At 42.7% G+C, this 54521-nt stretch overlaps 1 protein-coding gene across 1 annotated transcript; it reads left to right on the forward strand.

The window, feature by feature from the left end:
* Nucleotides 1-7274: 7274 nt before the first annotated feature.
* Nucleotides 7275-48262, forward strand: CATSPER4 (cation channel sperm associated 4). Its single transcript, XM_072980013.2, has 18 exons — nucleotides 7275-7319; nucleotides 11682-11735; nucleotides 13740-13883; nucleotides 15478-15579; nucleotides 17474-17571; nucleotides 19525-19645; nucleotides 23376-23509; nucleotides 28632-28827; nucleotides 30727-30941; nucleotides 31367-31529; nucleotides 33366-33446; nucleotides 35046-35090; nucleotides 35321-35374; nucleotides 39983-40027; nucleotides 41597-41641; nucleotides 45166-45210; nucleotides 46275-46328; nucleotides 47396-48262. Exons 1-18 carry the CDS (start codon nucleotides 7275-7277, stop codon nucleotides 47417-47419), a joined length of 1665 nt encoding a protein of 554 aa, XP_072836114.2. The 3' UTR covers nucleotides 47420-48262.
* The last annotated feature ends 6259 nt before the right edge of the window (nucleotides 48263-54521 follow it).

Here is a 54521-nt window from a genome sequence, read left to right on the forward strand (position 1 = left end):
ATGGCACCCAGTGCGTGCTATTCCAAAGAGCAGTGGGGTGTACGTCATGGGAAGGGACAAAAGTTGCTTTACAGTGATACTGGTTTGTAGCAAGTGTGTAGTTCCAGACTGAGACTTTTGAGAGTTTGGAATGCACTGCCAACCTGCCCTGTGGATTGCTGCACACGATGAAAGCTAAGGCATCCAGGTAGGGAGAGGGTTAGAGTCTCTCCAGCCCTTGTTGTGTTTAAGAGTTCAGAGTTGGGGATTTTAGCATTTTTATCCCTGGAAACAGATGAAAAGTTGGAAACAGCTTCATTCGTGCTTTTTCCTGAAGGATATTTATTATGTATTACATTTTAGATTCATATTGCAAGTGTTGGTCTTGTCAAAAAAAAATTCATAGTTTATTGTATAAAGTTGCATTGGGGGAAGCAAGGCGTTTTATATTTCTTTGGCTGGTGTTTGCTTAGCTCTGTGGTGAGAGACACTTTGCAGCTGGGTGCACAGAGCATTTTGTTGTTTCTTTCTGACCCTGTGTGAACTGGTGAGATTTTGGTCTTTAAAAACAAAATTAACAGTTGGGGAGGGGTGCCTGAGTGGCAGGCAAGCACTGTGTGTAGCCTGGCTAAATTCTCATGGCTTGCTTGCTGCCTGCTGGTGCTGGTAGGGTGGATTTTGCTTCCTGCAGTTAGGGGTATGTTGTAAGACAGGCAGGGAGGGCTACTGGTCTCTCTCTCTCTCCCTCCCTCCCTCTCTCTCTTTCTCTGTGATTTTTTTTCTTGGAGGGTACAATTTGTGCAACACTTTTTTGTTGCTTGCTGAAGATTTTCTGTTGGTTGGTTGGTTGGTTGGTTGGTTGGTTGGTTGGTTGGTTGGTTGGTTGGTTGGTTGGTTGGTTGGTTGGTTGGTTGGTTGGTTGGTTGGTTGGTTGGTTGGTTGGTTGGTTGGTTGGTTGGTTGGTTGGTTGGTTGGTTGGTTGGCTGGTTGGCTGGTTGGCTGGTTGGCTGGTTGGCTGGTTGGCAGGTTGGCTGGTTGGTTGGTTGGTTGGTTGGTTGGTTGGTTGGTTGGTTGGTTGGCTGGCTGGTTGGTTGGTTGGTTGGTTGGTTGGCTTTTTTATTGATCAGGTCAGGTTGGGCTTAGGAAGAGATGACAGGCAGGACCTGTGGTGCTGTCCGTTATGGTGCTGATGATGATAACAAGAGGCCTGTGCTTGGGTGTGTGGTGCCACAAGTTGCATGTTGCAGAGCTATGAATTTTTAGTTAAATTCTAGTTGTGATGGACAAGGTCTTCAAGCTTTCACAGGAACTAGCAAATGCTATACATAGTATTTCCAGTACAGTGGTGCCTTGCTTAACGATTACCTTGTTAAACGACGAAACTGCTTGATGTTTTAATGGTAAAAAAGTCGCTTAACGATGATCGGTTCCCTACTTCGGGAACCGATTTTTCGCTAAACGACTATTTTGAAACAGCTGATCAGCGGCTCTAAAATGGCCCCCCGCTGTGCAAAATGGCCGCGCTGTGCTTTCAGGATGGATTCCTCACTTTACAGCACCGAAAATGGCCGCCCTATGGAGGATCTTCACTGGACGCTGAGGTATTTAGCCCATTGGAACGCATTGAACCAGTTTCAATGCATTTCAATGGGCTTTTTCGTTTCACTTGACGAGGATTTCGCTTAACAGCGATTTCAACGGAATGAATTATCCTCGTCAAGTGAAGCACCACTGTATGGTGTTGTGGCCCACATCTTGCCTCTGCAAACAGGCTTCCTTCAATCACGAGGCTTAGCTGCCTCCAATAAGGAGGCTTGGCTTCCTGTCGTCAGGAGACTTAACTTCCTCCAACCATGAACCTTATGTAACTGACGTTAGCTGATGCTGAACAAACCAATTGGAACACACCTTGTTGGAGGTGTAGCACGTAGGCAGTGCTCAGATGCAACAGGGACTCATAATGTCTGAGAGTTCTTAGCCCAGAGGCTGAATATAGTTAAAGTGTGATGCATAAGGTGACAGTACTGGTATGTAAATGTTACCTAATTACTAAATAAAAATGTGTTCTGTTTTATGTTTAAAATATTGATGTCTTAATTTTGAGTTAGAAGTGTGTGTGGGGTCTTATACACAGAAAAATGTTATAAATGGCCAGGTATGGCAAACGCACCATGGAAATACATATAAATATGTTCTTCTGAGATTTTTTATATAATATTTTCAGGCAGTGGATAAATAAATTGGTGGGTACTGATCCTGCAGATAGGGGGTCCCACCGTATCCTTACTATAAGGTTGTGGCTCAAGCTGCATTTTAAAATGACATGGATTCCCCCCCCCCTTTCTCTTCATTGTTTTCTTATGAAAGTTAGCACACAATGAATGGAATACTTCTGCCGTGCTATCGTATCACTGACCTTTGTACTGAGCAAGCTGGAAACAGTGTGCTCGTTTTTTGGAAACAAATGACTCAAGCTGCACTTTCAAAGAGAACTTTCATTTTTACAGCAACATCTCTGTACCCTGTTTTTCTCACAGCTTAAACTGACAAAGTTTCAGATCTTGACAAAGCCTAAAAATATTCATTTCCTTAGCTGTAGGTAGGGGAAAATGTATAGCATTTCTTCTGCCTTGGAACACAGAACTAACTGGATAGTTCATTGGCTTAGGTCTCTGGTCGCAGAACCTGGGGTTGGGAGTTTCGCCTCCATACCATAGATATGTTTTTTTTAAAATCCCACTGGCCAGGTCATGCACAGACAACAGCAAGAAAAGAGACATTTAAGAAGTGTGAAAAAACATGTTGAGTGAGCTGGCAATTGGCAAACAGTGTCACAGTCTTAGGCCCTGCTTGCTTGCTTTGATGGCAGATAAAAGTGTGGTATTTGTTTGAAAATGGTAGAGAATGACCACAGAAAATGGTTGGGATGGAAACTGAGGGTGGTATTGCAAGAAGGAGCTGGATTATTGGCTGTTCTCATGAATGCTTGCCCAATTCAATAGGGACGTGGTGGCGCTGTGGGCTAAACCACAGAAGCCTATGCTGCAGGGTCAGAAGACCAGCAGTCGTAAGATCGAATCCACGCGATGGAGTGAGCGTCTGTCGCTTGTCCCAGCTCCCGCCAACCTAGCGGTTCAAAAGCATGCAAATGAGAGTAGATTAATAGGGACCACCTCGGTGGGAAGGTAACAGCGTTCCGTGTCTAAGTCGCACTGGCCATGTGACCACGGAAGATTGTCTTCGGACAAACGCTGGCTCTATGGCTTGGAAACGGGGATGAGCACCGCCCCCTAGAGTCGAACACGACTGGACAAAAATTGTCTAGGGGAACCTTTACCTTTACCTACCAATTCAATGGCTGGGAGACTGGTAGATAGAGTGTGGTAAATAGAGAGTGGTCCAGACCAGTTCATTTACTGCTGCAACAACTATTCAATGGCAGGTTCCCCCTCAGAAGCAGCACCTGGAGGAGGCGGAGCAGGGGAGCTGGGGCGCTGCTTCTGATTGGGTGCCTGCCGGAGGTGGGCGGGGCACTAAACTGCCAAACACCTGTTGCAGCAGTAAACAAACTGGGACGAACCACCGAATCAGCAGTTCGCGCCCATCTCTAGTGGCATGTGGCTGTCCATCCTTTTTTTGTGTGTGTTGTTGTCTGTATGGATGAAAGAAAGAAAGAAAGAAAGAAAGAAAGAAAGAAAGAAAGAAAGAAAGAAAGAAAGAAAGAAAGAAAGAAAGAAAGAAAGAAAGAAAGAAAGAAAGAAAGAGTGGAGTGGCCCATCAGGATATCAGGGTACAGCTAGGCTGAGCAATCTACTTGCAGGGAGTAAGTCAAACCCAAGGGGATGTTTCTGGGTTTAACCAAAAAACCTGGTATCAGTTAAGCACCCCCCCCGAAAGAGGAGCCATCCAAAAGCAAAAGTGTTTGCCCTGCACATCTCTAATAATTAACATTGTTTAGAGATGCCTCAAGAGGTAGGTTTTATGCAGCCAAAATACAGATGGCCAGTGTCGCTGCTTCTCCCTAGTTAGGAAAAGGAAAAACAAAAACAAACAAGCAAAAACCAAGACATGACCCAAGAGGAAGAAAGAGGAAAGAAATGACCCTAAGTGTAGCAATTTACACATAGGCCGAGGAAAAAGGAGAAATTCCAAGGTTCTCTGTGCTGGTACTCCGTTTCCGATAGTATTAACATAGGAGTCTGCCTTACACTGAGCCGCACAATCAAGAATGGGAAACTTTGTGTGATGTGGAAGCGGCATTTCCATCTGCAGCCCCTTTGGGCCACCCACCCACTCACCCCCATCATATCTGGCACCACTGCTTCCTTCTGCTGTGATTCCCAAGGGAAAAGCATGGTATGCTGGAAGTCCTTGTTTTGTCTCCCAGCAGAACTGTGTTCCTGTCAGTCTGCTGGGAAAGAAAGCATCTGTTCTCTGATTTCTTTCTGGGGCCGTGCTGTTCGTGGTGATAGAGGAAGCTTGCAATGGCAGAAATACAGTGGATGGTATGGAAGGAAGAGACATGTAACCCATAGTGTTCTTTTGCTTAGGTAAAGGTAAAGGTTCCCCTTGACATTTAGTCCAGTCGTGTTCAACTCTAGGGGGCAGTGCTCATCCCCGTTTCCAAGCCATAGAGCCAGCGTTTGTCCAAAGACAGTTTCCGTGGTCACATGGCCAGCGCGACTAGACACGGAACGCCGTTACCTTCCCACCGAGGTGGTACCTATTTATCTGCTCTCATTTACATGCTTTCGAACTGCTAGGGTGGCAGGAGCTGGGACAAGCAACGGGAGCTCCCTCCGTTGAGTGGATTCGATCTTACGATGGCTGGTCTTCTAACCTTGCAGCACGGAGGCTTCTGCGGTTTAACCCGCAGCACCACCACGTCCCACCTTTTGCTTACCTCATGTTTATTACAGCTTTGTCTATGTGGGCTGCAGAAGTCCTTCAAGATTTAGACAGGAGTCTCTCTTGCTCTGCCTTGAAATGGAACCAGAGACCTCTGCTCTATACATGGAAACACCTAATCGAAAACAGAGGCATGACCCTTGGCAGCTGGATAATCTGTACCGCTACCTGAGGAGATAACGCTGCTTACCTCTTAGACCAGAGGATATTTCCTCCTTTCCTACACCTGGCACTGTCTTTTCCTCTCTCTGAAGAACCTGAAAGGTCTAATTCTGCTGCTGCTAGCAGGAGGTAGAGCAACCCTCCTGTCTCCTAAATCTTCCATGCCATTTTTGTCAAGCAACAAGAAAAACATCCCACTGCAATATGTATGTATGTATGTATGTATGTATGTATGTATGTATGTATGTAGGTAGGTAGGTAGGTAGGTAGGTAGGTAGGTAGGTAGGTAGGTAGGTAGGTAGGTAGGTAGGTAGGTAGGTAGGTAGGTAGGCAGGCAGGCAGGCAGGCAGGCAGGCAGGCAGGCAGGTAGGCAGGTAGGCAGGCAGGCAGGCAGGCAGGCAGGAAGGCAGGCAGGCATGCACGCACACATGCACACACGTATATACGCATGCATGAATGCATGCATGAATGCATGTATGCATGTGTTTGACTTTTATACTGCCCATCTGGCTGAAAGGCCACTCTGGGCGATTTACAGCCTAATTAAACAGTAACGGTAAAAAACAAATCATCAAACATAACGGTTATACAAAAAAAAAAATCAAAATTACAATTTACCAGCACTAATTACCAAAACAGCAGCAGCATAAATACCATTAATTGTATGTAACTTGGAAGGATTCCTGGTGACTCGTAAAGGTTCCTAGGAGGATGAATTGTGATCAGCCTCCATCAGAACTCGCTCTCCTATGAACATTTGTGAATCGCAGGAAATCCTTGTGACTCCACTGCAGCAGGGTGCTTTCCTTCCCACTCGGCAGACACGGTACAGGAAAGGCTGGGAGGTAAGAGGGCTGCTCTACCTCCTGCTCGTTTCTGAGTTTTTGTGCATGCAATTCAGCCAGGGTATTCTCACCGAATTATGGGAGTAAAAGTCCTTTCATTCCAAGAATTCCACCCCACTTCTTGTCTAGCCCAGTGCTATCAGCCAAGATTGACAGCAAATGTCCTAGGATTTCAAGCTGCGTTCTTTCCTAACCCTACCCAGAAGATCGCTGATACTTCCATATTCTATGTAGCCTCAGTATTATTGAGGCTTGTGGGTTTTTTTTTTGTTGTTGATTTGTTTCGAAGCCCAGTTTAAAAGTCATCTTTTATATGTGTGTGTGTGTGTGTGCACAGAAGACAGATTCAGATAGATAAATAGTCTAATCAACATTATACGTATATATATAAAGTTGATTTGCTCTGCCACACAATATCATCGATGCACTTTTGTGCAGCAATAAGGCTTTGTTTTGGAATTCAGCACTGCTGAATTGAACATGAAATCTGTCTCACACCAGTTTAGACTATTTATCTATCTGAATCTGTCTTCTCTGCTTTGACTGGCAGTGTCTCTCCATGGTCTCAAACTGAAGTCATTTCCCGTTAACCTCATACTTTTAATCCGGAATTCCAGGAATTAAATTAAGAACTTCTGACATGGAAGTATTTTAACAGAGTTATTATTCCTCCTTGTATAGCATGAGGAGTAGGGTGGCTAGATGAATAACACAGCAGGAACTTGTACCTTTAATCATTAGGTAAGGAGGAAATTTCAGGAGGTATCGCTTGCATTAAAAAGGACACTTGCTGAAACTTCCTCTTCTAAACAACTGCTAAAGGTGCAGGATCCTGTCCCATTTTCCATGTAGTATTCCCAGTGTGGTGTAGTGGATAGAATGATGGGCTAGAACTCTGGCAAACAAGGGTCGAATCCCCGCTCAGCCATGAAAACTCACTGGGGGAGTACAACTGTTCAAATCACTCCTTAAATATCTCACTTGCCTTCAAAACCCTATTAGAGTCACTATAAGTCAGTTCTGACTTGATGGCACATAACACACATACACCCAGACGGGCAATGAGGAAGAAAACAGATGTGTGTGTCATGCACAGGCCAGTTGTCATGTAAGGACTTCAGCTTTCCCTAACTTTCAATTCTTGTTTGAACCCACACAGTTCCCTTTGTTAATTGTTATTGATGACCTGAGGCATGAAAGCTGAACACATGGCTTAGGACAGTGATGGCGCACCTATGGCACGTGTGTCACAGCCAACACACAGAGCCCTCTCTGTGGGCATGCGAGCCATAAGTCACCATCGAGAAATACTTACCCGTCCTCCGATCCCGGATTTTGGCACTCCCCTCTGCTGGTGCAGTGGTCCATCGGAGGGGTGCCATGGCGGCCATGACCGATCTAACCCGATGGGGGACTGGAGGACTGGTAAGTATTTCTCTGTTAATACTGCCCCTGGGGGGAGGGGGAACCCAAGCATTTAAATGTTGCAGTGCAGGGGCAGTTGTTTTTCTCAAAACTAAAAACTCAGTATTCAGGTTTAATTGCAGTGTTGGCACTTTGAAAGAAATAAATCAGTTCTGAGTTGCAGTTTGGGCACTCAGGCTCAAAAAGGTTCACCATCACTGGCTTAGGACATCTAAAAGGAAGGGGTTTTCCAAATGGCACGCAGTTAAATTATGGAATGTGCTACACCAGGAAGAGTGCAGATGATGGCCATCCAAATGGGCAACCGTGGAGAAATTGTGGAGGATGAATTGGACTAGAGAGGTTTTCAGTCTGATCCAGAACGATTGCTATGTCCTTAGAACTGGTTTAGTTTATGGAAACATGGGGTATGCAACATATTTTAAGGATTATATCTATTGCTTTATTGTTCTGTGACATATTTTACTGTGTACCACCTTGCAAGCCGCCAGATGTTCTTGGGCGCCACTTGCAACTAATTCTGCCCAGCATGACCAATGGCCTAATAATATCTGGAAGATCACAGATTCTCTACCCTGTACTAGATACTGTAATGAACTTTCCAACCTCCTGGTTAAGCACTGACAGGCTGTTTACAATGTTCTTGTGTAGATGGGGGTGAAGTTTGTTTGTTAATTTATTGCCTGCTTAATTTTATTTTACTTCTTACTCCAATGAACTTCAGCAATACATGCCTGTCTTCCTGCCCAATTTCCCCTCTGAACAGCATTGTAATGGAGGGGAGCTCATAAGAAAGTGACAGGCCACCCACTGAGATTCAGTAACTACTACATCACATTGTCTAAAAGTTGTTGAAACTAAGTGCAGTGAATCCCATAGACACGTTGATCTCGTTGTGATCGCTACAATATTTCTATTGGCCTGGTGACAGCCCTAGTACAAGACTGGGCCATAAGTAAGTCAAAAGCAACTTGACAATAGATAGCTATGGTTACATGTTCATGCTCTACAATTCTGTGGTCTTCTAGATCCCCTTAGTGGTCAAAAAGTATAACTGCAGATTTGGCAAAAGACATACATGAAGAAAGTAAGGAATGCATGTAAGTATATAAAAACAAAATGTAAAAGCTTTTGAATTTATTTATTTTATTTATTTATTTTATTTATATCCCACCTATCTGGTCAGTCATGACCACTCTAGGCGAAATGCCAACAAACGATCATGTTTTGTACTTGCTCACTTGCAGGGAAGTAGGAAGAACTATAATGCTTTAAGTTTGGACTCTATGATATTTCATTCATATCACTAAAGACAGTAGACACTAACTATAAATCAGTAAATGTTATACTGAATAAGAGTTCAGAAGTAATGATTGTTGTGGGTTTTTCGGGTTTTTGGCCATGTTCTGAAGGTTGTTCTTCCTGACGTTTCGCCAGTCTCTGTGGCCATGGGCATCTTCAGAGGACTGGAGTAGGAACTCTGTCCATGTTCTGGACATGCATGGACAGAGTTCCTACTCCAGTCCTCTGAAGATGCCAGCCAAAGAGACTGGTGAAATGTCAGGAAGAGCAACCTTTAGAACATGGCCAAAGAACCTGAAAAACCCACAACAACCATCAGATCCCAGCTGTGAAAGCCTTCGAGAATGCAGTTTGGAAGTAACACGGTACAAATGACATTGGGTATGATTTTATTCTCAGGTACTGGCATTACAAATATTATTCCTTGAAAAAAGCACCATAATGTTACATGTTATTTCTAAAATCATCGTTTCCAAAGAGGAAAATCCGGGTCTCTAGACAAAGCACCCTAGCACTTGAACGTACAGGACTTGTAGACACTTGTGAGGCTCTTAACCTTTGGGATGAGGCATGGCTGGTGCATCAGGTTTTAAAGTGGGAGGAGCAGGCAAGCAATTTGGTCCTCCTAGGTCCCTCTCTTGACTTGCCAGTTTCTCCTCTCTTACTCCATCATGTCTTCTTGTTCTGCCCTTGGAATGGTTTGTGGCCTCTTTGCTTACTTCCAGAGCTACTTATCAGCAAGAGAGAACAGTAACTTCTGTGATTCTTTAGTCACAGGATTCCACAGGGTTCCTGTTGTAGGAGTCCACAGGGTTAGAACCCTGATGTCACAAAGTAGGAAGGAACTGTGGTTTTGTGGACCGCGGGCTCTGCATGACAGGCTCAATGGAGATACGTCGGAAGACCTCTGTGGTAAGATGCTTCCCAGGGTAGAGAGCTGACATGGGTGTCTTGGAACCTGTGAAATTTGATGGGGCTTGACCTTGGGGGGGGGGAGGGCAGGAAACCTCTTGCTGCTTCCAATCTTCCATTCCTATAACACACACCGGTGCTGCGCTCTGACTATGGAATCTACGCACCATAGCCAATGTTCTGGTCTTATATTTCCTTCAATCTGATACTCCCAAAACCAAACAACTTTCTTTTGGCTGGAAGAATATGAATGAGAAGGATACCCTATACATCTCTCCAAAGTGTCACTGGTGGCCACATACCAAGGACCATTTCCTTACCTTAGCCTAACAGTTTGATGCCGTAGATCAGTGATGGTGAACCTTTTTGAGCCTGAGTGCCCAAACTGCAACTCAAAACTGATTTATTTATTTCAAAGTGCCAACACTGCAATTAAACATGAATATTGAGTTTTTAGTTTCGAAAAGAACCACTGCCCCTGCGCTGCAACATTTAAATGCTTGGGTTCCCCCCCCCCCCCAGGGGCGGTATTAACAGAGAAATACTTACCAGTCCTCCAATCCCCCATCAGGTTAGATTGGTCATGGCTGCCATGGCACCCCTCTGCTGGACCACTGCACCCAGCAGAGGGGAGTGCCGAAATGCGGGATCGGAGGACGGGTAAGTATTTCTCAATGGTGACTTATGGCTCATGTGCCCACAGAGAAGGCTCTGCATGTCACCTGTGGCACACGTTCCATAGGTTCGCCATCACTGGTCTAGAATAACTAAAAGGTAAAGGTAAAGGTTCCCCTTGACAATTTTTGTCCAGTCGTGTCCGACTCTAGGGGGCGGTGCTCATCCCCGTTTCCAAGCCATAGAGCCAGCGTTTTGTCTGAAGACAATCTTCCGTGGTCACATGGCCAGTGTGACTTAGACACGGAACGCTGTTACCTTCCCACCGAGGTGGTCCCTATTGATCTACTCGCATTTGCATGCTTTCGAACCGCTAGGTTGGCGGGAGCTGGGACAAGCGACGGGCGCTCACTCCGTCACGTGGATTCAGTCTTACGACTGCTGGTCTTCTGACCCTGCAGCACAGGCTTCTGCGGTTTAGCTTCTGCGGTTTAGCAGTGCCATCACATCCCTCTAGAATAACTATACACATCTTAACGGATAGATGGTATGAAATAAATAGAGAAGAGAGAAGTTCTTCGTATAAGGTAGTTCCCCACATTCCTAGGAGAAGTAGAGAGCCAGTCCTCTTTCCCAGGTATATTCAGCTCACTCTTGATCCCTGTTTCTCACTCACACATGCACTTTTGCTGGGCCTCTACTCAACCTTTCAGGGGGTATGCCACCATTGACGTTTGACCTAATTTTAATTTCCATTAGGAAGAGAAATCCCTTGGAACTCAAATATATTTTGCAATATTTTATTTATTTACAAATATACAAGTAGAGTATAAGAAGGTGAAACTATATCAGAGCTTAGAAAATTGAGGGGTTTTGTTTGTTTGTATACTACAGTTTACTTTACTTTATTTGGACTTATACCCTGCCCCTCTAGACAAAGTCTACTCGGGGCGGCTTACAGGAGTAATAGTAATAGTAATAGTTCTCAGAGGGGACGTGGTGGCGCTGCGGGCTAAACCGCAGAAGCCTGTGCTGCAGGGTTAGAAGACCAAGCAGTCGTAAGATCGAATCCACGCGATGGAGTGAGCTCCCGTCGCTTGTCCCAGCTCCCGCCAACCTAGCGGTTCGAAAGCATGCAAATGCGAGTAGATCAATAGGGACCACCTCGGTGGGAAGGTAACAGCGTTCCGTGTCTAAGTCGCACTGGCCATGTGACCACGGAAGATTGTCTTCAGACAAATGCTGGCTCTGTGGCTTGGAAACAGGGATGAGCACCGCCCCCTAGAGTCGAACACAACTGGACAAAAAATGTCAAGGGGAACCTTTACCTTTTAATAGCTCTCAGAATCCCTCATCCAGCATGCTCAGTCACGGGGCAGGCTGCAAGAGTTTCTGAGAATTGTGGTCCTAGAATGTCATTTCTCTAAGCTCTGTATCCCCTGCTAAGCTGCCTTTGGTAGGAAGATAACATGTTCACAGCCTTTTTACTCTGCTGCGGTTTAATCAGTTATATGATTTTTTCTTGTCTCTCAGGCACCTGAACAAGATCTGGTTGAGATTAACTGCAAGGACATCACTTGTATCCAGGTATGCTCCATGTTTTCCTGTTTCTCATTTTCAGGATTCAGTGTTATCCCCCACCCCCCAATTTATCCTTTGACTTAGTCTTCGCTTGCACTAGAGTAGAGCTTGGAAATTTTGCTCTTTTTTTGAATGCCGAAACCTGCCACTCAGCACGACCATGGTCATCCATCATGTAGATTCTACTTGGAATTCTCCAGAATGCTCTTAAAAAGCAAACCAAAAAGAAAATAGAAGACATTGGTTACACCAATAAAGAGTGCTATTATTCTCATTCTTTATGATACTTCTGAAATGCAATTTCATTCTGCCTTTTTTATCAAAAGAAATCTAAGTGCCAGAGTCTTGAAAAGCTCCCTTTTTGGAGTGCATTCATTTGTTCGTTCGTTTATTTATTTATTTTTAAAAATTACCTAGCCTTTCTCCTAAAAAAGACCCCAGGCAGCTTACAGAATTAAAAAATAAACACTATGAAAGCTAAAACAAATTATAACAATATTTTTAAAAGAATTTTGTTGCTGTTGTTGTTTAGTTGTTAAGTCGTGTCCGACTCTTCGTGATCCCATGGACCAGAGCATGCCAGGCCCTCCAGTCTTCCATTGCCTCCTGGAGTTGGGTCAAATTCATGTTGGTAGCTTCGATGACACTGTCCAACCATCTTGTCCTCTGTCGTCCCCTTCTCCTCTTGCCTTCACACTTTCCCAACATCAGGGGCTTTTCCAGGGAATCTGCTCTTCTCATGAGATGGCCAAAGGATTGGAGCTTCAAGATCTGTCCTTCCAGTGAACACTCAGGTTTAATTTCCTTCAGAACAGATAGGTTTGTTCTCCTTACAGTCCAGGGGCTCTCAAGATCCTCCTCCAGCACCACAATTCAAAAGCATCAATTCTTTGGCGGTCAGCTTTCTTTATAGTCCGGCTGTCACTCCCATACATCGCTACTGGAAAAGCCATAGCTTTGACTATGTGGACTTTGTCAGCAAGGTGATGTTTCTGCTTTTTAAGATGCTGCCTAGGTTTGTCATGGCTTTCCTCCCAAGAAGCAGGCATCTTTTAATTTCGTGGCTGCTGTCCCCATCTGCAGTGATCATGGAGCCCAGGAAAGTAAAATCTGTCACTGCCTCCATATCTTCCCCTTCTATTTGCCAGGAGGTGATGGGACCAGTGGCCGTGATCTTAGCTTTTTTTTATGTTGAGCTTCAGACCATTTTTTGCACTTTCCTCTTTCATCCTCATTAAGAGGTTCTTTAATCCTCATCACTTTCTCCCATCAGAGTGGTATCATCTGCATATCTAAGATTGCTTGATATTTCTTCCAGCAATCTTAATTCCAGTGTGGGATTCATCCAGTCCAGCCTTTTGCATGAGGTATTCTGCATATAAATTAAATAAGCAGGGAAACAATATACAGCCTTGTTGTACTCCTTTCCCAATTTTGAACCAATCAGTTGTTCCATATCCAGTTCTAACTGTTGCTTCCCGTCCCACAGATAGATTTCTCAGGAGATAGATAAGGTGGCCAGGCACTCCCATTTCTTTCTCCCATTTCTTTAAGAACTGCAATAAAAGAGCAATGAAGGACAAAAAAAGTACTGGCAACTAGTTTGCTGTCTCTTTTTTCTTTTCTTTTGTACTTCAAATCCTGAAGATATTCCCTAGGCAGAATTCTGAGCTTCTCAGTCCATAAACGCACATACAGAAATCTACATTTCACTCATTTGGAGAAAGGCTCCAAGGATGCATGGCCTTCTCCAGCCTGCGCTTCCTTTTATTAATGTACAAAAAAGAAAATTGCCACAGTGCTTTCTGGAAGTCATAGTCTCGCTACTGATTAGGTTCTATAGAGAGCACTTCCCAAAGAACTAGAACTTAATCCATGGCAGTGTACTCAACTGCTAGCAACCTACAACATCAGTTGTGGCCAACTTATAGAGACACTAGAAAGCTTAGTTAGAATTACAGAATTTCCACACTCTGCAAGATCCCCAGATTCTGCTTTCTTCCCTAACAGGATGAATGGGATGTCGAAGAGTTTGTCTCAAAAACATGCATGGGGATATTCCTTCATCACCAAGCCTTCAAGATATTACTGGCCTTCTTCATCATTCTCAATGCAGTCATTATTGCTGTGCGAACATCACCATCATTAGAGGAGGTTGGTTGACTTAGCCAGTCAAGGATGAAACCATATGGTGTTAAAGGTCATGACCTTGAGTGGCATACCATTTCTTTTCTGTTATATTCATAGCTGTAGTTTGGGAGAATTGCTCAGTAGTAAATCAGTTGTTTTGTATACAGAAGATTCCCATTTCAGTCTCCAGTGTCTCCAGAGAGCGACAGGAGTGAATGATTCCTTCTTGAAACCCCACACAGACGTTGCTGCCAGTCATTGTAACTAGGACTGAGCCAAATGGACAAATGGTTTGACCCATTATAAAGACAGCTTCCATAGAGGCCTCGTCTCACTAACCATCCCTCTAGGCTCCCTTTTCACAGCAGGTCATTGATGTCACCAGACGGCAACTGGCTTGCCTACTCATGTGTTTATTACCTGGTGGAGTATGTGGAGCGAATTACGTTGACTGGGTGCTATGTATTTACAAGGACCACACCTTGTGTACTTTTTAATTTAACTGTGCTGGTCATCCTTGTTTTATGAAGACCACCCCAACTTAAAACAAGGATGAGCAGCAATGAGTTAGGCAGTAATGAGAGATTCAGAGAACTGTAGTCTGACAGTATCTGAAGACACACCCATTCCCTGGCTAAACACTGAAGACCGAGACCGGCCATACTACTTTCAGCTGCCGTTCTTGAAATCTCACTTGTCTTTTGCATCTGTTGTTTCCACTGGCAACCATATGTTGCTTGGGAGATAAAAATATATCTAATCCAGAGAACAACTGGTGGAGAGTGTCTTTAGTTATGATGATTTGGGTAATTGCTCCTTCATGTATGTAAGCAGCTGAGAGAATCAGTGGCCAAAGTAATAGGAAGGGAAGACCAAAAGCTTTATGGGCCATACTGCTGGAGAATGGGCATGATAGTAGATAGCAGAGGAATGGGCAGGAGCATGGCTCAGGGGCAGGAGCACATGCTTTATAACCAGATAGGCTCTGTCCACTCTTGTAAAATGGACAACAGGAACAGGTTGGTCTGGGATCAAATTTGGACTAAGAATGTTCTTTCTATTGGTCTTCTCAAAACTGAAAGGGATTGTATTTGACCTCCAGTCACTTCAATATCGTTCCCTAAAAAAAAAATCATATATCCACTAAAGGAAGCTGCTACCTCTTACTTTAGAGAGAAATCAGTACTTATGGAGGCCTACAGGAATGGCAATTCTTTCTATGGGCCTGGGGTGGTTGTGGGCAGGTCCAGAGGTCTGAATGATGGCTGGGTTCCTGCAGCCCATGGGCCATATTTTGCCATTCTTGTTGTAGAGGTAAACCCATGGAGGCCAGAGCCACTTCCTACCCCCCCAGTTATCTGAAGCCTTCACGTTGGCCAGCCCTTCAACAATCCCAATTGGAGAAGAGCTTGGTGTTGAAGCACTTCTGCTGTTTGTGATTGAGCAGCAGCAGCTTTAGTCAGAATCACTGATGGGGAAGCTTTAACATCTGCCACCCCCTGCAGCAATCCCTGTATGGGTCTACGTGTACGTATATGGGTGTAGGTGAAGGGTGTGTGCCCTGCCTGCTTTGATCCAGGGTATCTAATGTTGTTCCTCTCTTCTGTTTTTGTTGTAGAAATACTATGGATTCTTCTCTGCTGTAGATACAATTGTTCTGGCTTTCCTCATCTGTGAAGTTCTCCTAAACTGGTGTTATGGATTCTCATTGTACTGGAAGGTGGGAAGTGTGTACCTGCTCTGATGCATATGTAAGCTGTTATTGTGGGTGCTTCATTAGTTTCTCCAGAGAAAAATATATGTCTTTTGTGTTGCACCAGTTCTAGCTCTCTTAAGTAGTGCCAGAGCAGCAGAACATACAAAAGCATTGAGGTAACCTCAGGGAGAAGTGAATTCAAGAAAGCTCTTTGTCTCCAAACAATTGTATTGCATTTCTCATAGGGGACAGTGGCCACCACCTCCTCTAGTTCTCCAGAAAGGGAGTGAAGTTCCCTTATTTCATGGCTATGCGTGGACTTCTGTGGTCTCAGAGGCAGAGCATGCTGGTGAAGGGTGTGAACAATGCACCATGCATCAACAAATTCCTCTTCGGCAACAGTCTGTGACCCAACCTCGGCTGGATTGAGAAACGGCAGCCTCCTCTGGCACCCGTCAGTGTGCAGTGAGCGAGAAACTGTCACCTGTTTAAATTACGTCACAGATCTGATGTGGTGAAGATGGTTCCCAAGAGCTTGATACGTCCCATTCTCTACCAGATTCCAGGCTCCCTCATACAGGGAAGACACAACCCACCCACACACCTACAAAGCACCCAGTAGCAAGGCAAGGCAAAGTTCAGGAGCCTCAGTAACCCACCTGCTAGATCACTGATACCCAACCTTTGGCCCCCAGATGTTGGTTGGACTTAAACTCTTAGAACCCTTCAAAGCTAGCTGTGCTGGCATTTGGGGGGAGTTGTAATCCAAGTACATCTGGGGAGTCAAGGTTGGGAACTATTGCGCAAGATCAATGAGTAGGGAAGACCATTGGGACGGTTGATCTGATGGCTATTTTTTGGATATTAGATACTCTCTTCCTCCCCGCATCCCAAATCTCTCAAAGGCTGCCCTGGTCAAAAGGGAGTCCTAGGGATTAATGGAACCTGAAGGGGTGCATGATAGTAAGCTTTCAATTCAATTCACTTCAATTAAATATTATCCTCATAGGATGGCGATATCATCCTACCTGAGTGGCGTAAAGTTTTGCAAGAGGTTTTCAGCCACTATCTTTGATACTACTTTTCATTATTTTGAATTGTTTATTTAGTTTAAATTGAATATGTAGTACATTGTCTGTACATTGCTTAGAGTTTATCATAGTAAGTGGCGTCTAAGTGTTGCAGATAAATACATTTTGCAGTCAGTTTCTTCATTTAAATGCTATTGTATAATTATGCTAATAATATAATATAATATAATATAATATAATATAATATAATATAATATAATATAATATAATATAATATAATATAATATAATATAATATAATATAATGATATACAGTATATATAGCAAAAAGAAGCATTTGCTATTCTATGTGTCTATATGCTACTTCTATACATATCTAATCATCATCATCTGCCATCAAGTTAATCCTAACTTATGGCAACACTTTTCAGGGTGTTCTAGGTAGAGAGTATTTAAGAGTGGTTTGCCCTTCCCTTCTTCTTGGTTCATCCTCGGATTGTGCAGTTTGCCCAGGGACACACAGGCTGGCTTTTCTCCCAGGAAGCCCAGTGGGGAATTGAATTCCCAACCTCTGGCTCCTCAGCTGGATACTTAAATCACTGAACTATCCAGCCAGCTTGTTCACAAATTAAAAGATCAACTAAACAGGCACACATACTCTGCTGAAACATTATTTAATGTTAATATTACAGTTTATAGAACAGATCTTGAGAATGTACAGCTGCTATAGTTCACATCCCCCAGTGTCAATACTGTTGAGAATTCTGGGAGTTTTGTTTCAAAAAAATAACATTTTCAGAACGCAGTTCCTTTCCACTGCTCAGGACATCACTGCATACATTAAAACATGAGCTCATGTTTCTTTACACTCATTTTATATATATACAGGATGGATGGAATATCATCAACTTCTTAATTGTGGTATTTCTCTTCATTGGCTTGCTCATTCCTGCACTAGATGACAAGACGATGTTACACACATTCAGGTAAGAATGGAAATCTGTTCATATTTCTAAAATATATAAGCCTCTTCAAGAGGGACCTGTCAGTCTGCTTTTACTGAGTTGAGCGCTGGCCTTAAATGGGAAGACACCGTAGCATAGTTGCAGTGGGCCTGTCTTAACATATAGAATGGCCCAGGTTCTTCACCTGGACTGTCCAGTTCTAGAGGTTCAGGCAAGTCTCTGGAGATGTGTGAAGATCTTTGCCTGAAACTTTCAAATACTCATGGAGGTTATTATTGGTCCAGATCAAGGCAGGCAACTTCTTTGAATTGGGAGCTCTATCATCCCTCTTCCTGGAACACTGGGAGAGACCACTTTTCCTTTCCCTAGGAGTGGAGATGTACTTTGCATTATAATGGGGACAACTTGCAACCAGTATCGGCCAAAATCCTCCTAATTACGCCTCCTGGCAAGACACAGTTGGCATAAATCTCGTTGGCAAGCAGCAGTTAAGACTCAAGCACCCAACGTCTAATGCCTATACCAACGTTTTAAAACTTGTGGCAATTTGCCAAGGAGATGTATGCCAATTGCATCAAATGAGGATAAAAATCTGGCAGGCTTTTGTCCATTATTGTCTGGGGGGGGGGGGAATCCATTCTCTTAATTCCAGCGGCTGCAAGAATGACTAAACTCAGAGGGAACAAAGGCATTTGAGCGGCTGGAAGGTTTTACTGCCACATTCTTAAATTGAACTGTTTATGTGTGTGTGTGTGTGTGTTCCACATTTGAGAGTGAAAGAGGGACCTGCATTTAAGGGCAGAGGTCATGATTTCCATACAGAAAGTCCCCACTTCAGTTTCTGACCCTCCCAAGGGACCCTGGGGAACTGTATTACCTGAAACTCTGAGAGCCACTATCAGCCAGTGTTAATAACACTGAGCATGATGTAGCCTGATTTGGTATAAGGCAGCTTTCCTGCTGCAAGAACAACATAAACCAGTTTCAAGCACAGGGAATATCTCCGTTCCTTCTGTATGCTACTGTTACAGTGGTGCCTCGCTAGACGATGATAATCCGTTCCACTGAAATCACTGTTTAGCGAAATCATTGTCTAGCAAAAAGCATTTCCCCATTGGAATGCATCGAAACCTGTTTAATGCATTCCAATGGGAAAGAATCATCGTTATCTAGCGAAGATCGGCCATAGGAAAGCCGCTTTGCGAACCGCCAATCAGCTGTTTAAATCGCTGTCTTGCAAAGCTTAGGTCCCGAAAACACCTGTTTTGTGAGTGCGGAGGAAGCTGTCAAAATTGTCATCGAGCGAAAATCAGTTTGCGAAGCAGGGACCAAACATTGTCCAGCGAAATTTCCCCATAGGAATCACTGTTTCGCGAATCGCTATAGTGATCGCAAAAAAATCAATGTCTAGCGGAAAAACTGTCATGCGAGGTAACTGTCTAGCGAGGCACCTCTGTACTTTGCAATTACTATTTTTTTTCCACTACAACATCCAACCTACCCCCTTCCACCATGGTCAGCAGTCAAGCTGTCTGGAGGACTGTAGGAGATGAAGTCTAATAAAGTAACTTTCACCTCTTTCCTTTCCTTTCGCAAGCAGACAAGGACCTTTCTCTTCAGACAGGCTTTCCCTTAGTGATTGGCTGTCTGCGAGGGGTTTTTTAATGCAGCATTGTGCCTTGTTGCTTTGCACCTGTTTTGGTGTTGATTCTGTTTACAGTGTTTTTTTGTGTGGTATGTGTTTGGTTCTTGTTTAATATCTGTATATGTGTGGGGTTTTAGCTTTGAAATTTGGTCTTATAATGGTGTAAGCCACCTTGAGTCCTTTTTAAAAAAATATTTAAAATAAAATACGTAAACAAATGATAAAACTATCCTCGGACATTGTCCAACCCGTCCGTAGCAGATTAAAAGTTTAAAGGTTGGTAGCTGGCAGCTTTACATACAAGAATGCTATTCTCCCCATTCTTCCAGAGTCATGAGGCTGATGCAGGTGTGTACGTTGGTGGGTGGCCTGGCAAGGATGATTCAGGTGATCTTGCAGTCTGCTCCTGACATGGCGAACATCATGATCCTGCTCTTTACCATCATGCTGGTGAGATGTCTTCATCAGGTCCTTTCCCCTGCCTCTCCCCCCCCCCAAAAAAAGTCCAAAAACCTGCTGCTCAAGAGTGAACTGGGATTCTATCTGTTTCCATTTCCTTCTCCAGCTTGAATTCTTCCCTTCATGCTCTCTTTCCTTCTAGCCTGCTAACTAGGGGAGGAAACCTAGAACTTTCTTTGCAGCACAGCAGAGCACTTAAGACTTGCCTGTGTTGAATCAGCAAATTTTGCCAGAATTTTGAGAACCTGAAGCCAGAGTTTACAAACCATGTTTATCGCTCGATCACTTGCACATACATGCAAAGAAGCACCAGAATTTGGGAAGTAACATGTGCGTGTAATGCATATCAAAATTATACATTAAAAACTGGGAGTGAAGTCCTTTCATTAGTATGAATGGCATCTCTTGACTTTTAAAACCCAATTTTTAAACAGCATTTAAAGGCATTCTCACAGCCATTTTCAAGTCTAATATCGTTATTGTATCAACCAAGCACACGTAAAATAAGGAAGGCATTAACGGGGCTGTTGCCTGAGATCGATAAAAAGAAAGTAAAGGAATGCCTAGTGGTTTAAGTGAATTCAAGGCTGCAGGGCCAGCTGAGCAGCATCCAAAGGTAACTAAAGGAGACTGCAGACTTGTAGAGGGGTATGGGTTTGTGTTTTTTTTAGTTATAGTCTGTGTGTTTTTATTTTAACTTTGTGGTTTGTTGTGGGGTGGTATACAAATTAATTAATTAATTAAATAAATAAATAAATAAATAAATAAATAAATAAATAAATAAATAAATAAATAAATAGATAGATAGAACTTCAGAGGCGTTATTTGTAGAATGCTTGAAGAACAAGTGAAGTCTTTGAAGACTGAAATCTCATGCCCATCTTCAAAAAAGTGGGAAAATAATATCTGGACAATAACCAACCAGTGTGTTTGACAATGATACCAGGAATAGTTCAAGATGAGACACTCACAGTCAGTCTGTGAGCGTTTGGGAAAAAAATACTGTGATTTGGAAGATCCAACTTAGGTTTCTCAAAAATAAGTATGCCTAACTGCTTTTATTTCTCTCTTGTTGTTATGAATATAGTGTATCTTGGTTTCAGCATGGTCCCCCATGATATTCTTGTGGCCAAGCTGGTAAAATGTTGATTATGATATCATTGTTAGGTGGATTTGTAGGTGGTTCATAGACTCTAACAATATTATTCCTCATCATTTTGGAGAGAATGAAAGAAATGACAGGCTGCAGAGTTCTATCATGTGGTGAGTGTTGCTTTTGTAAATTGCTAGAGGGAAGGAGTAGAGGTAATGCTAATCAAATTTGTGAGAGTTATCAAACTGGTACAGGTAACTAGTACTGCAAAAGACAGAATAAGGATTCGACACGACTTTAACAGATTGGAGAAGTGGACTAAAACAAACAGATTCAGGGATTCTAAGGGTCCCTTCTAGTTCTACAATTCTATGATTCACTGGCTAGAATCCTGTTGCTTTGCATAGTCAAAGTAGGTACACTGAATCACTGAGGACTGGGTGAGTGAACTCCTCATAAGTTCAGTTGATTCAGTGCTTACTAGACTAAGCAACAGGATTTCTACCTCTGAGTCAGTCCTGAGGGTTTTCTTTTGATTTTTAAATTGGTAAAAGACAACAAAGGAGAATGACTTGCCTTTGAGGTTATAAGATCCTGGAACTTACATTCCAATTCCAAAAACATGTTGCCCCCAACATGTACATTTCCCCTCTCTCTGACATCAAGGAAACATTCAGCTTGATAGAAAATACAGTGGTGCCCCGTATAGCGAGGTTAATCCGTTCCAGATTAACCCTCGCTATACGGAATCATCGCTAAACGGGTAGGGGAAAGGTATTGGAACGCATTAAACTTCGTTTAATGCGTTCCAATACCTTCGTTACTTACCCGTTCAGCGAGGATTCCAGGTGCCGGCAGCCATTTTCGCGCCTTCGCTAAGCGAGGGCAGGGTGCGAAAATGGCTGCCGGCAGCCATTTCCGGGCTTCCAGCGGCCATTTTGGAACCGCCGATCAGCTGTTCGGCGGCTCCAAAATGGCCACCGCAATACCCGATCTTCGCAATGCGGGTTTTCCCCATTGCGAAGATCGGGTATGTTTCTGTATAGCAATCCCGAAAAAGGGATCGCTATACGGAAACATCGCTATACGGTGCACTCGTTAAGCGAGGCACCACTGTAACAGAAATTTCTGTGGTGGCTGGAAGGGAGACAGAGGGAGACTCAACACTGGATCTCCCTCTTTGAGGTCAAAGCATCACTAAGCCCAAAGTGTGAGAGCCCCCATCCTTCCTCGGGACCCTAGGGTGTCTTCCCAGGACCATAGCGTTGTAGCTTAAATATACAGAAACCAAGTCCTGAATGATCAAATGAGAAACACCATGCTGCAGTATGTGTTTCACTAGGCACTTACTCAGCAACCTAGGTTGGGCTCCCTTCTGTTGTCATTTTGTTTTCAGGCAAAGACTGCAGGTTTTCGGAAGTTATTGTGGGTTGCTGAAAAAGCCAGGGGCTGAATTTTTTAAAAAAGATTTATTTTGAAAAGCTTTTAATGTTGTCTGTCTTAATCAGAGCTTGGAAAACGTGGATAGTAATAGCTGAGAGATTCTAGAACCTGGCTATTAATTTGTTTGTAGTTGTGGTTGTACTTGTCGACCAAAATCCTGTTGGGGTAGGTAAGCCTGCAGAAAGTTGATGACATCACCAACAGAGGGAGACTTTCAGTCATGAAAGACTTCCTCCTCGTGTCTTGTCAGTCTCACTGTTTCCACTCTTGATGGCGGGACTTATTCACAAGTCAGAAAAGTCACAAGACATCACCAAAAATCTCCTCTGTTGCCATAGCTACATCTTCCACAGGTATAGCTACAGCAAATAAGATGGCACTTGTTTTATTCATTTTAGTTGCCTTGAGTTCCTTTTAGATGAAAGATCAGGTATAAATCAAGTAAATACATGCATAGGCATGTCTAACACCAGCAGTACAGTAGATGTTGCTAGGCACCTACCAAAGGCGACGTTCCTACTAAGGAGGAATGTGTAGAGTTCCATTGGCATTGCACAATGGCAGCCAGTGTTTATGCCTGCGTCCTTCCAGGTTTTAGATTAAACCCCACCTCCTGCGCACAGATGGGTGAGGCTCCCACTTCAGGCAGCACGGATGAAAATTAGAGGGAATGTTAAAGCCCATACCAAAATATAGCCGACATTGCCACCCAGTGGAAACATCTAACACTCTTCATTCTCATTTGCCATATACATAACTTGTTTTTACTGTCTATACACTTCCCACTTCTAAGTAGATCTTCTTTTGTGGTTCTATATTCAGTCTCAAAGGCTCACTTGTAAGTAAGAGATCCTAACATTCAATCTCTTGGCCCCTCCCATTGAAATAATCAGAGTCACAGGTACATATTTTCAATGTGTATTTCCTGCTGTTTTGGACTGCACCGCTCAGACTGTGGGCTGCCAGTGTTCAGATAATGGGAATCGAGACCTGGCATACAACTAGTCACTGCATAGGTGGCTGGACAAATATTCTGACCAGTGCTATATAGACGTTTCCTTACCTTTTGTGAGAATCATTTTTCTCTTTCTGACAATCAATGGGACTGTAGACGCTGAAGGGGATTTGAGGCTGGTTCCTGCAGACCTCACTTCTTTATCCCATTTTTATTTTGTTCTCTTACAGATCTTCTCTGTATTTGGAGTGACCCTCTTTGGAAGTCTTGTCCCAAACCATTTTGGGAATCTAGGCACAGCTCTGTACTCCCTCTTCATCTGCATAACCCAAGATGGGTGGGTTAGCATATACCATGACTTTGAGTGAGTAAATATTTTTTCCCATAACTAGAGTAAAACCTGAAAAAGTTACTTTTTAACCTGCAAGTCCCAGAATCTCTCACGTGGTTTTCTCGAAACTGTAGTCAAAGCTTGAACAAATTACTTTGCTGCAATATAAATACTAGAATCCCTCATTCAGCATTCTCGTGATGTTAATTACAATAAACCAGAATCAAGGACACTGTATTTCCATACAAGAATAAGGTCAAGACCCAAATAAATAAATAAAGTTTTGAAATGAAACCCGGTGAGGCACATTTTAGGCTCATGATGTCTCCCTTGTTTTAGTAGAACTCCAAGGGTCAAACCAAACCCAAGAGAAAAGTATTGGTGCAGATAGTGGGAGCAAAATAGACACAGCATGCACAACTAAGGAACAAGAGTGCTTCTAAGCCCATGCTGTGCCCAGAGAACTTATTTCAGTACCAGAAGTAAGTTTGTAGTCCTTTCTCATAAGAATCCAGACAACAGCTTTCACTCCTTCGTTTCAGCAAAAAAAAAAACACTTTTTTGTTATTGAGTCAGAAAAACTCTAGTGTTCTAATGGCAATCTCTCTGAACAACTGCTGGTAGATCTTGAATGACCACTTAGTGACCTCTTTTCTAAAGAATGTGTGTGCAGCTGACACCAGAAGCCAAGCGAAAGTGATGAAGAGCAGACTCAGAGCCATCCAGCAGTGGTTGCAAAGGATTGCCATGATGATCAGGTTCTTTCTTACTCAGAGTGTGAAAATAAGTGCAACTAAAGGGCAGTAATAACATGTTCAATTTAATGGTGTTGGTGGTAACCACACAGAATGCAGTTTATTCTTTAATGGTACTCACTTGGTTTCCATTACGTTTTTTTGTGATAATGCTTTTGAGGCTTGCATTGGCTGAAGTCACCTTGCACAACTTTTGTATAGGCATCCTTCAGTCTCAAGAGACTATGGTAACATGCTCTGAATTGAGGAGTGTCCTCTCCAGAGCATGAAGCCCGGGTAAGGTAATATGGAGGATAGGCTGTTACCCAAGCAGCAGATCCCCCCTCTCCACATTGCTGAAATGATCCAATGGAAAGGCAAGAGCCAATACAACTGGTTCCAGCAACGTCGCAGGAGTTGGCAGAACGACACATGCTGCCTTCGGGACTCCAGCTCCGGATTTTGCCTCGAGGTTAACTCCTGAAGCCTTTTCCATGAGTGGATATAGCCACAAGGCAGTGGAGGTTTGAAATAAGAGTTTTCCTTCTCCTAGATGGGCTGCCTTCCATGGCTGACGAGCCCCACCTACCCGGCCTGCTCTTTAATAGTGCAAGTTGTTCACTGAGCTGAGATATATGCTTTACCAACTGAAGTTGGAACTAGCATTCAAACAAATTACACATTACTTGTTTGCTCTTGATTTTCACCAACTGTAATCCTTTTTCCTACAAATTTTAATGTGTCACTGTCATTTTAAAAAAGAACCCAAACATAAAAAAATGGCTAACTGTCCCTCCACCTTTTTTTTTTTTTACAAATTGAGTATTTAATGGCAATGTTATGTGCCATCAAGTCACATCTAACCAACTTACAGCGACTAAGAGCATTTTCAATTGTCGCATAAACTGGATGAAAGAAAATAGGAAAAACCTTCAGATACTCAAACATTTATGAAGCCTACAGCTTCTGATGCCTCAGATATGTGGGCATCAATTGCTTTGCCTGTTGAACAAGGCACATATTGCGGGTCTGAATCACAGAACTGAATGATGTGCCAGAAGTCTACTTCAGAGCAGAAACGGACACGTAAATCTCAGGCAAATCCTGATAATTAGAATTAACACATACTGACTGGGATCATATTGGCATAACATACCATGTAAGCCAGATGACATCATCATCATCTGGCAACTGGGATATTTAATTTAAATTTATTAAAAAGTTTCCCATTGTTGAGCTTTGTGTGATTACACTGCAAAAAGTGGTGCAATTCATATAGACAGATTTTTATACATAGGCTTAGAATTATAAGCAGGTTCCCCAAGAACCCCCCATCTAAGTAGACCAGCAAAAAATAATCAGCAAAACAATAGTAAGAAGAAGAAACCACTTGTGTGCACACAAGTATGTGCTGAAAAATTTGACTAGAAAACATGGGGTTAGTTAGTGGTGAAAACAGGAACCATTTATCCTGTTAAAATGGTAGAAAATAGTTTTTCTCTCTCTCCAATACACGGCTGGGGAGAGAGCTCAATATAACATCTATCTCACAAGATGGAGGACAAGCAACAAGAACCGATGGAAAACAAAATGCCCCAGAGTGAAGAAGATTAAGTGGAAGTGAAGAAATGGTGGGAGGGAAATAGAGCTATTGATTGATTGCTTAGGAACAAGTGAACAAACAAGTTAATTTTCCTAGAGAGGTTTTATCTTCTAAAGGGGATCATATGACCAACTGTGTTGGCAATTAGTCCAAGCACAGCATGCAGGGTTGCTACATATTTCAACACCTATCTCCCCAACCCCCAGTTCTTCAGGTGTGGAGGCTCCCAAGGACTCTCTTTTGTCTGGTGAAACCCTTTGGGAGCCTCTTCATGGAGACACAAAGCTTTCAACAGTTCAAAATTGTTGCTGGCCGTCCTGATCCTTTCCCAGTGATCCAGTGGTGGTTTTTTGTTCCATCTCAAGGCTTCAGAGGCTTCCACAAATGGAAAGCCCTGGGGAGCATCAGAACCTGAAAGGGGTGGTAGAATAGGAAGTTTTAAATTTGTTTAAATGCCCCAGTGGCCAGATGATGATGTCATCTGACTTACACAGTGTGTAAGTTATATCAGGATTTGCTTGAGATTTACCGTACAAAATTTGTTTCTACCTTATAGATCAGTGGTCCCCAAACTTGGGCCTCCAGATATTCTTGGACTTCAACTCCCAGAAATCCTGGCCAGCAGAGGTGGTGGTGAAGGCTTCTGGGAGTTGTAGGCCAAGAACATCTGGAGACCCAAGGTTGGGGACCACTGACTTTCAGCTCATCATACGGTTCTGTGATTCAATTCTGGAATACGTGAAATAGTCGCTCCTGAATATGTGCCTAATTCAACAGAAAAAGCAAATGAGGCCCACATATTGGAGACATCAGAGGCTGTGGGCTTCATAGTAATTTGAGCTTCTGTAAGGTTCTTCCTCATTAGTAAACTGTAATTATGCATCATGTGTGGAAAAACAAATAGACTAGATGTGTGTGCACATGCATGCATATGTGTGGGTGTATATATTATTTGCTGGATAGCTCAATGCGTTAGTTATCTGGCTGCAGAACCAGAGGCTGTGAGTTCAATTCCCCACTGGGCCTCCTGTAAGAAGAACCACCCTGTGTGGCCTTTGGCAAGCTGCGCAGTCCCAGGATGCCCCCAGAAGAAGAGAATGGTAAACCAGTTTCTAAGTGCTCTTTATCTAGAAAACTCTGGAAAAGGTGGGCTTTTTATAATTTTATAAAATTGTTTTTTAATCTTGTATTTAATCTTGATATGTTTAATTGTTTTCTTAAGTGCCTCCAGCGTTGGAGTGCACACCACCTCCCGAGGTCATGCGTTCCATTGTCATACTGTCCTAACAATTAGGAAGTTTTTCCTAATGTTCAACTAAAATCTGGCTCCCTATAGCTTGAGCTAATGATTACATTTCCTGCACATGTCCTGGGATGATCAAGAACAGATCCTGTCCCTCCTCTGTATGATTACCTTTCAGCTATTTGAGAACTGCTATCATATCCCCCTCAGTCTTTTTTCAAGGCTAAACATGCCAAGCTCTTTATACATAGACCCATGACCAGATGATAATAGACGAAGGGACAGTTGTGTGTTAACACAGTAATGGAGTTACCATTGCTAGCGTGTAACTACATATATTTATAACTTGGGTTCTGTAATATTTTATGGGCATAAAACAGTTGCCTGCCTTTAGAGATTCTGTTGTCTCTTGCCAGAAACATCTCCTAGCATTCCCACGACAACCAAGTCCACTTGGCCTACAGCCAGTGAAGACCTACTGACTGAAAAAATTAGCAGCTTGAGAGTCCCATTCACAGCTTCACCGAATTCTAGAGCTAGACAGGACCTAAAGGTTTTTTGAGCTGAGCTCCCTGTAGAAACAGGAAATCCATCCTGACAGATGGCCATCAAAACATCTGCTTAAAAACTTCTGATGGAGAAGAGTCCAGCTCCTCCTGAGGCAGTCTGTTCCCATGTCGAACATCTCGTGCTGTCAGGAAGTTATTCGTAATGCGGAGTCAAAATCAGCTCTCTTATAAGTTGCATCCATTATTTCCTTTCCTATGCTCCGGAAGTTGCATTTGACTTGGATCTGAGAGAACAACCTCAAACCCCTTCATGGATTGCTGCCTTGTCATGGCGAAGGGGCTTGAGTAATTCAGAGAAGCTATGGGCTATGCCGTGCAGGAACACCCAAGACGGACAGGTCATAGTGGAGAGTTCTGACTAAATGCAATCCACCTGGAGCAGGAACTGGCAAGCCACTCCAGTATCTTTGCCAAGAAAATCCCATGAACAGAAACAGTGGAAGACAGGAGGGCCTGGCGTGCTCTGGTCCACGGGGTCACGAAGAGTCAGACACGATTAAACGACTAAACAACAACAACAATGCTCTGGAATGGAGCAAATTTGGTACATCTTCCACATGACAGCCCTTCAAATATCTGAAGACAGTGTCACCTCTCGGTTTCTTCTGTGCTAAACATGTCCAGTTCCGTCAACCATGCTTCATAGGTCTTGATTATCAGACTTTTATCATCCTGTTTGTCCTTATCTGTACACTTTTCAACTTCTCAGTTATCCATCTTAAACTGCAGTGCCCGGAGATGGACACAGTATTTAGGTGAGCAGACCACAGTAGAGTGGTACTATTCCTGTGTTAAACTATTGTCCTTTTTATCTGTACCCTCACATGAGCACATAGGATATTTATTTGCACTTTTGTGTTTAACGAAAACTCCCACGTAAATACATCTGTTCAGACGAACACATCTATTTAATCATAAATAAATACTTCTGTGGGCCTTTGGAATGATAATGATAAATAATTGCTTTTAAAAGAGAACTTTCCACGCTCTGTTCTTTCCTCTGCAGAAATGAAGGCCTTGCCCTGGAAATAGGTGGGGCCCTCTACTTCTTTATCTTCATCACGTTTGGGGCCTTCATCTTCGCCAATCTGCTGGTGGCTGTGGTGACGACAAACCTGGAGCAGTCCATGGCTGCGTACAATGAGGAGAGACAGTTGCAAGAAGCTCAAACCCTTCTTGCGTTGGCCTACATCAGGCTGGATGTGAGTTAAGTAATTCGGGGGCTGGAGAGAGAAGCCACAGGGAAGACCTAGACACCAAATTCTTGGTACTGTAGTATGTTACTCGAGTATTTCAAATACTTCTTTCTGGCCCATTTTTGCGACTGAGCAATTACACTTGCAAATGAAAAACTGTGCTGATCTCCTGATGATGTTGAGAATTTTGATTAAACGTGTATTCTCATAACATTAGCAGAGTAAGGAGATATTAGTTTTCATAGACACTATGATACTGAGAAAGCAAAATATCAACTTAGTCTATTTATATATATATACACATAGAGAACAGACATTCATCTGGCAGCATGACATAACATGAAGCAAAACACAGCACAGGAAAAAGGTGATTTGACTTGCAGCAGATAAAATGTCCCCTTTACACATGACTTATGTACAGTTCTGGGACCAATCAGAAAATACATTATTTCATTTTCAGTTACACAAAGTTTCATCATGTACCACGGCTGTACAACATTAAGTCTCAAACCATGGTAATTACATGTGAATACAATCAGTACAATGACTCAGGTAAACCCAGCCATTTTACATTTAACTATACAACATTTATATTTAATACATATTCACATCGAAATCTCAACAGATGACTGGTAGTAAAACAAAGCAAACAACTAGATCAGGAATATTTGTTTATGATTACAGCTGCTAGGATCTATGGTGCAATACCAAAAGTTTCCCATTTCTGTGCGAATGTATAGACTATAGGAGGTATGGAAAGCTTCTGCTATGACAACAGTCTCAGCACTCAAAGAATCCTGTTTTCTAATACTGTAATGTGCTATCTATCAGGTATAACAGCCCTTAGAAACCAGACTCTCTGAGCCTTTTAGAATAATTAAGGTACACTATAATTGTAACTTAACAAAGGATAACTCCTTTTGCAGTTTACTTTGAATTTAACAGGGTTATAACAGTTGCTTTTATAGTTTTGGGAGTGTGCCCTAATTAAATAATGGTAGAAGAGAAATGTCACACAGTTGAACTGTTGGCTTATGCTGTGCTTCATTAAAAGCTTTCAGATATTTTGGCTCTTTTAAAAAGAACTATTCTGGTTATTTCTGAGCAATGGAAAAGTAAGGAAAGACTTTTATAAAAGAGTAGCTTTACCAGTAACTCTTTTGTTATTTCAGGTTTTTTGTGAAAGTATAAATGAAGATTTTGGAGCATGTTTGGCTGACCAGCAGACTTAACTTTTAGCTTTGTTCCTGTAAAAGACCGTCCACGGCCATGACAGAAAGAAACTGTGTATGCAGTTCCCTTGGAGATTGGAGGGAAAAAAAAAATTGTGCCACAGCTTCCAGATTTCCTCAGCAAGCTTAGCTAGAGGCAAACATTTTTCTCATTCCCTCATCTAGAACTTGGGGTTGTATATTAAATAAGCTGTTTGTACCAGCAAAATCTGATGCTGAGCAAACCTGGTTATTAAGGACAGTAGTTCAAAAACTGGGGCAGATGCAAAGTCCATAGCTCACAACATCAGGTGCTAACAAAGCAAAACAGAGTTTAGGTTCAAACTGATTCTTTGTTATCTTTGTTTCCTTTAGAATCTAAACTCCGTTTTGCTTTGCTGTCTGTCTGGCTTCATAAATCAAAGGTATTACATCTGCCCCAATTTTTGAATGATTGCTCTGAACTTCAGGTTCTGGAGGACTCCAAATCTCATCTTGTTTGTAACTTTTCAGTAATTCAACAAAGATGTAGTAAACAAAGTAAGGAATTTTTTCCATGTTATGAACGTCCTGTTGCACAGTACAACAATAAAGACAATATAAAAAAACCCTATAGCAATGATTTGTGAGATAAAGTTATATTATGAGACTGGGATACCATATAGGACAGCTGCTAACTATCTTTGACCTTTAGGATGATGCAGATGATGACTTCCCCATGAGTCAGTCTGAGCCTGTGCATATGAAAGAGGTCATGCATGGAACACCTATGACCCATCGTCAAGAACTGCTTAGCTTTGGTAATCTGAGCAGTCTGACCGAAGCTACGTGTGAAGATCTCTGTGTTGTCTTGGAAGCAATCCACGAGAATATAAAAGAATACCAGGTGATCCGAGATGAGCTCGAACGGTAAGACAACCCACAACTTCTTGTTTGTTCTCCAAGATCCAAGTCAAATGCAACTTCATCATATCAAATGTACATTTTAAGATATAAAAAGCTTGAAAACACCTCTAGAAGTTATGTGATGTGTTGCTTGATCTCATGGGGCTTCCAGCCTGATTGCAAAAGCTCTCTGCAAATTATTAGGGTAGTTCTCAAACAGTGATAAGGAGCGATCAAGGGCCAGAGATAGCCGCCTAGAGTGGTCCTCGCTTGACCAGATAGGCGGGATACAAATAAAATAAATAATAATAATAAGAGATACCAGGAGAGAGAATGAGGAAAAGGAAGTGGAAATAGGAAGAGATAGATAACCATAAACAGAGCAGGTGGTAAATGCTCAGTGGAAGCAGCTATGAAGATTTTTGTTTACTTGCTTTGATCCCTTGCAGAATAGTCCAGGAAGTGAGATCCATCAGATTCAATATAGAGCAAGAACAAGAGATAGTTCTACGAAACATCCGTGGGGCAAACATCTCGGAAACAGTGCTTGGCCCCGATGTCACACAAGGGAAACTGGGTGATGTTCTGACTGCGCTGATGAACCTGGAAAAGGTACAATTGTGTCTAGAGATGGGCACAAAGCAGAAAAACATCAAATCAGGACGGCTCATGGCTAACCATCCACGAACCCCAGAAAAACTAACGGGTTCGCAGTTTGTTTTTCTGGTTTGTGCCTGGAGGGAGGGGAACCTAATGCAAAATGGCTTGGATAAACAAACTACAAACAGAACCATGAACCAGGCCGGTTCGCAAGGTTTTTTTTTAATCCGTAGTTTGGTTTGTGCCCATCTCTAGTTGTGTCATTGTAAGTTGGAAGGCAGTCGTGGCCGCAGGTATTTCAACAGATGCCATAGATCAGCATCACTCCGATCCAACCTCCTGGATTATAATTCCCCTTATTCCCTTAGACCTGCATGTTCAGGATCAGGGTGTTGTGGGAACCTCTGCTGCTGAGAAGGAATTGCAGGAGAGTGCTGTGAATCCTGGCCCTGTTTTGACAAGTCCAAGCAGCATCTGCTTGACCTCTGCGGGTAGCAGATGCTGCACCAGAAGAGGGTGGACAATTCTTGCCCTCCAGATGTTATTGTTTTGCAGTTTCAACATGTTCCAGTCTCCATAGCAAGGGACAAAGACCCCAGTCTTCCACCACTGGACAACACAGATGGAAGATGCACATGGCACCCTCTTAATGTCCCTATATGGGTTTCTGCCCACATGCTTCCACTGCTAAATTCCACCTCCCAGCCACCATTTATTTCACACGGCTTTTCAACAGCTCACAGTCGCCTTGTTGCAAGTAGTGAGGAAAGAACATTATGTCTCAGGAGCACAACAAATGCTGTGTGCGGAAATGCAACCTTCATGGCCCAAACCTTTTGTGGGACTTGCACATTTGTATATGTTTGAAATCGACTTTCAGTAGCAAAGCCTTCCCCCCCCCCCATTTTTACTTAGATGCGTTTCTCTGCTGCTCAGCTTTCGAGTATCTCTGTGTATCTCACTCTACCATTCCCAGAAGCCCCTAGCCAACATGGTTACTGGCTCTGGCGTTGGTGGGATCCTGGGAGTTGTAGTATTTGCAGCAATTATTCCAAACTCTACTTCCATCCCAGTTGATTTTACAGGGTGCTGAATATAGGAGGCATGCAGCCTGTGGCTCATGCAACATGCCAAATGACCTAGAGTTCAGAAAGGGAGCAGGTGTAAGGAGATGAAGCCTTTTTTCATTCATTCATTCATTCATTCATTCATTCATTCATTCATTCATTCATTTAACTTATATGCCACCCACACTACCCGACAGTGGCAGCTCTCCTCAAGTTATGGCAACTTCAGAGGCCATGCCTACTATATTCATATTCTTATTTTCACCTTCTTATCCCTTCGGCTCTGCCTTGGCTCACTGGACAGACCCCCTTCCTGTTCATTACACATGAATAGGTACATGTAGAGGTGTACCATCCATAGTCCAGACATACCTGCTGTCGGTACTTTCATAGATGCAGACAACAGCAACATACCCATCCTTCTTGACTTCCTTCCTCTACGCTGTGCATGGCCAGCTGTACCCTTCGGCAAACAGCCAATCTCATATGGCCAGTGGTGATTGGAGGCTGTCGCCACAGCTTCTGGCTGCTTCTCCTGGGTATTGCTGTCAATTTTGAGGGCAGCCTTATGTACATTTCGTAGCCTGACTTGCATCCCCCTCAGCTAGACTAGTCCCTCAGGTGTGATGAAGGGCTCTGTCCTGTCAACAGAGTTGCAACAGGATTCCGCTGACAATCCTATTGGGCTTGATAGATCTAACGGGTAGGTAGGGCTCTTGGCTTCCGGCGGTGAAATGCCCTGATGTTGTCTGTCCTTATTTTTGCAATCTTCCTTTTGCAGTCCAGCATGATGGAGGCAGAATACCAGAAGGGAGCAGTGAAAACAGCAGCCATGCGAGCCCGGCGGCAGTCGCTCATTACGGTACATTGAATGATAGCTTGTGCACCTTAGGCCTCGTTTACATGGGTCTTGCCACATGACTGGATTTATAGTTAATTATATTAAGAAAGCAGATTTATAGAAGGGAGACAAATGACAGATTTAACCAGAAGAGTATTGAACGTGGTACACATAATAACTAAACATAAGATGAAAGCAGGAATAATTCCACTGGAGATTTCTAAAGTGTTGACCAATACTTTAGAAATATCCAGTAAGAATGTTGATAGAAAGAACTGGACGTGGAAAATTGTTTAAGGGTACAATGCACCAACTATATTCTGATAGTTATGCATGTGTATTAGTGAATGATGGAAATCTGACATATCAAATTTTCCTTGGCTGAGGTATCAGACAATGATAGCCCCTTTCCACAATACTACAGTAGTATCTTGGTTTACGAAATTAAACTGTCATCAGGGACGGGGAAATTATGTAAACCGGAATGCGGATTGCTGTAGCAACAGTGGCAGCGGTGGTAGAAACCTCCAGGCGCAATGCATCCTTTTCGTACAGCGAACCCCCCCCCCGTAAAAAACGCAAACCGAGGCATTATTTCTTATGGATTTCAGCTCGTAAACTGAAAATTATGTAAACCGAGGTACACGTAAACCAAGGTACTACTATATTTGCTTTAGTGATAGAACTATTCATGAATGTTATTAGGCAGGACAAATTAATAAAGAGCATAGGTTTTAAAGCTACAATTAAGATTAATGTATTTGCAGATAACATATTATTAACAATAGAATATCCACCAAAGGTGATGAAATGGGTGAAAGTGTATTTGAAGGGATTTGAGGAAGTAACTGGTTGTATGTATAAATTGGAACAAAGTAGAGATGATGTTATTTAACTGTGATAAAGTAGAGAAAGAGATGATTAAGAAAAAAAACTTGATCTTAAAATAAAAAAAAATCTATTAAGGACTTCGGTATAAAAATTTCAAAAAAAAAATGGCAAGATTTTAAAGTAAATTTTGATACATTGAAACCTGAAGTTAAAAATAAATTAGATGAATAAAGAAAGTTAAAATAATCATGGTTTGGCACAATCATTTTGTGTAAAATGAAGATAATGGCCAAAATAAATTTCTTATTTATGATGTTACTGATAAAAATGTTACCATGTTTCCCCAAAAATAAGACCAGGTCTTATATTAATTTTTGCTCCAGTAATGCATTAGGTCTTATTTTCAGGGGATGTTTTATTTTTTTCATGTACAACCATCTACATTTATTCAAATACAGTCATGTCATCTTCTTCTGGTTGCTGCACCATGGTGGAGGGCCAGGTTTCACTTCACTGGGGCTTATTTTGGGGGTAGGGCTTATATTACGAGCATCCTGAAAAAAAATCATACTAGGGCTTATTTTCAGGTTAGGTCTTATTTTCGGGAAAACAGGGCAGAACAAGATTTGAAGGATTGGCATGAGACAGACAGCATATGGAGTATCTTTAACTCCATCTATTTCACCCACCACCTCCTGTATGTATTTGTTTCTATGTCTTTTTGTTTTTATTTTCCTTGTTGGATCATCATGTTTGTACCATTTTCCTTGTTTCTCCACCCTTTTTTAGGCAGGAGGACCTGCAGACAAGATCAAGAAACGCCGGGAGAGCTTGGTAAGAATCGATGTGCATATGTTATTAAAAGTGCAATTGTGTTGTCTTTATTGGCCAGGTAGGCTCGGCCATCTTGGCTTCTCTCGATTTTCAGTAAGTGGTCACCTATAGATTGTTGCTTTTGAATCACTTCCTTCCTTCTTCAAGAAAAGTGTTACCAGCCTGCCATTGGCCCAACTTTGCTTCTTATTCACCTCTAACTTGGCTTCTGTTTTTCCTCTTCTTTTTAGATAGCGGGAGAGACGCCTGCAGAAAAGACCCAAAGTCATCGTCGGTCGAGTCTGGTAAGAGTTTAAATGCTATGCTCCAGTTGAAATAACCCTAATTAGCCATCCTGTCTTCAGAATATTTTATCTGAATTTAACTGGAGTCAGGAAACATACGGTGAAAGCGGCAAGGATTTTTCATTAGCAGGGATAATGTCGTTATTTGCCACTCTGTGGGAGGGCTCTGTCGTTTTACGTATATCGCATGCCAACACATGGCAGAGTAAAGTAGCTACTTCAGGCAGCAGATTTTGGATGACATGACAGGGCAGCATATTATCCATTTTAACACTTTATTATTGTTGTTATTTTCACTTCCAGGAATGAGGAGGGGTGGTTGTGGGACTTTACAATAATGTGGTTGGTTTGGGTCAATATGTACATGGAGCTTCTAATTTGCTACTCTACCTGAGGCATCAAAATGTCTTTTATCTGCCCTGTTTATACTGCCATCTTTTATCAGAAAGCTGTGACAGACTCCAGAAGTGTAGGTCATTTCTTCTTCGGCATACATTTTTATGCTATGCTATGCTATGACATGCTGTCTTTACTTCAGCAGCTGGAGAGTAAGGTGGCTAACGGTTACTTAACAAGCAACAAAAACTGAGATATAGTTAGCTATAACGATTTAAACAGAACTAAACTCGTTAGCCAAAATGTTGTTGCTTAATACAGGAAGCCATAAAGTGAATACCCATTCGGGGGTAGAGTGATTGACTAGGACTCAGGGGGCCTGGTTCGAATTTCCACTCAGTTGTGGGAGCTCCCTATGAAAGTGGAACTGGTAAAACCCACTCCTTAAATATCTCACTTACTTTGAAAGCCCTGTTAGGATTGCTGTCAGATCATTCTGACTCAAAGGCACATAATACACACAAGAGTAGGTGTACTGAATCAGAGGGGATATGGTGAGTCAGCTCCTCTAAAAGTTCCATTGATTCAGATGGGTCTACTCTAACAGTGACTTACTTTAGTGCGGTAAACTACAGCTAGAGTAGGCCCACCTGGATCAATGGAGCTTACAGAGGAGTTGACTCACTAAATATCCATTGATTCAATGGGTATTCTACTAAATAACAGAATTTTGGCCAATATATTATTAAAATAAAGTTAAAATGAAATTAAAAGACTTTTTAAAAACTTAATTAAATACTAATAATAGTTTACCTTTAAAAAAGAGAGAAAAACAGTGCATCAGCTAACGTTCACTGAAGGCTGCCTGAATAAAAAGGTCTTTGCTAACAGCAGAAGGATAGCACAGAGGGGGGGCAAACCTGGCCTTTCTTGGCTAGGCATTGCAGAGACGGGGGTCAGCAACCAAGATGGCCCTCTCTCAAGTCTTAAAATTACATTGTTGTTTTTACTGTAAGCCGCCTAGAGTGGTCTAATATGATCAGATAGGCGGGATAGAAATAAAATAAATAAATAAATAAATAAATAAATAAATGAACCTCTGATGGGCCATGGAAAGGGCCTCTCCAGCAGATTTCAGTGCCCTGGCAGTGTTTGGAAGAATACAGTTCTTCACATAGCCTGGACCAAAGTTGTATAGTGCTTTATAGGACATAACTCTTTGAATTGCTAGAAGTAGAGCAACACCCAACAAAACACTCGTGGAAGAGGAGTTGCATGCATGTTTGTAGGGAGGGAATTATATGCTGCACTACTGGGGGTAGGTTGACATTTGCAAACACTCTTTAGAGCAGACTCACATAGGTGACATTACAGTAAAACAATTTAGAGGTAACTCAGTCATGTTTCATCACCCCAATTGGATACCTCCAGGAACTGGTGCAAGTAGCATATTAGTTTTAACTGTTCAAATGCACTCCTGGCCATCACCTATGAGCATCCAGCTCAGGGGTGAATCCAGAAGTGCACCTAACATATGAACCAAAGATTTAAGGGGGAGTGTAATCACATGCAGTCCACAATGGAGTCATATTCCTTGGTTTGTCCTTCAAATGGCCATAATCACCTCCGTCTTGTCTAGTTTAAGTTTCACATTGTTCACCCTCATCCACTTGATTACTGACTCCAGACACTGGTTTGGAACCAAACGACTTCCTAGATTTAAGTAGAAAGCATACACAGAGATGGGCATCATCAGTTCAGTTGTGGCATCAAACTCCAGAGCGCTGGATAATCTCTCCCAGAGGCAGCATGCGTATGTATGTGGTCCCCTATAGTATTTGCTGAGGCCAACAGAGCACAAGCCAACATCAGGGCATCAAAGAGGAGTTTCCTCCCAATTCCAACTTGACCCTCCTGGAAAGACCAGTGCCACTGTAAGACAGTGTTGCCAGGTCTTATCCCAAAAAAGGGTGACCAAGGAGGATACTGTGGTTGATGAGATCAAAAGATGCTCAAGTTAATTCAAGCAGAACTAACAGGGACTCATTCCCCCGTGCAGTTTCTTGCAAGGGATGTCCACTGGGATGGTCAAACCTGACTTTGCTCCATACCTGGGCCTGCAGCTAGACTGAAATGGATCTGAATCTCTGGAGCTGGGAGCCCAGTAAATTCCAAGCACCTAGCCAAATAATGGAATACAGTGGTGCCTCGCTAGACAGTTAACCCGCATTACAGTTTTTTCACTAGACACTGACTTTTTTGCGATCGCTATAGCGATTCGCAAAACATTGATTCCTATGGGGGAATTTTGCTGGACAATGTTTCGTCCCTGCTTAGCAAAGTGATTTTCACTAGATGGCGATTTTGACAGCTTCCTCTGCGCTTGCAAAACAGGTGTTTTTGGGACCTAAGCTTCGCAAGACAGCGATTTAAACAGCTGATTGGCGGTTCGCAAAGCAGCTTTCCTACAGCCAATCTTCGCTAGACAACGATGATTCTTCAACATTGGAATGCATTAAACAGGTTTCAATGCATTCCAATGGGGAAATGCTTTTCGCTAGACAATGATTTCGCTAAACAGCAATTTCAGTGGAACGGATTATCATCGTCTAGCGAGGTACCACTGTATTGGAATCTGCCTGGTGGTTATTCATCATGACAGGATTCAGGGAAGACCAGGGAGGGATCTTACAACAGTCTCTTTCACGCATGATGAGATCCTGCCTTCTTGAAGAGAGGGATTCAATCCTTCATCCATTCAGACCTTCCCTGGTTACTTGTAGGAGCCAGGAAGTCAAGAGTCCAGCATTTTTTTCAACTTCCCAATGATCGTCCACATCCTCAGGCTATACAAGTGGGAACATATCTACTATTATTGGGCAATCCGGAATCAAAGTGATATCCACTGGGACTTCATCAGTTACATTGTCCAAACTGAAATGGATTTGAGCAATTTCACCCGCAGTGCCCTGCAAACTGTTTGCAACAGGCTGTTGAGTGGTTTCTATTTTCTTCTTGCAGGCCAAAGCAATAACAGGCCCTTGACCACTCAAAACAGCCAACTCTGTGCAGCTGCAATGATGGCAGAGAAAAATGATGTCTTCACTGCCAACATTGCCATGGAGCAGCTCTAACGAGTTTCAGCCCACGTTCAGTCGCATTTTTTTCCGGGTTTTCTGCCAACGTTACTCTGGTCTCCTTCCCACTGGTTCTATTACCGCCAACTCCCTAATAGATCAGAGAGCAAGTATAGCTCTACCCTGCGGAAGTACACTTAGGAACAATTGACTACTGCTCTGGGTGTTTCCCCATTCCGGAGGTCAACCTTGAAGTAGCATCGTTCTGATGTTTGCAGTGATGTACACTGGAGAGGAACTCAGGATCCTGCCTTGCATCTTATTGTCACTGCAACATCTGAGGGGGAGACTGAGCACTATAGACAAAGGCACACAAGACACCTCTTTTCATATGCTGTATTTGTAAGGATATTTAGCATTTTTATTAGCAGAATGCAGCAGGCTGTTGCTGAATGTATAGCCCTTAGGAGTAACTACTCTGGAAACTGGTAGTGAGGTAGAAATAGAGAAGATACATTTATTGCTTTTTGAAATCCATTCAGAGAAATGGGCTACAGTCCACAAATGCTTATACCAAATGAAACATATTTTTAAGGGGCAATAGGCTCTTTCGTTGTTCATTTAGACACAGTGTGTGAGGAAACCAACAAGGGAGAGGTTAATGATTCCCTCAAAGCCTCAAAAATATGGCCACCCCGAGGGTTACCAACAAGGAGTCCAAAGGAGTTTGTTTGCTTGTGATGACCCAATTTTTTTTTCCATACAGACCCTGTTTTTCCATATACTTACTGTCTGTCTGTCTGTCTGCCTGCCTGCCTGCCTGCCTGCCTGCCTGCCTGCCTGCCTGCCTGCCTGCCTTCCTGCCTTCCTGCCTTCCTTCCTTCCTTCCTTCCTTCCTTCCTTCCTTCCTTCCTTCCTTCCTTCCTTCCTTCCTTCCTTCCTTCCTTCCTTCCTTCCTTCCTTCCTTCCTTCCTTCCTGTAGCACCAGCTAATAGAACAGAACCATGGCCATTACACAGGCTTGGTGTGATTCAGAGGTGCATGCTGCGCATCATGTTCCACTGATGTACCCTTTCAGTGGACACTTTGGAGTCATATGAGAAGTGGGGGGAGAGATGAAGCGGTTTGAGTCAATTGCACCAAGTTTCTTTCTTATGTTTTGTATTTGTTGTTTGCTTGTTTTCTGACCGCATAGACAGGAGGTCCCACAGAGAGGAGCCAGAAGTATCAGGAGAGCTTGGTAAGCAGAGTAATACAATGGATCTGGAACGTACAGGGTCAAAGGACCAGAGCTTTTGGATGATCCAGGATGGTGAGGGTGGCATGTTCCTTAGCATTACCATCTCATGCTTCCTTGTTCCCCTTGAGCTTATCTGGAAACCTCACATTAGCCGGGGAGGGAGGGATTTCCTCAGCAACAGTCTGTTGTTGTGAACACTTCCTGATGTAATGTAAAGTGCCTGGAGATGGGTTTCTTTCAGATGGGCAAATAAAACCCATAAGGTTTACAAAAGCTCTGCGCCAGGCGGAGATATAAATTGCTTGAACTGCTTTGATGACATGGCCCGATACGGTTGTTGACATCTTTTTGACTGTTCTTATGGAAACTCACGTAGTGTGTATGTATATGTGCACTTCAAAAATGTACCACCGGTGATGTCTTTAGGCAACTGCGGTCCTCCAAATGTTGGACTGTACAATTCCTTACCCTTGCTTGTACTTCCTAAGACTGACTTGTAGCCAAAAGCATCTGGAGGAGCACAGCTGCTCATCCCTGCCGTAAATATACAGTGGACCCTTGACTTACAGATGGCTCCACTTACAGACTTTTCGAGTTATAGACTTCTCTGGCTGCAAAATTTACGTTCGACTTGCAGCCAGAGAATCGACCTACAGACAGGAAAAAACAAAACAAAATGGAACAAAAATGGCCGGTTATGGATTAATCGGTTTTCAATGCATTGTAGGTCAATGGAGTCTCGACCTACAGGCTTTTTGACCTGCAGCCACCGTTCCAATACAGATCAATTCTGTAAGTCGAGGGTCCACTGTATATTCTGCGGGCAACATAACAATTTTTAGCCCTATGCTCCCCTTCAGTGGATGCTTATGAGTGATACATGGAAATGTCAAACTGTTTATACATGTTACTGAAAACTAAGACTTAACTGGGTTCAATGAAATTTAATCAGATTTAAACTCACGGAAGATATTACAGGTACATGATTGAAACTTTCAATCCGTATGACGTTTGATCCACACATGAGGTGGGAAACTGTGTGCGATGCCCAGTTTTCAAAATGGACTCTCACTTCAAATCATTCAGAGAGGAAAACATTGTTATGGCAGAAAATCTACTCATGCTGTATTTTTCCTTTGGGGGGGAGAAATAATTTTTATGACAACATTAAGTAAAAGTGGGAAACTGGATTTGTACTCTCTCTCTATTGTGCAAATTCTTTTCCTTACAGAGAAAGAATTGTTTACTTGTGTTTCTTTAACAGGAAGGCATTTTAAAAACTGGCACCCCAATCTAGTTTAGCGCTAGATTGGATTATACCACTATATTTCAATGCATATGTTCTCTGTCCTCAGACTCTGAACGCTTTCTCAGACCCAAAAGCTGGAAAGTCCAAAGGGCTGTCATGGAAGAAGAAGACAAATAATCTGAATTGTTTAGGTTCCTTTCCATACCTATATCTCCCCTTCCTACAAACTTTCCCCCCCCCCCCAATTGCCTGTATGAGAGGAGAAAGCATTAATAATGCAATGCTGCAGTTTTCTGTAATCATACCCTTCATTTCTCCAGGAAGGAACATCTTTGGACCAAAATCAGGGTCATGATGGAAGCTCGGTAAGACTGCTTGTGCAGTTCCTCAAAATGAAATTAATTAGCTGTCGTTTGGCGCAGTCTCCCTAAAAGATTATTAGAAACATCTGGGCACTGTAGCCAGGGAGAGAGAAAGGGGAAAGAAGCAAATGAAGCTTGCTTTTTCATTTCAGTGTTCCTTTGGTGATTTCCAAATGGACATGAAGCCTCTTAAACATGAAGCATTCATGCTAAGAGGGCTACACAAAAGTTTCATGCTCTTTTATGTATCCACCTTTGTTTTATCCAATGCATGCCTGATAATTTTTTGTGAAATACTGTAGCATCACAAGGAGCATCAGCAGTACATCAGAATGCCTCTGATTGGCTGGCATGGGAAGTTTGGATCTGTAAAAGGGCCTGGAATCCATCTTTGCTCAGTTGTTCTGTATCCTTTTTGCCTTGATTTTTAAGGTTATGTGTTCCATTTCTTATTGTTTTTGCAGCTTCCATGCACAGCCTGCCTATGCCAGTAAAATGTCTTCATGGGCTTATTTTTTGAATTTCATTTCCCTCACCACCACCACCACCACCACCTCAGTCCTTATATCTTTGGGGAGTTTTCCCTCCCCCTCCCCTTCCCCCCCCCAGCTGTTTTCTTACTCTGCCGCCTGCTTGCCCTACCTGGTGCCAATTCACTGAAGAGGAACAGAGAAGTCATCAGGTGGTGGGAGGGGAGAAATCTCCACATATTCCAGTATGCTTGGTTGGAGGTCCACTTGGGTTGTATTTTTTGCCTTTATTTTCTTGCTTTCTTTTTCAAAGTTTTCGGAAGAGCGGGCGATGTGTGTGCTTCTTATTTTGCTAGCTTTTCCTTCAGTGTGTGACAGGGTGCTTTCCCTGTTTGATTGATTTTTTAAAAAAGGGATTTGATTAACATACTGTGTATTTTATTCTGTTAAATGTTTATATTTTGGTGGGCCTTTGGGACTTTGTTTTGTTTTTTGCTTCTGAAAGTGTGTGGGCCAGGAGAATGGTGGACTGCTTACTGCTTCCCCGCCTTTCTTTTCCTCTTGTGCTGCCCAAGCCCAGAGATTTTTTTGTTGGGCCAGGTGAGTGGCACTGACTCATGCTTTCCCCCACCCCTCTATCCTAATTTTTAATGCTTTCCTACTTTTTTTAATTGTTTGGTGGTTGGAATGAGTTTTTCTATTTTTATTTTTTGCTCTGTGTGTAGGACTGGTGGTGATGGGGCATCTTGACTGGAAGAGCACCTTTGTGTGGCCTCTCCTGGTAGTAGGCACTGCCAGAGACTGGCTCTGCTTTTGCATTGTAGTGTGGGGATTTTGCTTTGTAGCTGTAATTGGACTCAGCTTGGTGCTGCAATGGATCTGGTGGCAGCGTAGTTTCGCCTAGAGAGACGAGCTGCTTGACCACAACTTCATCTCACCCATGGTCAAGCATGCTCCGCCTCTTGGGCCAAAGAAGTCCATCCATGAGCATGAGACAAGGGAGGTTTGCTATCTTTGGGGGAGCTGCGAGAAGATAACTGGCTCACTTTTTGTGCACTATGAAGAGCAATCTCCTGCTACATAAGAAGGAGATGGATACCCCAAAGCACTGTCTCGTCTCCAGTGTTAGCATCAAGTGTGAGTGTTTGGTGGAGCACCACCTTGGGGTTCACCAGGCGATTGGAGCAGTAGGTATAAGTAGATAGAGGTGTCCTGGCCTCACGGAGCTTCATTCTCTGGGAACTCTGGCTCAGATCATGATGATCCTGAGGCCATTTAAGGATGTCATTGAGGCTCTGTGTGGAGTTACCATGGGTTTGGAACACGTCCTGCTCCTTCCCAATGTCCTCAAGACCCAGAGGAACAAGGTTAAGCTGCCTCTTCTAAGCTTCCCTGACCTGCACATCGAGATGGACAAGAGGGACTAGGAGAGTGGCCAGCTGTGCTGCTGGCCACATGCCAAATACGTTATTCTTAGTCTGCAGAAAAATAAGATGGTTGGGCATGTCTGAACCATGTTTGTGTGGCAGGGCCACACACAGGTCTTCTTGTGCAAGTAAAAGGGAATGACCTGCAGTCAAGCAAAGTTTAAACAGACCAGATAGCAGGCAGCCCTCTTTCTAGGAGCCAGACAAACCCAAGAGGAAAAGAAGGGTATGTCTAATCCTAGCCAGTCAAACACCCTCCCTCACCCATATCTGAGGCCGGCCAACATCCTCTCTCGCACCCCAAAAATAGTTATTCAAAGTCTTCTTCTCTGTCTGTATCTGAGAAAAACGTTTTGGTGTGGCGGGCACCAGCAACACTAGCAGTGCTGTAGGCAATGCCCACAAGGTTAGGTGAGAGGGAATTGGGTTGCCAGCGCCAAGCAAGAAAGACAGTGGGCCTGCTATGAGCAGTGAGGATGAGGATGATGGAGACTGTGATCATATCAACTAGTGCTGTCTACAAATGTCTGGTGATAATTTTTCTCCCTCACTTTTGTTTCTTGCTTTGGGAGGGGTTGTCTCCCAGCTGTTTTGCCTCTTCTTGTTTCGGCGTTGTTTTTTAGGTTTTACGGCTTTCGGACGAGTGCCGGGAAGCCCAAATGGGGAAACCTGAAATGAATGATCCTGCAGGAAGCCTTCTCTTTCATGTCAGACAAAAGGATTGAGATGCACAAGCAGGAAGGCCAAAGAAAAGCAAAAGACACACTCCCCCAAAAGAACCTGGAATGATGGAAACCAAAATTTTCAGTGTGCACAATCCTAATTCTGTCTTGCTTTAGTCAGTTACAGTGGGGCCGTAGGAGGCCCAGATGGTAAAATGCAGCTTTCTGAGCTTGTATAGATAGGCCTGGAGGCTTCTAGAGAGTCAAAGATGGAGGAACATGCAGCATGTAAGTGGGATGCAGAGTTTAATGCATGCAAAACAGGATAACAATGAAAATTGTTGATAGAACAAGAATGAGAGAATTGCTAAGTAAATTTCAACACACTTTCTTGGGGTAGTAAATAGAAACAAAACAGATGTCTTATGGCATCTTTAAGATTCATACATATATTGACACTTTCTCCCTTATTCAGGAAGAAAAGCAGTACTGTATTAATTTATTTAATGTAAACTTTCGTGGATTACAATCCACTTCCTCTGATCCATGGAGTAAAGTTAATTAGGTCATGGGTTTATATATACAGTGTATGCAGTTGTGGGGTATGGAACAGAATGCAAAAGATGAGAAATACCGTATTTTTCCATGTATAAGATACCGCCGTGTATAAGACGCCCCCCCCCCATTTTTCTAACCCAAAAGTAAGAAATCTAAGTGGGACTTAGCAAGTGTAGGGGGAAAGGGATCAAAGCCCTGCAGGATCACTTTGATCCCTGCTTTCCCTTCCATTTGTTTTTGTTCTCCTCTCAGCTTACTTCCGTGTATAAGACAACCCTCAATTTTTATTCTAAGAATTTTAGACAAAGGTATAGTCTTATACATGGAAAAATATGTACCTCTGTAGAAGAATTGTAACCTTTTTTTTCTTAGTCATATTTCAAATTTTCTTTGTTTCTCCACTCCTTTAGGCAGGAGGAAATCCAGAAAGAAGCCAAAAGCATCAGGGGAGCTCGGTAAGATGTACACACTAAATACGATATAAGGTTACCTGTGTCAAAGCAAAGCAAAATGTGCTGCTTATATGCCGCCTGATAGCACTTATAGCACTCTCTGGGCAGTTTACAATGTAATTTTCGAGTCTTCATGTATTTTATTATTATTTTTTTTAAAAAAACGCTAATTGTTTTCAGATTCCAGTCTGGCTTCCCTGGGTTCAGAGAAGGAGGAGCAGGAAATGTGGGGAGACATGGCAAGCTGGCTAATAGAAGGGCCAGTGAGACCTTTAAGACCACACAGTTTTATTTAGCAGATGTTTTAGAACCTGCAGGCCACAAAAGCGGCTTAAAAAAAATAAACGCGCTAGCCTTAAAGGTGTCACAGGCCTTTGAGGTTTCTGCCATAACAGGGTAACACAGCTACCGTCTTGAAGCAATTTTTCTTTCATGTGCATAAGTTTAAAGTCTTGCTTTCTAATATATTCCCAGCCATGGTGATACTTCCTGCAAGGACCAGGGTCTTAAAAATAAAAATAAATCAGAGGCTGTTTTATTTTCCCCATCTCCACCTTCCCTCAAATGGAGAATGGATCTTATCTGGCTGATTTACCTGTGTTCAAATCCACTCTGTTTTTGAAGAGGATCAGCCACATTATGGGAAGTCAAAGCAGCCTGCCATTCTGGAAATCCACAGACTTTACAAACTTATTTTTAGTCTATGTGATTACCAGACTGTTTTGGCTACATATTCCCTTTGGAAAGTCATGGAATTCATTCATGCTCTATTCACGACTTAATGACTAAACAACAATAACAAGAAGTAGCCTGGTGTTTGCAGCTTGTTAAGATTACTGTCCTCTAACCACGCTTCCTGCCAATCTGGACAGCCAGAGCAGAGCTACCTTAACAAGCTGTAAACAAGGTGAGTGCTAATTTCCTCCCCTTTTTCTGGAGACGCCTTAGTAGTAGGCTGAAGTGAATTAACCCAGGAAATCCCAACTTTCACAGCAAATAATTTCACTTTTTTTCCTGCCATGTAGTCACACCCTCAGTCGTTATCATTATTTCCATTGTTTCTCCAGCCCCAGCAAGAAGGATCTTCTGTGGGCAGAAGTCCAGATCATCAGGCAAAATTGGTAAGATTGAGCATGGCATTGATTAGTTGCCCTTGGCACTCCTTCATTGCATACCTAGAGTTGGAAATATGGTGATTCTAACTCGTTTCAATTAATAATCATGCAGTCTTGATCTCTTTATGGATTATAATGAGATAGTAATATGCAGAGATGCAAAAATGCTGCTCTGATTGCTCATAGAGTAAGATGGGGAATATTAGCACCCTGATATTTTCATTTATGCCCTTCCACATTCTCTTACAATTGACCATGGTTGTTCAAAGCCAATGTATCTGGGGGGACAGAGGTTCCCCCCTTTTTGTTGAAAGTGAGGAGGATTTAGGAGAAGCAAAGGCAAACATTTCTTCTCCAATTCCCATTCCAAACCATGATTGGGAATTCAGGGGCTTTTAAAGCTCATCTCTTGTTTCAGACTTGGGTGAAGCCACATAGTGTTATTATCCCAAAATGTATCTTATTCTAACAGATTTTACTTCTTTCGGTATCTGAAGCTCTAAGATTGAATACTTTATTTATTTACTTTATTTACGGTCAAAGACCAGTAAAACTGAATCAATATAAAATAGATACATATAATTATATGGTAAAATCAGGGTAATAAAATTCCATTAAACATGATAAAACAACTCCTTATTTCCAGTTAATAACATCATGTATCCTTAACATAAGTAAAACCTCAGACATCTCTAAGATTGTAGCGTACTAGCTTGGGAGTAAGTCCAATTCAAAGTCCCCGAGCCTAAAAGTCTCCTTTCCTTCTTGACTTCCATGTACCTGAGGAACTTGGAGACTAGCCCATATTCTTAATCTTTCTTAAGTCATGAAGAACTAATACACAGAGATGTTCTGATGTATATATTTGGATCCAAAGCTATTTAATGATTACCGGAATGGGGAACATATGGGTCTTTAGATTTTGTTGACTGCAGTTCCCGCCATCCCTTACTACTGACTGTGCATTCTTCACTCCTGACCTAACAGAACTATAACTACTGATTTGGTTTGGGGATTTGTCTAAGATTCAAAGATTTACGAGTAACAGCTTATTCATTTCTAACTGTCAACAGCACACTGGAAAATCAGGAGAGTGAGAAGAGACAAGCCAGGGGTCAGGACTTCGGGAATTACGCATCATGGGAAAAGAGGATCGCTACAGAAGATGCCAGAAGCTGGTGGCAATCAGTGGATTAGCAACCAAAAAGGCTAAATCATGTGACTGACAATAATGTGGTTAGAATAATTTCCAAAATGGAGACCTTTCAAAACCAGCAGCACTTTGGCATGTTAAAAAACATTGGCTGTAAGAAAATCACCAAGGGAAGGGAGAGAATTTACCACATACATTGAACTCAAGCGACAGCCTTAATATTAACACGATTCCTTGGATATGAGCTATGAAGGAACTCTCCTCTGAGCAGGCAGGATTTCTCATGAGTAACTTCCGGAGTTCCTTATGTGGTTTGGAAAATTCAAAGTTCTGGCCCATTCTTTGCAGGCAAAACCAAGAATGAACACCCAGGATTTCCGGATCTGAAGATATACCTGTAACAATGTTCTAAGAGCCATTAGTGGCAAATATTGTTGAGTCTAGGTTGACGCATATGACTTACGTCTGGCCCAATAGGAAGGAATGTGGGGAAGAGTACTGTTGCCTTAGGCAACGTTCATCACCAAATTTCGGATCATGTGTTCTCTCATATACTAGTGTTCTAATCAAGAGACATTGGTTTAACCTTCTTCTGGCCTTCTATAAAGCCACACGCTGGCGCTGTGCCCTGCTCCAGCAACTGCTATCTCATCTGGGATTGCTTTGCATGCAGCGAGAGGAAGAGGATTTTGTTTGCTAGTCTGATAGAGATGAAGGTATTCATATACGAATATCCCCGCACAGGTGGCATTAACAAGGGTCCAGCCCCATGGGGCTGGATGGTCCACACACCAATCCACCTTGGACGCGGATGGCGGAATTCTACCAATGGCTCTGCAGCACGCGATCCGCTCGCCACTCCTGGCAGGAGGCGGGAGGACAACACTCGCTGCAAGGTCGAAGAGTGGTGAGCGGATCACGCCCTGCAGAGCGATTGGTAGAATCATGCCGTCCGCATCGGTGAGTAGACCGTCCGGCCCCATCGGACTGGACCCTCGTTAACGCCACCTCTGTGGGTATATTCATATACAAATACCCCCATCTCTATTCCTGATTATCACACGATCTGGTTAACTGCACACTAAAATGAAATATCCTGGAGAGTGCTGTATATGTTATGAAAAGTGCTGAAAAATGTGATGAAGGGCTGTGGATGCAGTTTTGCAGATCAGCTTTCAAAGTTGTGCTCCCTTCAGTTTTCGTAATACATTAATTTCATAATATATTATACAATAACTTTGGTCTGTGTTATATACAAAATAGTATATTGCTACTTATTTACTTCTGCTGATTGGTCTCTACCATTGTCTCTGAAATTAAAAAAAGAAGAATGCTCCTTACCAGTAAAATTCCTAATTTTTCCCTAACATTTTTTTAAAGGTGCTTCATAGATTAACTGGTTTCTACACGGAAGTCACTCCCACATAGCAGGTTACTCATGTATTACAATACATGAGTAACTTGCTATGTGGGAGTGACTTCCAGTGTGTCTCAGTTTGTGCCAGCCTCTTTCTAACCCAGCACCTTCCAAATGCATTGGACTATATGTCCCATCATTCCTAATCATGGTCCCTGGGTAAGATGGGAGATGTCACCCTAAACAGCTATAGGACACCATGCTGGAAAAGCCTGGATTAGTTGGATCACTGCATCTATTTCAGTAGACAAGGAATTCTTCACTTCTGCATTATTTGCCAATTTCCAGAAACGTTTCTGGTTGACCTACCTGCAGTTCTCATAGCACTGTCTTGCTTTAAAAAGGAAGTTCGTTGCTCTGAAGCAGTGGTTCCTCACCTTGGGCCCCCAGGTGTCCTTGAAACGCAACTCCCAGAAATCCTGGCTAGCACAGCTTGAAGGCTTCTGGGGATTTTCCTCCAAGAACATCAGGGGACCCCAAGCTGGGAAATACTGCTCTCAAGATTCTCCCTAGATGATGAGTAGGGAACACTTTGTCACAGCAGATCTACCACAATTGTGCTAAAAGGTCAACTACTAGTTATCAGAGTGTGGTAGAGCACTGCTGGAGTAATCAGTACCCCTAGCAAGCCATTTATCCCCAACCCAGACACTCAGGGAAGACCCTTGGAGCCAGCAGCTGAAGAATATGAACCTCTGACCTGGGTGGGGGAAGAAACCAGTCCCAAAGAGAAGCACCTGCGGAGAGGGAAAGAGGAGAGAACCTCCCCATAGCTGAAGGCTAAAAGGGAGTCCTTAGAGGAGGCAGTGGGGTAGTGAGTGGAAGGGAGGATGAGGGATACGTGTGGGTAGCAAGCGGTGACTCTTTGGATCTGGAGGAGGATGTCCAGAAGGTGGAACGGGGCTGGGGCTGGGTGTACCCCCAAGAATCCCTGGATGGGAGTTCCTGTCAAATTTTGCATGCCCTCAGGGCAAGGCAGTACGCCATAGGCAGCCTGCCAGAGTGGACCTCCCTGGCCTCCACATAGAGACGACCATCGCCAGCCTGAGTGGAACCCCCAGGCCCCATGCCAAAGCTGGAGGCAGAAAGGATGCTAACAATGCCTTCAGCAGCTGTTGTCACTTCAGACAACATTGCAGTGAGGGCCAAGCTTGGGGTTTGGCAGCCTTTCAAGCCCTCCCTCGTCCAGGCACCCTCCTTTGGACGCTGCTGCTGAAGGACGTTGGAGATTCACACGCCCCGGGGAAGGTAGCTCAAGGCCCAGAACTTGCTGAGACTGTGCTGAGACTGTGCAAGGACAAGCGGCATCAACTTTACCCCTGGCATAAGTTGCAGGAGTGGTGCAAACTCTCCCAATTGTTGTTATTTCCCCTCCCTCTGTTCCAATAAATCTATCTGAGCCACATCATATGGAGTTGATGGATATGGGCATGGAACAGGGTTGGAACACTGAACCCACCAGGGGAGGGAATGAGAGGGCTTGCCTTCAAAACTCTACTGCAAACGTGTACATACTGCACATAAAAAGAAATGGGCCATAACGCAATGAGGGCCAAACTAGACATTGGCAAAAATCTACTAGCAAGTTGCAACTAGAGTAAGCCCATTGAATCAATGGGCTGATTGATTCAATAGGCTTATTCTAGTTACGGTGTCCTATTGAATTTCAACCATTATGTTCCATGCAATCCCTGCATATAATGTAAGCTTTTTTTAAAAAAAAGCAAATGCCAGCAGCTGATGGGTGGGTATGTAAACTATCAGGTTGGCCACGGTCAGGGAAGAGAGCTCAAATTTTTCCCTTCCTTGGAAAAGAGTCCCAATGAAAACTGCTTGTCCAAGAGCAACTGCGGTTTCATTGTTAGAAAAAATGTGCTTATTTTAAAGCAAAGAATCTTGGCATGTTGTGTCTAGATCTTATTCAGGATGGTAAAACGCTTTGGCAGCTTCTGGCACCAATGATATTGTACCTCATTACTGCAACCGGTAGATGGCACTGAGGTCCTTTTAGTCAGAAGACAGCAACTTGAGGAAGGGAGCATGGGGAAAGGATCAAGAATGGGCTGATGAAATCCTCAGAATCCTTTATTCCCCCTGCCCCTCAATAATACAACTATTGACACGTGGTAGCTTTGAAAAAGACAACAATCCCTTTCAGACAATGTTCACTGGTATTTGTTTTAGACCAGAGGTCCCCAACCCTAGATACTCTTGGACAAAAACTCCAGGAAGCCTTCACCACTAGCAGTGTTGCCCCGGATTTCTGGGAGATATACTCCAAGAATATCTGGAGACCCAAGTTTTCAGGTCTTCAGTATATCACCATATGTCTTTACTCTTCTTTGTAACTTAAAAGAATCCCAATTCTTTATATATATATATAGAGAGAGAGATGCTTTCCTGGACAAAGTTCTACCAAAGCCACACCTTTAAGCACAACTTCTTCACAAAGAGACCACAGTTTTTATCTGCATTCCTAAGCTCTAACTCTGACAGTATTAACAAACAGCTGTTACTGACTCTCTCACACATACAAATCCTTATGTTCAAAATACTCTCTCCAGGCAAGAACCACACAGACAGTTAGTTCACGGTTCCGTACATAAACATTCCTTCGCACTTCTCAGCTGTCATAATCGCTGCTCTTGGCACACATCTCCCCAGACAACTGACGGTCTATCCTTGCCATCTACCAATTGACCCAATACAAATAAATACACAGTAAAAATGACACAAGGGACCTCACCTGTTCTCCAAAAATTCTCAAAGATTAGAGAGAGAGGCTCCAAGATCACATCTGTAAATTCCTTTAAAATATCTAGGAGCAATTCATCAGGCCCAGGAGAACCTAAATTCACTTAAAAAGAGATAGTCCTCTGCCCTCAACTCTTTTACCGCTCTATGCCAACAGTCACGTCCGTTTCTCCTGTATTGTTGGAGACAATATGGTAAGCACTGTTTTTCTTTCCACAGAAGCAGGTGTTTAGTAGCTCTGCCTTTTCTTTGCCACCCCATAATATGTCTCCACCCCCACCCCCTAGCAGACATACCCTTTTTTTGTTCTGCTTGCTTTGAACATAGCTGAAAACTCCCTTTTTGACATTTTTAATCTCTTGCAAGCCTGAGCTTATTACGCAATTTTTTTTCCTCTTCCACATCTTCTGTCTGCAATTGACTACTTGTTTGTATTCTTCCTTTACAAATCTAAAAAGGGCAGGGTCACATTAAGACATAGTTTCTGCTGTTTTCACTTGGCCGGCCAGTTCTGACTTGTTAACTTGGGCCAGATTCAGAACCGCCGATCCTTTTGTTACTTCAATCATTTTCTGGAAGATGAACTAGTCAGCAAGACAAGTAAGGAATCTATTAAATATTACAGTGTCAGAAAACTTGGGCTTCAACAAGGTGGTTGAAGTCTCTCATTATTATTATTTCTCTCCATGTTGAGAAATGGGATAAAAGGGCATTACCTTGATCTTCAGATCATGACTGAAGAGGGTATTGTCCAGATAGATCCTTTAGTTTTTACCCAAATGCTCTCCAGAAGCATTCCATATTCCAATACCTGGAGCACCTCACGGTTGTACCTATTCTTTACAAACAGTACAAATGTAGAAGCAGGTGATACCTTTATTAGACCACTTCAAAAATCAAGCAAACAACGGACAGTGAGCTTTCAATGCTAAGTCACCTTCCTCAGGCAGTGCACCAAGTTTTGTGAATAGTTCAGAAAATTATATACTTTCATTACAGTCCCAAAGTTTCATGTCCATTTTTGGGGTCAGGTCAGCTTCTTGAGGTGGAATCCCAGGACTTTCCTCCATTCACATGTAATTTCATGTAATTACTTAGGGAACAGTGTAGAGCATGAGCAAGGAACCTCTTTGAGTCTTAGGGCCAAATTCAATTTCAAAGCAGTTCTCAGATGCCCCATTCCAGGAAAGGCTAAAGACAAGAGTGAAAATACTGGTATTTTCAATATTGAAGTACTCTAAATAGCAGAATATTTTAGCATAAGGCTCTTCCTGACAACTAGTAAGACTTAGGAGAAGCATTTCAACTATTTAGAACAGCATGGGGTAAGTACAATAAAATAGCTGGATACTATGAATGATTGTGTTAAAAGGACTGAGATGCCCAAAGAGAAGTAAGACATTTGTGGTTGTCTATCATAGGCCATTCAAAGCTCTTTCAGTCCCAAAACCAGGTCAAGACTGAAACAAATTCAGAGAATATGTGCAATTCAACATAGAGGGAAGTCAAATTTCCATAACCCACTTGGGGGGGGCCCTCCCAAAGGAGATCTGTGAATGAATGAAGGTTAACTAAACCATTACCACGGGTCTCAAACTGTATATCTGAACCACACAGTTATAGCAATTTGATATCCCTTTTAACTGGCATGGCTCCATCCTACAGAGTTTTTGATTTTATAGTTTGGGGAAGTAGTTAACATTCTCTGCTGAGGAACTCTGTTGCATTCCCTTAAACAAAAGGGTTTAGAACTCTTTTTCAGGGAGTATCTGAAACATCTCAGCAGATGACAAAACATAGGATTCCATGGAATGGAGCTATGACCGTCAGAGGAGTACAATTCATGCTGTTCTAACTGTAGATACACTCAAAGAAACATAGGCTGCATCCTGGACCCAACCATTCAATTTGCCTTTATTTGGACCAAACACCATTTTAAGCCATTTTAGCAATTAAACTGGGCATAGTTTTAAACCGTGATTCATACCGAGGGTGACGGAGTCAATCAAGTCTATGGGATGCAGGATAAGGATGTTAACCTAGAAGCAGACAGAAGGTAGATTGGCAATTATAGCTCCCATCATATTACAAGCAATGTACATGTATAGAATATGTGATTCTTTTTTTTAAAAAAATTACAAGGGTACAATGATATTGTTTCAACAGTAACACAACAAGAGTGATGAATGAACAATGTGTGTTTTCGGTGTAACATGTAAATGTGTCCTAGCTGCATTTCCAGAGCATTTTAAGTAGAATTTTTAGTTTTATGCCATTCTCTTACAATGTTTTCTCATACAATAAAAAATATTACAAGAGGTTTTATGAATAATTAAAGATTTTCAGTAACGAATCACTATTCCACTACAGCAATAGCAACAACATACAGCCAGCATTGATGCCCCCAAAAGAAATTTTTTTGAGGAAACTGGAAGAGGTACTGAGGTTTATATACCACTGTACTCTGCAAAATAAAGGCTAAAAGAACTGCTGGATGACTCAGTGGCTTAGATCTCTGGCTGTGGAGCTGAAGGTTGGGAGTTCGATTCTCCACTGTACCATGGGGCTCTTTCCAGTTCTGCAGTTCAAAGGTTATTCTTATTATTATAAAGACTATAAGCCCGATTAGTCATAAATTCATCCACCTTCCTCTAAAATCAGTTATCATATATATTCCATAGTGGGGAGATGTTTTCTTTCAAGATGAACCCAAATCCTCTCTTGTCCAAACTACACTTTTTATTTAATGCAAATTAATGCATGATGACCACATGACATGACATAAATAAATGGAGGTGAACCACCCAAAATATTTTGACCACCCAAAATCATATATGCTCACACATTTAGATCACTGGTACCGGTAAACTTTGCA

The sequence above is a fragment of the Pogona vitticeps genome, chromosome 9 (assembly GCF_051106095.1).
Source record: "Pogona vitticeps strain Pit_001003342236 chromosome 9, PviZW2.1, whole genome shotgun sequence".
In the NCBI taxonomy this organism is placed as follows: Eukaryota; Metazoa; Chordata; class Lepidosauria; order Squamata; family Agamidae; genus Pogona; species Pogona vitticeps.

What these genes read in the sequence shown, in the direction of transcription:
- CATSPER4 (XM_072980013.2), top strand. Translation starts at nt 7,275, where the DNA reads ATGGCGGCCATGACCGATCTAACCCGATGGGGGACTGGAGGACTG. An exon ending in AGCATATACCATGACTTTGA is followed by an intron (nt 23,510 to 28,631) that starts GTGAGTAAATAT and finishes TTTCCTCTGCAG; the next exon opens with AAATGAAGGCCTTGCCCTGG. An exon ending in GTCATCGTCGGTCGAGTCTG is followed by an intron (nt 35,375 to 39,982) that starts GTAAGAGTTTAA and finishes CTGACCGCATAG; the next exon opens with ACAGGAGGTCCCACAGAGAG.